The sequence below is a fragment of the Telmatherina bonti genome (genome assembly GCF_933228915.1).
Source record: "Telmatherina bonti genome assembly, chromosome: 14".
NCBI lineage: Eukaryota > Metazoa > Chordata > Actinopteri > Atheriniformes > Telmatherinidae > Telmatherina > Telmatherina bonti.
Window position 1 is genome coordinate 16,700,020 of NC_136612.1, and position 60,948 is coordinate 16,760,967.

The 60,948-nt window shown below is 37.8% G+C and overlaps 5 protein-coding genes across 12 annotated transcripts in view; 3 read left to right on the forward strand and 2 right to left on the reverse strand.

The window, feature by feature from the left end:
* Positions 1-8,071, forward strand: part of usp7 (ubiquitin specific peptidase 7 (herpes virus-associated)) — a 27,362-nt gene extending 19,291 nt beyond the window's left edge. For all 7 annotated transcript variants that reach the window (XM_079252558.1, XM_079252559.1, XM_079252553.1 and 4 more), the window contains exons 25-31: positions 1,098-1,175; positions 1,271-1,371; positions 1,906-2,005; positions 2,416-2,535; positions 2,620-2,691; positions 5,540-5,630; positions 6,204-8,071. In XM_079252558.1, coding sequence (XP_079108684.1) covers positions 1,098-1,175; positions 1,271-1,371; positions 1,906-2,005; positions 2,416-2,535; positions 2,620-2,691; positions 5,540-5,630; positions 6,204-6,310 — 669 coding nt within the window. In that variant the 3' untranslated portion in view covers positions 6,311-8,071. The remainder of the gene's footprint in view (positions 1-1,097; positions 1,176-1,270; positions 1,372-1,905; positions 2,006-2,415; positions 2,536-2,619; positions 2,692-5,539; positions 5,631-6,203) is intronic.
* Positions 8,072-10,442: 2,371 nt separating this feature from the next.
* Positions 10,443-12,279, reverse strand: litafd (LITAF domain containing; the record flags this gene model as incomplete). The annotated part of the gene is made up of 4 exons (XM_079253023.1): positions 10,443-10,560; positions 11,700-11,901; positions 12,018-12,113; positions 12,234-12,279. 4 exons carry the CDS (start codon positions 12,277-12,279, stop codon positions 10,443-10,445), a joined length of 462 nt encoding a protein of 153 aa, XP_079109149.1.
* A 17,608-nt stretch (positions 12,280-29,887) lies between these two features.
* Positions 29,888-36,917, reverse strand: slc2a6 (solute carrier family 2 member 6; the record flags this gene model as incomplete). The annotated part of the gene is made up of 8 exons (XM_079253024.1): positions 29,888-30,216; positions 32,073-32,368; positions 32,486-32,661; positions 32,772-32,965; positions 33,162-33,261; positions 34,285-34,381; positions 35,633-35,904; positions 36,864-36,917. The coding sequence occupies 8 exons, from the start codon at positions 36,915-36,917 to the stop codon at positions 29,888-29,890; spliced, it is 1,518 nt and encodes a 505-aa protein (XP_079109150.1).
* A 1,139-nt stretch (positions 36,918-38,056) lies between these two features.
* On the forward strand, positions 38,057-42,517 carry ptx4 (pentraxin 4, long). Its single transcript, XM_079253025.1, has 5 exons — positions 38,057-38,188; positions 39,633-39,802; positions 40,196-40,910; positions 41,045-41,204; positions 41,744-42,517. Exons 1-5 carry the CDS (start codon positions 38,075-38,077, stop codon positions 42,430-42,432), a joined length of 1,848 nt encoding a protein of 615 aa, XP_079109151.1. The 5' UTR covers positions 38,057-38,074; the 3' UTR covers positions 42,433-42,517.
* An 842-nt stretch (positions 42,518-43,359) lies between these two features.
* clcn7 (chloride channel 7) lies at positions 43,360-60,243 on the forward strand. Of its 2 annotated transcripts, XM_079252960.1 has the most exons (25): positions 43,360-43,568; positions 44,911-44,988; positions 46,288-46,353; positions 46,743-46,808; positions 46,976-47,108; positions 47,927-48,036; positions 48,411-48,491; positions 48,579-48,641; positions 48,819-48,902; positions 49,069-49,162; positions 49,517-49,581; positions 49,781-49,897; positions 50,123-50,177; positions 51,615-51,675; positions 52,799-52,940; positions 54,562-54,655; positions 54,962-55,134; positions 55,273-55,324; positions 55,399-55,526; positions 55,852-55,937; positions 57,650-57,782; positions 58,023-58,082; positions 58,211-58,387; positions 58,495-58,575; positions 58,695-60,243. In XM_079252960.1, exons 1-25 carry the CDS (start codon positions 43,461-43,463, stop codon positions 58,779-58,781), a joined length of 2,394 nt encoding a protein of 797 aa, XP_079109086.1. In that variant the 5' UTR covers positions 43,360-43,460; the 3' UTR covers positions 58,782-60,243. The 2 variants fall into 2 exon arrangements, with proteins under 2 accessions (XP_079109086.1, XP_079109087.1); XM_079252961.1 differs by lacking the exon at positions 44,911-44,988.
* The last annotated feature ends 705 nt before the right edge of the window (positions 60,244-60,948 follow it).

Sequence of the window (60,948 nt, forward strand, 5' to 3'; positions counted from 1 at the left end):
TTCTTTCTCAGTGTTAATGTTTGCACTGCAAGAACTGGTCCTCTGACCCACATCAGCCCCTTTTTAAGATTTCTGCGTAGCTGTTGGCGTAATGCCTCTCTTTTTGGCGTTGTGACAACCAAAAGCAAAGTTTTTACATTAGTTCTAATCTGTCATTTTTATTTAATCCAAGCTTGCGTTTTGACTTCATGGGTCCATTTTTGTCAACTCGTTTGATAGTTTGGGAAGATAAATGGAGTTATATTTTGGCTTGCCTCTCATCACCAAGGTGGGCATAAATCAGATTTATCTAATTCTAAGATGCTTACATGTTTGTAATCATTCTGACTCGGGTGCATAATCCAAGAAACAAAAGTCGCTGACAGGAAATGATGCACAAATCCGTTGAGTGGAAAATTAGAACGAAAGACTCAGAATTAGGCCTGTCGCAATGAGTCTATTAATCGCACGATAAGAAAAAAATGTGCGCAATAAGTTTGCCAGAGGCAATAATTTTCATCATTTCTTTCTTTTCTCTCTTGGGTGCCCGATTGTTTTAAGACAATATTAACTTAACACAGTAATGCAACAAGTTATCCCAGCAGGGAAAAAAAGACCTTAACAAACTTCCTGACTGTCCACAGTTGGGGTTTAACTGACAGATTAAATACAAAGGGGACAGTGCAACGTGGTGTGCACTCAGACAGCGTGGTTGGTATAGCAACTCTTTAATATTGTTAAAAAGACAACATTATGAAAAATGTTGCAAACATTTCACAGCCAGTATGAATCGCCTGGTTGAATATGCATGTTACAAACAGCAATTCCTCAGCTTTACAGTGACATGAAAAATGACACTGAAGGCTATCAGACATTCAATTTTACATTTCCACCTCAAGTCATGTCCTTGATATGAGCATGTCAAACATGAGCTGTAACTGTGTTACATTGTGTTTAGAGACCACATGTTCCAGATGACAACGTCTAAACACCAGGAGAAATCCTGATCTGTTTTAGCAGACTGGGGACTGGATCTGCAGAAATTCATAGATTGGTTTCAGTGTTTGACAAATGTGCGAGCAACATGTGACACATTGTCTTAACTTCTTTGTCCACAGTTAAAGATGAAGATTACAGACTTTGAGAACAGGAGGAGTTTTAAATCCATATGGCTCAACAGCCAGTTCAGAGAGGAGGTAAAACACACACTTCAAGACCAGGAAGAAGGAATGTTTTCCTATTTCTGCACATACCTGGCAAAATTATGAACTGTGAATAACTTGTGTTTCAGGAAATCACCCTCTACCCTGATAAGCACGGCTGTGTGCGGGACCTTTTGGAAGAATGTAAAAAGGCAGTGGAGCTGTCTGAAAATGGCTCTGAGAAGCTCAGGTATCCATCACATAGAAGTGTGTGTGCTTGTGTGTGTGTGTGTGTGTTTGTGCGAAACAGAAATATGGCTGAACAGCTTTTCACTGATAAACTCAGCCACGCCCTCCTGCCACGCGCTACAGATGTCCATCTTGTGAAGAATTTTGATGCATCGTTGCACATGACAACTTTGCTAAAACAACTTGGGAACAATCCTCCAGTTTAGTGGCATTTTAGCATTATTGGTGCTGAATAAGCTGCTGAGTTGAGCTTCATGGGTATTTGGGTGGATATTTGGTTCTTTTTAATGTTTTTGAGACATTAAAAGTAACACCTTGTCAATTTCAGTCTTTTATCTCATGTACACCTCCATGTTTACTGAAATCCAGCCCAGTTTCTTCTCTGAATGCACTTATTTTGTTAAATGATTCTTGTTATCTCTCAGCTAATTTAATATTTTTTTCTTTTTATATGCTCTGGAAAAAAAGAGTTGAAGTGCTCAGACAGCTGCCGCTGCATATTAACCCCCTTCTCCTCCTTTCTCTCCATCTACAGGCTGTTAGAGATAGTAAGCAATAAAATCATCGGGGTTCACCAGGAGGACGAGCTGCTAGAATGTTTATCTCCTGCTGCCAGCCGCACCTTCAGAATAGAGGTGTGTATGCGAGGTGTTTCCTGAGCCACCCTTTCTAATGCTTTTTAGCCTATATTAGCCATTTTTACCCTCTCTAGGCATATTCCCACTTCAAAAGTAATCAGCTGAAGTTGGTTTGCTTCTTCAGCAGCTGTTTCTTGCAATTTTGCTACTAATAAGAAATATTTCAAATTAGTTATGAAAGAGTGAAACATCCGGCTGAATCGCTTCCATGTTTAGGCTAAAACAACTAAATCCTTTGTCCACTTGTGCTTTACTACACCGTAGTGTAAATTAAGACCACCAGAGCAGTTTTGTTCGACTTCTCCCTCATAAGGCAAACATTTTCCAACTAGAGGGATATTTTAGCATCAGTCATTAATGCAGCTCCACCTTTCCTCAACTTTTTTTTTTTTTCCTTGGTTATTCAGGAGATTCCTTTGGACCAGGTGGACTTGGACAAGGACAGTGAAATGCTAATCCCAGTCGCTCACTTCCACAAGGAAGTCTTTGGCACCTTTGGGATTCCCTTCTTGCTCAAGATCAGACAGGTGTGTGTGCACACACACACACACACACTAATCTACCTCACATTGTTTGGTTATCCATCCTGACTCATATCCGACTCTCTGCAGGGTGAGTCATTTCGGGAAGTGATGAGGAGGATCCAGACCACGCTGGACATCCAGGAGAAAGAATTTGAGAAGGTATAGCATTAGTCTTACTGAATGATGCGTACTTGATTAGGTGTGGTCGTTGATGTCTTGTGTGCAGCACTTTAATGTTCCAGCTGTGGTAGGTACTTGTGTGCAGCCACTGCTCTTGCATTACAGTTTTCAAGCAGTAGGACCAAAGTCCGAACCCTTCGCCTGGTTATTAAACGGGAAAATAAAATGTTCTCCTTCATGAGGATTGGCTGAATGGCTGCAGAAGCTTCCCTGCAATGCAAGTTTGAAAACATTACATCCATCTCAGCTGCGTTTACTGCAGTGTTTGAAGTGTTTTTGGAGCATATTTAGAAACGATCACAGCTGTATGTTAATCTTTCAGCTGTTTTCTTCCTTTTTCTCGTTGTAATGTGTTTATTACATAAAACTGTTGAAACCACGAACCAGTAACTCCTGATAATACACTGATGGACACGCATTAAGCGTGTTGGGAGGATCTTGTTAACATAAGTTCAACTATCAGATCTACTTGAGGAGATTTTAGTGAAGTACATTTAAACTAATCCTACTACTGAACGTGATGCTCCTAATTTAAAAAGAAAAATCCAAATGTGATATAAAAGTATTTTTCCCTAAACTTTCTCTTTTTGTTCTGATAATTTGCGAGTTAAACTGCTAATGTCAACATTTCTCAGTCAGTCAGAAAGTAGAGCCTAATGATGACAGAAATGCTTTCCAAGGTACCTCGTGATTCATTTAGACTTCGTTCAGGGTGCTCAGACTCTATTATTAAATGCTCCAACAGGAGCTGCAAGGCTAGCAGCTAGCAGCTAGCTTCCTGCCAGCTTTCTGTTTGTTATTTGCAGCCTGGACACTTTGGGGTGGAATCAGACTCCCTTTCCATCCCTCAAAAGCATCCGTGCAACAATGCAGCTTTTAGCTTCCTGTCTCACTTTTAAGCTGCACTTCTGTCATTTAATAATGAAAAATAAATAGTTATCGATCATTTATGAATTGTAAGTGAATCGGCACGATACATCGAGATGAACCGATTAAACTGAATGGGCCCAGCCCTACAGAATATTTTGTTATTCTAACTTGGCATTGAGGAGCTGCTGTTGCTTTTACTATTAAAACTGCTCACAAGATTTTCTTCATCATGAATTCACCAAACTTTTCATTAAGCTTCAGTCCATTAAAGATTCATCTAATGTTTATTTCTTCCAGCATAAGGCTGTACCATCTTAGGTATCCTGGTGGGGAACTATCTGCTGAACTCTGTCCGATCTGCAGAGTCCTTATCTACTTTTAAGAGCAGGCTGAAGACTCAGCTGTTCGAGTAACCTTTTCCCCACTTAGCTTATCTCTTCTGCTCATCAGAACGAGTTGGAAAGATTTGTCCAGCTCTCTGGCACAGCTCAGCACTCAATAAGCTGCGTGCTCTTACGCCAAAGTGTAATGAAATCGCGTTCTTGTAATTATACAAAAGGACTATTGTAGGGAGGGGAAGGGAACAAAAAAACCTGCACTCCCTCTGGCACAACAACACGGCAGCACCTGTGTCCAGCCGGACTCGCAGTCGTCTGACAAGCAGTTAAATACGATGACCCATCCTGTTAGAGTTCTGGCTGGATGTATGCTTCTCACTCTCACGTCAGTCGGCTTGGAAAAAGCGTCTGCTAAAGGACTGTAGGATAGAAGAGAACCTCCCGATTGGATTAGATAACGATTCAGGGTGCTACGGTTGGATTATTAAAACGATTTGCAGGGTTTTTTAGTGCATCTTTTCTACTACTTTCCACTCCATTCAGTCTTCATTAATTTAAGTAATCACATGAAATTGTTATCTTTGTGTTAAACCACAAATAAATCCCACATGTATTAAACAGGAATCTACAGGAAGAATGTGTGAGGAACATTTAGGAACAACCACCACCTCTAACCTGGGCTGGAAATGGAGCTGCTGTCACCTGTTTCTGGTGTTTCTGTATTTTATTTGGCTTTAAACGACTTGCAGAAGCATTAAGTCTTGTCCAGGCCTCGTCTGTTCTGATCCCCGTTAAAACCAAAATGTTTTCAAATGCCATCCTTCATACCTGATGTGTAAATCTCACAATGTGTAGCAGTACCTGCTAGGCTAGCAGCTAGCTTCCTGACATCTCGCCGTTTGCTATTTACCGATTTAGAGGTATGGACTTCGAGCGCGCCTCCCTAAAGTGACCAGGCGGCATCCACGACTTTTATCTGCCTTCCACACTTTACAACTGTGTTTCTGTTATTTAACTATCATGAAAAATACTCGCTCCTGAAAATCTATGAATTATTATTGAATCATGTTGCATCGAAATGCATCAATTAACTGGTGAATCAACCCACTTTTAGTTCCTCTACTATGCTTCCCTCTTTTAATAAAGCCTTTAATATGTCCATAAATAGTTTTCTAAGTGCAGTCCAGTAATTTTATCCTTCTGAAGCGGAACAACCTCTTCATCACTAGAGGTAGACTCATCTGGGCTGGTCTAAATCATAAGAGGCTACTTGTAACTCAGTTTTGGCTAAAAACTATATTCAGCTTAAACATGCTAATGCTAACATGCAGCACCTTTCAGACGGTAGGTTCTTACCTGTTGAGTTTAATTCAGGTTTTTTTTGCGTTAGCCTGTGGAGGTGGACTACATTTAGTCATTCAGTTTAACACTTGGGATTCACACCCGAGCTTGGAAACACATTCAGTAGTTTGCACAAAGTACATTTGAATGCAAGTTTAAGTCAAACTGTTTAACAGCAGAAGCTTTTCTTGCATGACGGCAACAACAGAGGTGTCATGCTGTAGTTAAAAGCTGTGTACCCGTTGCTGAGTTAAATGCATGTTCCTGTGTGTTCTCAGTTTAAGTTCGCGATTGTGATGATGGGCCGACATCAGTACATCACTGAAGACGAGTATGAGGTCAACCTGAAGGACTTTGAACCACAGCCAGGTATTTAGCTATTGTTGCAGAGTCTGTGCTGATGCTGGAAGCTTTACACTCAACAGGCTACAAACACGAGTAGAAAAATGCATCACAAGGACAGATTGCTTCTTAAATGTTTGTTTTTTCTGCTTTGTTTAAGCAGAATGGACTTCTCTGCTATAAGTGTGTTGCATTTATGCAAGATACTAAGTGTTGACACCTATGTAAACATTTACAATAGTCACACAACAGGATTAATAATAAGGATAATAAGTCAAAATGATACAAATGGGAAGTATTTTTAGTCTGATTTGATAACAGGCATTGTGGGTAGTTTGGATAGAGCACACACACACACACACACACGTCACTGAGAATTACCAGTTGCTTTGGGAGATGCTGATCTTCAGTCATTTAAGAAATGGATCTGATGCCTAAATGTTCCTGAAACTAAAGCTGCACCTGATGAGTTTGTAGAAAAGGAATTTAGATGAGAATTAGACATGAGTCCTGCTTGTGCTCATGTTGTTTATTAATCCAACTTTCTGAGTGCTGCCGGAGACTTGCCTAACACACCTTGTGGCGTCATGTCCTACACAGGTAACATGTCCCACCCGCGCCCCTGGCTAGGGTTGGATCATTTCAACAAAGCTCCAAAGAGAGGTCGCTACACCTACCTGGAGAAAGCAATCAAGATCCACAACTAAAGCAGCCTGCCCCTCTTCTTCGTCCTCGTCATCCTCCTCCTCTCCTGCTCTGCCTCCCTCCCATCCGACTTTAACAAACCATAACCACAGACTGTAACCAACCGTGTGTGTGTGTGTGTGTGTTTGCGTGCAAGAGGCTGTCTGGGTGTGCGTGTGTGCTGGAATGTGTGTGTGTGTGTGTGTTCATCACTTTTAACACCCCACCTGGACACCCCTACAGCTCTGCACTGGCACTACGTCTTCAGTGAATAACGGGATGTTTCTGCAGCTGACGGATTATTTCTTCAACCACAAAATAAACTGCACCAACCACCTCCTGACTGTTGATTTTGTTGTACATTTAATTTTTTTTTTTTTTTTTTTTTAAATCGTCTCCCTCTACGTTTGAGGCGGTTCGATTATTTGTATTTTTTTCCCCTGGCTTCTCGACTTGACTGCCTGCTTTTCGTTGCCTGTTGGAAGTGGGAGACATGAAATTGGATCTTGAGACAAAAGAAGTGAAGAGGGAAGCGGGATTGGGATGGAGACGTGTATATGATTTTTGTTTTTTCTTTTTTCTCCTCATCCCACCTCACTCACCCACCTTTTTTTTTTTTTTCATGAGTTTTGGGGGTTTGTTTTTAAATAAAGTTTGTTTAAAGAGGAATCAGAATGCTGTGTGTAGAGTTTGATGGAAGGATGTTTGAAAGGACTGCTGGGTAAAGAAAATGGGGTGGGGATGCAGGAAAGATGGACGTTTTGCAGAAAACTGCAAGCCGACGTTCACTGAAGCTCGCTAGTCGCCATGATGAGGTTCTTGAGTTTCTTCTCCAATCTTACAGTGTAACAAAGGAAAAACACAGTATTTTCAAGTTTACACACAAGTCTTTCTCATTTAGTTTGGTTGGAGGATTAAGTAATTTTTTTGTCTTTATGCAGATCTTGTATAATTAAAACAAAAAAAAAAGTGCGTTTAAAAATAAATGGGGGGAAAAAAAATTTGTCATCTTGAACATTGAGGATTCTCAGGACTGGCAAATATACATTTTGACTGAAAGGCGCACACACACACACACACACACACACCAACATTACCCCCTCAACTCTTTTTGTTTTGTTTGTTTGGGAAGGTTTGTTTTGTTTCTTAGTCATTCCTCTAAACAAAGTCGCACACTCAAGCTTCCATCTCTTCTTGAATCTGTCGCCTCCTGGTGGTTGAGAGCAGTAACTGCGCTGTGCTTGGTTAGGCCTGCAGACACTTGGAGACCCACAGGTTTGAGGATTGTGTAGAGCCAAAAAAGTTACAAAAAAAAAAAAAACAACCAGCATTGTGAGAAACACTTTAAACCCTATGGATTTATCTTTTTTTTTTTTTTCTTTTCTTTTCTTTTAAAGCACAGATGGAATGCACCCCTTCTAATGCATAGCTGGCTCTGTAAAGACAACATTTAAGAATTGTATATTTAAAAATATGAAACATGTAAAATTTAAGAAACACGCCTTTCTTCTTGGGTACAGATAGAGCCAGGTGTTCATACTTCTTGTGAGTAGGATCTTTTTTCTTTTTCTTTGGGTTCTTGATGTACCATTGACTAAAAAATGTTTTTCTGTTACATTTGGATGTTTTTTTTTTCTTTTAAAACTAACTGCGGTGGTTTGTCTTGTTAAAAACTTAAGTACAAAGATGACCTGCAGAATCACAACCTTAATTTGATCTTTTCCAGTTTAAAATCATCAGTGTAGCAGCAGTGTACGACAACTATTCCTGTATATTGCCTTTTTGCTGGAAAATGTATGTTGAATAAAATTTTCTATAAAAACTAAAACGCACAGCTTGGCTGCTTCTCCATTAGGGGACAAACCACTGACTATGTAGTTTTATTATTTAATATTTTTGTATGTTTATAAACAGGACTTAAAGTATAAGTGAGTGAGAAATACAATTAACGTGAACAGACCGACATAGAAACTGACAATCTTGGTCAAACCCAAAATTACATTTTTAATGTGCAGGATGTGGAACGATGGCATTCACAACATTTCTTGAAAACAAAAATAGTTGCATGTGACACTTCCTTTTGCTTGCTTGGACACAGGATGAGAAAACGCTCAGCTGTCCTCATGTAATTACTTTGTTCACCGTATCAACTTTATTTATGAAGCACTTTCACAGAGAAAACTTTAAAAGGAACTCTAAAAAAGTTCAAAACAAGGGTTATAAATACTGGATTTGCATGCAGTGTCAAGGGGTCCAAGGCTGTTTATGTGTGTGCACACACAAACACTGCCTTATTGACAGTTGTATCCAGGCAGTGATGCTCAGTGGTGCAAAAGGACCTGTTCTAGTGAAAGACTATATATATATATATATATATATATATATATACATATATATCTATATACATATCTATATACATATATATATATACATATATATCTATATATATATAGATATATATAGATATATATAGTCGTATCCTATATATATATATATATATATATCTATATATATATATATATATATATAGATATATATCTATATATACATATATATGTGTATATATATATATATATATATACACATATATATCTATATATATATAGATATATATATACATATATATCTATATATGTAGATATATATATATAGATATATATATATATCTATATATATATATATATATACACATATATATCTATATATATATAGATATATATATATATATATTTTTATTTTATTTTTTTTTTATTTATTTATTTTTTTTTTTTTAATTATTTTTAAAGTTGGACAAAGATTTCAGCAGATCCAGGTTCTATGAAGAAAAGAAATGACTGCTGCATGATTTGTATGTGAAAATATTGAAAGAGATTTTAGCTAAGTGGGTGTGGCTTCAGTTGCTGGAAAACATTGCATTAGTGGCCTCTCATCACTTCAAAAATCTTACAAAGGAAAGTCCAATAAAACGGCACGTTACATTTCCACATCTGTGAACCGTTTCTTATGTATTTTATGAGTAACTGTCAACAAGATGTTACTTGCAAATAAAGCATAAGGTACAGAGGCTGCACAGCGCTCAGCACCTCACAGCATTAGGATTTCTGCATCAGACCTCAGCTGGATCCTTTCTGGGTGGAGTTCGCATCTTCTCCTTGTGCATGAGTGGGTTTTCTTCTTGCTTCCTCCCACTGTCCAACAACGTGCATGTTCAGTTAACTGGATGTTGATGCATTAAATGTAAATGTAGTTGCCAAATGGCCATGTATCCAATGCAGGGAATGCAGCATTGCAAAAACACAAGGAGCCACATGTCGTCCATATATTTTATTAGATAAACACGGATTTTAATTAGTAGCAAATTAGAGTATGTAATGGAAGTTTAAGCATGCAAAATTTTCTCTGGGGTCAGTGTTAAAGTAGAAAACATCATACCTGGTTTCTGCTATTGTGATTGAATGATCAAGTAACCATATGTTATGGAAGGTTTTTACATATCATATGTATATTATACTATACATCTATTTATATAGTAATCTAGACAAAAGTTAATCTTCGAACTTTCAGGCTGACCTTCATCTGCTCATGTTAATACTACACAAACAAGTCACATAGGTTTAATTATATGGTGGAGATTTCAATTTCATATAACAATAAAAACAAAAACAACAACAAAACATCAACACTAAAATTGTTCCACTGGTCGCTGTTACTTCAAAAGTCTAAATGTCCCTTCAGACAGGCAGCAAATCGCTTTAAATGTTAAATGCACAGCCCCATCACACATGATAAAATCTATGTACAAGCCCTTCAGTTAAGCAGCTTTCTGTTTGCATAAAGTTTGTGACAACGTGAGAGATTAGAATAAGGAAGAAAAAAAAAGAAAGTGCATGGTCTGTGTAGGATGTGCTGGAAATGGTTTTCAGCACGTGACACTGAGGCTCTGACAGCACAAGCAGAATGGAAGTCATTGGTGTTTGATTTTGCCTCGACTAATACGACGATTCATCCATAGAAATAAACTGCGTTTGCGATGTGGCCTCTCAGTGTCTGCACACAGTATGACTGTTTTCCATCAGGGTAACCCAAAGGCAGATGAAGGTGACAGGATGTTATTTCTTATTTCTATGGCCCCCTTCGTTCCTCTCCTCATGTTTGTCATTTACAGCATTTTTTCTTCTCAACATGCAGGATTCTGTTGCATTTGGGGCACGTGTGGTAGGCATCTTTGAAGCGTTTCATGAAGAATGGGATCAGGCAGCAGCATAGGACTAACCTGCAACACACATGCAAATACAGTTAGCATCATGGAGATCTGCGTAGTCAGGCATCTTTGTACAGCGTTTAGAAGCCTTTCCATGTGATGAGTTGCTGTCATATTTGGTTTGCAGCATCATTAGCTCCATACAGATTGGTCTCACTCCAGTTCATGGTAACACCATATGATGGTCCATCCAACATGATCCAGAGAAGAGAGAAGCTGCATAAGGTTAACATTGAGCTACATTTTAGCAGTGAGGTTGAAATATGTGACTGTATCTGTATCATGAGCTTGGATGTGACAGTTCCATCTGAAGGACTGAAGATCAGATGTGTCCTTCACATGCTGAAACTCCCTCACATTTCATGGATCATTTAACGGCAGAGTTTAATGTACAGTAGAAGGAGAAATATAAAAATCCTTTCCAGTTTCCCTTTCAGGAGTAACATTTTCAAACAGCTCAGGAATTTGTTGATGTTGCTGATAATGATCTTGTGTTTGTCACATGCTGCTTTCGTACCGAATCGAGATGGCCATCTTCTTTTAACCTGTTTGAAATATCTTTAACCTGATTACCAGCGCTGAACTGTCTCTGTCCAAACAGGGATTTAAAAAAACAAAAAACAAAACAAAAAACATTTTGTTTTTACAATATCGATGAAGGAAATTAAGTTGTTGAGACAAAATATGAAGCATTCTGGGTTTATATTGTCTGCAATTAATTAAAAATAATCATATGTAAGTATTAAAGCACTTTAATTCATTCATTTACAAGGAGTTTGATAATTTACTTTAAAATATTTTTTTTTCTGAAAAGGAAATTTTACTGCAGTGTATTTCATATATTTTGTCCAAAATGAGTCTTGTCTCTTAGCTACTGAAGAACACAGTCCTGTCCAGCGCATCCAATTTACCAGTTTATTAAAAACCCTAAAAATAAATGTTAATTTCTGTTCAAAATAAAATAACAAATGAATGACTTCATAAAATAAAATAAATTAAAATAAAATAAATGCAGGATTTTATTCCATTTTTTATTGATTTTTTTTCTTGTTTTGTAACATTTGTACCTTTTTAATATTAAAACTTTAATTTTTATTATTATTAGGTTTTAATTTTTTTTTTTCCCCCCTGGAGTTCCTGAGCAGACTTACCCACAACAGATGAAGAGTAAGCACATCAGCCAGGCGTAGGTTCCTGCTTTGTAGGTAACATTCGTCATAACCTGTTGCTGGCAGGAGGTGCAGTTTGCCATGCCAGGTTCAGATCCAAGTCCCATATCATAGCTCACAAACTTTCTTTTGCCTTCCGAGGAGTCGATCCCTGTGCCAATGCCTCCTCCCCCACTTGTGTACACTGTTGGGTGTTGAGAGGAGAGAGAGAAGAAATAGAAAAGCAAGTTAATAATGAAACAAATTAAGGCACAAAAAGAAAAGAAAAAAAGAAAGAGAGTAACCTCAGGGGGAATATACCTGGCGTGACCTGAGCTACTGAGGTCTCCTCGAAGGTGGGAGGGGTGAATGGGGTGTGGACGTGGTAAACCTTCACTCCACCCCCTTGACCTTCAACTGGAACAAACACAAAAATGAAGAAAGAAAGGAATTAAATCAGGGCAAGAAAGAAGCAACAGAAACAAGATGGTGTAAATTAGCTGACCGTGATCATGGAGCACGTGTGTTTATGCGTACCTGGTATGAGATAAGGAGGGGGATCGGTTTTCTTATCTGAACTCATTTTGCTGCCGAAAGAGAGAATGAACAGAAATAATTAGTTAGATAGTAAAAATGGAGACAAAATCCATCAATAATTCATGAAACATACTTGAAACACAATGTGACAGTACAGTGTGATGCTGCTTGCAGCCACCAGATGGAGCCAAACTTCACCAAAGCTACACTGCAAAAACTGAAATCTGAGTAAGATTAAAAATCTTTAACTGAGTACATATATGCTTATTTTTTTAAAGGTAAGATAATTCTTAGCTTTTATGCCAGATAATTCCTCTTGTTTGAAGAGTATTTTTTACTTGTTTTGGGAAGTCTTGACAAGCCAAATGTTCTTGTTCTGTTGGCAGATAATTTATCTTATTTTAAGCAACATTTACCAAATTTTGTATATTTTTTTCTTGTTTTTTAAGGCTGAGTTTTTTTTTTACAGTGTACTTATGAAGACGCTTTGTGGCTCTGGTAGATACATCATGTCTGTCTTTTCACAATGACACATATAGCCCAGGGTAAATATAAACAACATTGCACGAATGTTTTATGGCAGCATCAGTGAAAACGCCCAGGTGTGTCTGTCAGGACACAAGTGGCTGAGATGTCTAAGGTGTGGTCGCTTAAAAAAACTTCTTTCAAGAACTTTATTCTCCAATAAAGTTCATAATCATAGTAGACATTTACATGAACACCCTGATTACTCCCAATTCCAATTTAAAGGACTGAATAAAGCATTTCATGTCACTGCATTGGTGGACTGAACTATTTCCCCCTCTATTTACCTAACTTAATGTCACTGTTTCATTAAATTTGTCATTATAAAGAAGTTTATGTGCAAAACTACTGTTTACAACCAAATGTGCACAATATGCAGAAGCCATGACACAGGTCGCCGTGGCAACTGTTGGTTTTTACATACAAAGTGATTCAGTTTAAAAGATGAAACAACATCAATCATAATTTGGAATATTTTATACACATGAGACTCCTGTTTTTTTTAACACTCTTCTCTTGGTAAAAGCTAAGTCATCCCTGATTGGTCAGCTGATTGATTAAAAAAAAAAAAATCATGGCCTTCAAGATTACTGCTTCTTTTTTTTCATTTTTTAGTACTTGTTTATTGTGAGGTATTCTGAGGTGCAGCACACGGAGAAAAACCTGGACTCCCAGCAGAGTATTTCAGGCATTGCAGGTGCATTGTTTTACATTAAAAAGATTTTTTTTCCCTTTGATGTGGACTTTGGGCTTTGTTACTCTGCAGACATTGTATGTGTATCAAAAGCACATTAAATTCTGAATCGTCACAAAACATCTATTCTAATCTATTCTTTCCACAGACGTCACTTATTATTTTCTTTTTGCACGTGTTAAAGAGAAACATGATGTCGAACCCATTTTGTGAAACAGCCACTAAAGGGTCATTGCATCAGATTTAAGTAGCTTCAAAATTGACATTTTTCAGCCTGCAAGTCGGGGATGGAGCGATGCATATGACTCTCAGCTGAATCAGCAGAATAAAATACAAATATCACATCAAACCACTAAACTTTCTTTTATAAGCTAACAACATATTGCTGGCCAAATGCCATTAAATAAATACTTTGTGGTTGTTCCCTTCTTCAGACCACAACTCGGGCACATATGGGTTGTTCTCCCATACGCATATAACCAGAGAGAGAGAAGCTGAGCAATAAACCGAGACAAAACACAAACTAAGCTCAAACAATAGGCCTTAAAATATCACAAAATACGTGATAATGAGAATGTATAAATGATCTGAGAGGACTTAGGAAGAAAAATGCTGCACTATAAATGAGCTATTGGCTCAGCATGACATTTTACTTGACTTGTTTTCATGCATTTTCCAACACTTTTATATTTACACTTTTGTATTGTTTATGTGAGACTTGATGCATTTCTGGAAATAAACATGCTTTAAACCTGCTAATAGAAAAGCATGCCCTTTTCGCTGCCCTAACCACAGCCTGTACCTTTTGAGAAAGCCCATGCTCGTCACGAGCAGCTGATTATAAAACACTGAAGGAGTTTGTAAATGGACAAACTTCCTCTCCTCATCTTTTGTTTCTTTAATTTCAGCTTAAACTTACACAAACCTCCAACAAAATGTTTCCTCCGAGGTTTGTTTCCAAAATGTGACAACTCACACAAGCAACAGCCTCCCTTCATTCATTCATCCAGTCTGCACAGAGGGGCAGCCTCTTTGCTTGCTGCTGCAGCTTGGACTTGTAAACCATTGTTGCTTTGTCCCACAGATAATCACAGACAGACACAGCCCGAATACACCCATAAGCTGCAGGAATGCGACAGAGCTGCATGCTTCTCTCTATATCACAAACATATCACAAAGTGAGGGTGTGCCAGCCAAACCTGCAGATGATGAGCTCACACACTGCAGATTAAATGTGCACTTCTCAAAGATTAATCTGAACTCTCCTGAAAAGGCTTGTCGTGTTTTTGTCAATTGTCTACATTTCATCTAGAATGAAAATTATGCTTCACTCCAGAAAGTCATCAAAAGGTATTATTGGTACATAATGTTGACAATTCAGTGTGTCACAGATCTTTCTGCACCCCCCTCTGTATACGGTCACTGTAAACATTGCCGCTGAGATCTTAGAAAACTGGTTCCTTCGTCACCTCTGTTGTGTTATTAACAGCTGACAGTGCATAGATTGGAAACATTGGGTGTGCTGGTTTCAGGTTTTTCAAGGAAACTGTTGATCCCATAAAAGTGTTTCCAGAAGTTAGAGTCCTTTTGTTTTATTTACCAGAGGAACAATGAACTCCTGACTCGCTGACTTCTTTAAACGGGTGACTGCAAGTGATTTTGCAAAATTGCATTCCAGATTTGTTATTTTAAGATTAAATAAGGCTAAAAAATATTGGAAGACAAACAACAAAGCAGGGATGCAAAATGTACAGACGGACGCATAAATCATGTTGTTTCTATCACCAGATGGGACATCTGCCCAGGGAGGGAGACAATGATTGGGTGTGGCATCTGAAAATCCATCCACCACATTGCAGAGATACTTTCAAACCACCGTGGGGAGAAATTAAGCTCGAACAATACATCCTCTGTAGATGTCGTAGCCAATGAGCGCAGCTTAGACTGCATGGTAAGAGCTTGGGAAAGGATTGACAGAGGAAACATTTGTGAGATACTCAGACAAAGTTGGCCAAGACAACGAGTTGGTAACCTATTTTGTACTCATTCCAAAACAAACAACAACAACAACAAAAAAAAGACAAAAACTGCAATAAAAATATCTAAAACGTGCTTCTGCTAACTTCCTACATCTGAGTCTCAGGTGTGGCCTCATTGTAAGGGACATCTGTGTTGTGTTGGTGGAAAGAAGCTACCTGCAGCTGGAATTAATCTCTCATCCTTTTTCAGACTCTCCTATTTTGTGTCTGATCCTTTTTAAATTTTCCCTCGATGAGCACCATAAAATAATCATATAAAAAAAAACACATGAAAAAAGAAATAACAAACAGCTTCTGAATTACTGTATAGTATACTGCAAATAGCACTTGCATGGGATAGGTAGAAGCCAAAAATGCAATATACAAAATATAGTTGAAAAACAAGAACACAAAACAGAGTGCTATTTTGTTCTCCTCTCGTCAGAGTGAGTTTTCAGCCAATAACTTCTGTTTTAGTTTATTTTTATCAGCGGATAGTGCCATAGCTGAGTCCAAAAGATTTAAAGGGAATATTGCATGCAAAAATCACTTTTCTAGGTGCTTAGAATAATCTTGTGTGGTGTTTCAAGTCACAAACAGACAAAAAAACTCCTATAAAAAGCAACCCCAGGTCTAATTAGTTTCTAGCAGACTAAACAGCTCATTTTAAAATCCTCCATTTTTATGTCATAAACTATTAAGTTCCTCCCTCTGCTGGTCTTCATGTCTGTGTGGGGTTTGCTCGCCCCACCCGTCTTCAGCCCGTTTTCAGCCCGACATGAAGCAGTAGGAGCTGTGACCAGCTGATGGAAGAGGCTTCTCTACGTAAACTCGTTTACTAAAGCAGGGCCCCAAAGTTTATTTGATATACCAGAGAACTGTTTCAGATTGGGTATAAAGTGCCTTCAGTTTCTGCTTTAAATGTCTGTTTAGAGCCATCGTATCAATAATGACATGTTTGACTCAATGGCAGATGTAGATGTAATTTTTTTTCATCTGTTTAGCAGAATAATTATGAAACTAATAATGATATAAAAATATATTGTTGATAATATGAAAGAAGGCCAATTATTATCAAGTGCTCTGTATATGAATGTAGAGGTTAATATAAAAATATTGAAGAGTTTTGATTAAAAAAAAAAACAAAGATGAACTTAGGGTGTCGGATCAGAAAAGAGTTGCTATCCTGACAAACGTTTTTTGCATGTAAGTGTAAAATCTGTTAAAAATCTAAAAAAAAGTCCCCTAAAACAAAAATGAAATCCTAAATATTCTTTGTCACTTAAAGATTATGCAAAGCTGTATGACTGAACCATCAGAAATGGTTACAAATGATAATTAACTGGTGATAAAACGATGCATAAATGTAGCTTAATGTGTCTGTTTTGATTTTGCTCTATTTAACGTCACATCCTGAAAAAAAATTAGCCAGTTCAGTTCTTGAATATTTAAATTCATTCATTCAGACTATATTTGTTTTTTGTTTTTTTTGCTGTCAAGCCTGAAGAGCTCAGAGGAATGATTGATCTGTGCATGAACCCAGAAAGAGAACGTCTGTATTTAAGTTTTTTCTCATGTAAAATCCAGTTTTTTGGTAGAAATGCTGAAATGATTTTGTTTTAATGCCCTTTTCAGTAGTTGCAGCAATGAACAAGAACTAACATCTCTGTAACTTGCAACTCTTGCAACAATCAAGACTAAAGTTTACCAAAAAAAAAAAAACCAAAAAAAAAACCCAAAAAACCCTACAACTTCTTTTTTTATTCACATGAACAGAAATGCAAAAACCTCCAGGTGGACGTCCCTTTTAATAAATATTTACGACAGCCAAAAATCTAATCAACTCTCTCAACATAGCGCATCATTTTCCTGAGAGTCTTACCTTGGTGAGGTGTTGAGGTCAGTGAGGAGAGATGCAGGGGTGTGTGTGTGTGTGTGTGAGCTGTGAGTTCTGACAGATTGCAGCTGAGAAGTCGACCTGTCACACCTGTATCTCTAGAAGCCTCGCCTCCATCCCACCCACAGTCCTGCCTTCACCAAAAACAAAGAACAAGCAGCGGCGGAAATGACTCACTCGTTGGTTCTGATGTAGCAGTCACTTGCTGGTATTTATTTAGGTATTCTTCTTAATTCCCTCTTTGCTTCTAGGAGATTATCGAGGGAGTGTTTTTGTGTGTCACTTTCTTATGTAGGAATAACCTGTTTCCCTCTGGTTTCTTAGTATGATTCAGCAAGTTGGCCTAACACAGATTGGAGCCATTGATACGTTGTTATCAATGCCTGGAATGTAAATGAAGGCTGTTGTGAAACTGAGTGACATACACAAGGTTTTACACACAAGAATGCAAAGTATGCTTGCAAATAACAAAATGACAAAATGAAAAACCAATTATGTTTTGTACTAATTTGTTACGCTGGGAATTTTTCAAAAAACATGAAAACCAAGCATAAGGAGCAGACCAGCCTCCAACCCAAGTACTCTGTTGTCTCTGTTTACTTTTATAGATTAGAACAGTTAAAGCTGAATGTAAAAATGGAAACCAGATACGGGTTTTGTTAAATAGATGCCATACTTCATAATACAAATCTCAGTTCATCAAACATAAGATACAATGAGCCCTATTGAAACCAATGAGACTCTTTAATATCCACATCTAAAGATGCCGGTATAATTTGCTACCATGTGAAAGTGGGATCCATCTCACGGAATCCTTTACAAAAGTACAATGGAAAAATATTCTACTATTACTTTAAAGTTAGCATTGAAAACTACATTTTGCTCTCCCTGAAAAGGATCTGAAACTAGATTTATATCTTCACAGTTATATGGCTCTCCGGTTGTTATATAAATGGACATTTAAATTTAATTTAGTCACAATTACTACATAGATTTTGGAATAATGAAGTGTGGGTTCCTGAGAACATATATGTCCAATACAGATGGATAAATGCAGGCAGTTTACAAATCAATGTGGGACAACATAGCAACTCCATCTCTTGAGCAGTTTATTATTTTTTTTACACCAAAGCTGTTTTATGGAATTACTCAAATAAGATGATAATAATGAGCTTGTCCAGCAGATCTATGGGCTTTTCATCTGTTCTTGTTACTTTTTACCCTAAAGATTTGCTGTGGTTGTAACATTTAACCAGTAAGCACACAAATAAAAATGGGACATAAAGAGATAGTCCCAAAATTACCCAAAGCAGAGGAATCATACACATTTGTGTCAATTTATCTGTACCAGCATGTGCTGACAATCTGCACTGACTGCAAATGGATGCCTCACAGGGCTCGTTACATTTCATTTTATAACATGTTATTGTGTTTTAAACACAGTATCTCAGCAGTGGCTTCTGTGCTGCTTGAAGAAATTTGCTTTTTCAGGGATTTGTAAAACATGTAAAATAAGTCAAAAGATATTCCATCACTTTTAACTTTCTAAATGTGGTACTGAAAAGATAAATATGACCAAGATCTTTTTTTTTAAAAAACATTGTCTTTAATTTGTTCAGATGGAAATATTTCCTTAGTAATAGTATAATTTATATGGCACAGACACAAAAAGCAAACTAAAATAGTCTGTTACTGACCCAAACCTCAGTGGTTGCTTTTCATCCTTTTGGACCACATGTGACAAGGAAACAGAAAAAAAAATGTAAACACAATCACTTTTATTGGGAATGTATGTTTTTAAGTGAGATCAGGTTGTAAATGCAATCATGCATAAAAAAAGCACGAAGCATAAAGATTCCACATATTTGATACATAGCATCTGCAGCACAAATGCTACTGCTACTATGTAGCCTACTAAATCAAATCAAACTTTATTTGTACAGCACTTTTCATGCAGAAACACATCAAAGTGCTCAAAAACATAAAAAACAGTTTCACACCTAAAAACACACATGCACGTTACCCACATACGAACACACGGACACACCCCAACCCTTCCCATGACCATTTATGCCAAAATAAACACGACTAACTTCAGGATTCTGTCTCTGTATCTGACTTTGCACCAGCTGTAACATAACAAACAGACATATGACTGCATTATGATAACATTAGCATAATGCTTAGGACACTTTTACTTGCGTATAGAAAACTTAATAATAGCTTACAAAAATGTTATCTCATTTTCCCCATTTTATATGTTGACTGAGAAACTTAACTACAGCTAGCATTAGCTTAAGGCTACGGATAGTTTAGCATAAAACATTCATGTCTGCTGCATAGAAGAAGCAAAAAACAATGTCACTGTGCTGACACAAAAACATGTCAGGTTGTATTACATAGCTTTTTATAGTCTGGTATGAAAATAAAATAGAATTTTTCTGAGATAAGAAGGTTGCAAATGATCAATTACAGTGTTGCTGTATACAGCTTTATACAGTTTATTAGTTTAATCTGTATTGTGTTCTTGTTGTCGCATTGAAAATTTGGTGAATAATCAATGAGGAAATTCATAAAAAATTGAATCAATAAACAGCGATGCTAATGGCAACGTCTGCTATCAGCTCCCATTCCTACAGCTGTGTAGTGTCTGCAGTAAGGGACTGCACTCAACCTAGTTGCAACTAAATAGGACTTTAAGAAAAACTCAGTTACTGATAGTCAAGTTGACCTTTGATTACCATTCAGATGCTTTTTTTTTTTTTTTTTTGTTTTTTTTTGTTTTTAAAGCAAGAAAATAAAGTTTAAAAAAAAAAAAAAAAAAAACCCCCAAAACTTTATTATGAAGCTTACAAAAACATTTGTACTTTTGATAGTTCTCTTTCCATTTGAGCTCAAACAACATCCTGAAAGTTTTGTATTATTCTTGGAGGAGTGAGGAATGGGCCGGCTCAACCACATTCTTTAGTGTTGGTCACTGGAACATAGAGTACTCGCATTATTTCCTGCTCTGTTACCATTGAAACCATTCCAACTTTTCAGTGTCCTGGTGAGAGTCCATTTCCAGGAGGATAGCAAAAGAATAAATGCAAACAAAGACCAAGACTTACATAGTATGAGTACAAGAAAAATACAAAGAAATTTTTTTTTGCTCCTTCTTTGCCTTATTATGAATACAACCCAACGAACCTTTTCAACCTATTTTTGCACAAACGTAAACAATTATAATTATTACATTGTCATGTTTGTATATTTGTAATTACTTAATATCTTATGTTTTGTTAATATATATTATAGTACAATATATATATATATATATATATATATATATATATATATATATATATATATATATATATATATATTTTTTTTTTTTTTTTTCAATTCAATTCAATTCAACTTTATTTATATAGCGTCAAATCACGGCAATGCCATCTCAAGACGCTTTACAGACAGAGGGGAAAACATAATGAAGGCCAATTCATAACAGCCTATATAAGGAAACCAACAGATTGAGTTGAGTCCAACTCAATCTCCCATCCTGAGCAAGCACACTGGCAACAGTGGGAAGGAAAAAACTCCCTTTTAACAGGAAGGAAACCTCCGGCAGAACCCGGCTCAGGACAGGCAGCCATCTGCCTCTGCTGTGTGGGGGGAAGAGGACAGAAAGACAACAGACAACAGGAACTGCTACTCCCGGCCAGGGAGACCTGCTGAGACAGGAGACATACATGTTAATGATGCAACACTGTTATGGGAGGGGGTTAAAGGGAGAGATAAAGAGAAAAAGAAAGAAGCTCAGTGTATCAGGAAATGTCCCTCAGCAGTCTAAACCTATAGCAGCATAACTAAGGGATGCTAACCATCCCTAGCTATAGGACTTATCAAAAAGATAAGTCTTCAGCCTAGTCTTAAAGGTGGGGAGGGTGTCTGCTTCCCTAACACTAACTGGGAGCTTATTCCATAAGAGAGGGGCCTGATAACCAAAGGCTCTGCCTCCTGCTCGGCTCTTTGAGACTCTAGGAACCACAAGTAAGCCTGCAGTCTGCGAACGAAGTACTCTACTTGGTATATAAGGAACAATGAGGTCTTTGATATATAGTGGTGCCTGGTTGTGGAGGGCTTTATATGTAAGGAGAAGGATTTTAAATTCTATTCTAGATTCAACAGGCAGCCAATGAAGAGAGGCTAAAACTGGAGAAATATGATCTCTCATGCTGGTTCTGGTCAGGACTCTGGCTGCAGAATTCTGGATCAGCTGAAGGCTTTTCAGGGCATATTTAGGACAGCCCAGTAATAGAGAGTTACAGTAATCTAGTCTCGAAGTAACAAAAGCATGAACCAGTTTTTCTGCATCACTCCGAGACAGAATGTCCCTAATTTTGGCTATATTACGTAAATGAAAGAAGGCTGTTTTAGTAACCTGCTTAATATGTGGGCCAAAGGACAGGTCAGGGTCAAATATTACTCCAAGGTTTCTCACTGTAGCACTGGAAGCTAAAGTAATGCCATCCAGGTTCATTACAAAAACGGAAAATTTAGCTCTGAGTTTTTCAGATCCAACGAGAATTACTTCAGTCTTATCTGAGTTTAAGAGGAGAAAATTTCTAGACATCCAAGTCTTTACGTCTATGAAACAATTTTGTAGCCTATTGGGCTGATTTGTTTCATCTGGTTTAAAGGATAAGTATAGTTGAGTATCATCTGCATAACAATGAAAGTTTATTCCATGCTGTCTAATAATTTTGCCTAAAGGGAGCATATATAGTGCAAAGAGTACTGGTCCAAGTACAGAACCATGAGGAACTCCATGACTTACTGTAGTTTGGGAGGAGGACTTGTCATTTACATGAACAAACTGAAGTCTATCAGATAAATATGATTTAAACCAGCTTAACGCTGTACCTGTAATTCCAATCACCTGTTCTAGTCTTTGTAACAGAATGTTATGATCGACTGTATCAAATGCAGCACTAAGATCAAGCAAGATAAGTACGGATACAAGTCCTTTGTCTGAGGCCATAAGAAGGTCATTAGTAACTTTCACCAATGCTGTCTCAGTACTATGATGAGCTCTAAATCCTGACTGAAACTCCTCGCATAAATTATTTCTGCTCAGGTGGGCATGTAGCTGAGCTGAAACTATTTTCTCCAGAATTTTGGACATAAACGGGAGGTTAGATATAGGTCTATAATTTGCTATCACCTCTGGATCCAGAGATTGCTTTTTAAGTAAAGGCTTGATTACAGCAGTTTTAAATGATTGTGGTACATATCCTGTCACTAAAGACATATTGATAAGATTTAGTAGTGATGTATTAATTAAAGGGAAAATGTCCTTAAAGAGGCTCGTTGGGAGAGGGTCTAAGATACAGGTGGATGGTTTAGATGAAGCTATTATTTTAGTTAATTCAGAGGGTTGGACAGGACAGAAACTATTTAGACACAAGTCAGATCCTGGTTCTAAGGATGCTTCGGAGACCACAACAGGCTCAACATTATAGGTAGAAGGAAGAGTATTGTGAATTTGATCTCTAATAGTGTCAATTTTATTCCTGAAAAAATACATGAAATCATCACAGCTAAGTGAGAAAGGAATACATGGCTCCACAGCGCTCCGGCTCCTAGTAAGCCTAGCTACAGTGCTGAAAAGAAACCGAGGGTTGTTTTTGTTTTCCTCTATCAATGATGAATAATAAGCTGTTCTTGCCGTACGTAAGGCTTTTTTGTATATGATTAAACTTTCTTTCCAGGTTAAGTGAGACTCCTCTAGTCCTGATGAACGCCATCTGTTTTCCAAACGCCTTGATGCCTGTTTTAGAGCTCGAAGCTGGGAATTAAACCAGGGAGCCTTCATAATCTTACCTAATTTCTTCTTCTTTAGGGGAGCAACATTATCCAAGGTTGTACGCATTGAAGCTGTTATAGTATCAGCATGTTGATCAATCTGAGCAGGAGTAAGGCTTAAAGGGGGACTCTCAGTTATGCTAACAAATGGTAGATGTGAAAAAATTGATTCAATTGATTGTTTAAATTTTGTAATATTATTGTCTGATAAACATCTACTATAGTAGAATTTATTTTTGGTCAGTGAGTAATCAAATAAAGTGAATTCAAAGGTTAACAAGAAGTGATCGGACAAGACAGGGTTTTGAGGAAATACTTTGAGCTTATCAGTCTCAATACCATATGTTAGAACAAGATCAAGAGTGTGACCATGAGAGTGAGTGGCTCCATTGACATTTTGTGAAAACCCAATTGAGTTTAGAATAGAGCTAAAGGAAATGTTTAAACTATCATTTTCAACGTCAACATGAATATTAAAATCACCTAGTACAATGACCTTATCAGTAGTCAGCACTAACTCAGACAAGAGATCAGAGAATTCGGTCAGAAACTCGGAGTAAGGTCCAGGTGGGCGATACACTAATGCTAAAAGGAGCGGTTTCTGTGAATTCCATTTTGGATGAGATAAATTTAATGTCAGGAATTCAAAGGATTTATAGTTAGTTTTGTGCTTAGGATTAATTAAAAATTCTGACTTAAAAATAGCTGCAACACCTCCTCCTCTGCCTGTAGTTCTAGGAATGTGAAAGCTTAAATAGTTAGCTGGCGTAGCTTCATTAATACTAACATAATCCTCTTGCTGTAACCAGGTTTCCGTAAGACAGAATAAATCAATGTGGTGATCACCTATCAAGTCATTGACTAATAAAGACTTATTTGGGAGGGATCTAATATTCAGTAGGCCACACTTTATTGTCTTATTTTCAGATTTTATTAGATCCATTGTTTTTATTTTATGAGGTTTTCACGATTAACCCCAGAAGTGTTTTTGTGTTGTTTAATTCTTACTGCTGGGAAGTTGTATAAGGTCGGAATGGGGTTTTGGGTGGGCGACGGCAGGTGGGAAGCTGCAGAAAAGTGTGTAGGACTACAATTCTGCCTCCTGGTCCCAACCCTGAGTTGTCAATTTAGCTGACTAATAAAAGAGTCCAAATTGCTAGATAAGAGAGCGGCTCCATCCAACGTGCTATGGATGCCATCTCTCCTAATAAGACCAGGCTTTCCCCAAAAAGCGCTCCAATTATCTATAAAACCCACGTTGTTATCGGGACACCACCTAGACAACCAGCGGTTGAAGGATGACATGCGGCTAAACATGTCATCGCTGATTAAATTTGGCAAGGGACCAGAGAAAACTACGGAGTCCGTATATGTACGTATATATATATATATATATATATATATATATATATATATATATATATATATATATATATATATATATATATATATATATATATGTATATATATGTATATATATATATATATATATATATATATATATATATATATACATACATATATACATACATATATACATACACATATATATATATATATATATATATATATATATATATATATATATATATATATATATATATATATATATGTATATATATGTATATATATATATATATATATATATATATATATATATATATATATACATACATATATACATACACATATATATATATATATATATATATATATATATATATATATATATATATAGAAATATATATATATATATATATATATATATATATATATATATATGTATGTATATATGTATGTATATATATATATATATATATATATATATATATATATATATATATATATACATACATATATACATACATATATATATATATATATATATATATATATATATATATATTTCTATATATATATATATATATATATATATATATATATATATATATATATATATATATATATATATATATATATATATACACATACGTATATACACCATATACTGTTTTCGTTGTCATATTAGCATTATAGGAAGACGTGGGAAGACAGGCAATACCTTTGTACTTTAGACGACAAGAAAGAAAAAATCTGTGATTTAAAAACTAAGAATTGAGCATATTAAATAAAAACAATCATAAGGCATTCTAAAGTAAATATTGCCTCTTGATGGTAATGGTGTGGCTCAAACAAATTATTTTCAGACTATTCTGAATCTTCAACTATCCAATAATTTACCATATTAGTATTTAGTTTATTTTCTATTATTTCATTTTCTGGATGGAAAGATCTACAGCAGCAAGGGGATGTGTGAGACTTTGGGTGTGCCTCTGCTTGATGTCAGCTGGGTGAGGTGGCTGTGTCTATGCGTTTCGATGGGCCAGATGGACAACATTCCTGTAGGAACCAACCCCACGTATACAGACATTCAGCCCTCAGGAAACAAGGGGGTCATCAATAAAATCTTGACATTTATATGTCCCTGCTACAAACACAAACCAGCTTTAGTTAATGTAAAGCGCTAAAGGGAGCATGAATAACTATGTCAGTGTAATTAGATAAACTAAATTTGGAAGTGTTCCTTGAGAATCTTTCGATGTTCACTGATTGTTAATGTCCCGTTGACATAGAATCAAACATATCAGTTGCTTAAAATATGAATTGATCTGCAACAGTTTTGTCTGTAGCTTAAAAAATGTGGATTTTTTGATTTAGCAAACAACAGGCATCATATAACTGGGTGATGGTAAAGTGTGTTCTCATTGTCTTACCTACCCCAACAAGGAAGTCATTTTCTCACATAAACACTGGAAAATGTCCAGAGAATTATGTTCAGATTTACTTTAGATTTTTCAGTTCACACCTGACGCTTGTGTGAAACAAGTGCTCACAAAACAATAATTCAGGGTGGTGCATGTGTACAGCACAGAAAAACCATATGAAAGGTAAATCATGGAAATTACCGTTCAATCTCTATACAGTGAAACAGATGCCACCTGTTTTTGGATGTATCTGTATTTGCTAATAACAGGCTGGATCTGCAGAAACCTTCCTGTAGGTAATACGAGAGACTGATAGGATAAACTCCACCTACAGGTTGATCCATCTTTATTTACTTTTTACATGTAGCGCCTCCAGATAATGTACAGACTATTTAAAGCTACACTGCATATTCGACAAAGAACATAATGTGTTGCAAAATGCTGGATTCTAAAGTAGCTCAATCTAACTTTTAGACCTCAAACATATGTGCTTGCTTTGATAGCACAGAGACACTTGTTTTGTACATTTCTGGAGACTTTGTTGTCCAACAGTAACCAGAGGCTGTGTCACTTTACAGCTACAATTTGCATCTTTGGGATCACATGCCATTAACTGGATATTAGTATGATTAGAAGCACACCTTGGCTGATTCTTCAAAGAAATATTGGACCTGGAAGAAATGTACTTAATTACAAAATAAATCTCTTTAACCGCCAATTCTTGCAGTTTGAATGGGACATTGCAAACAAAGAAAGCAAAGGCTAAGACAAGAGTCAATATTGAACTGACTTTTATTCCCTGGAGTGAGCTCAGAGTACAGGATGCAAGATAGATGCAGAATTAGCCTTTGATAGAGGGTGCCTCAAAGAACAAATCTGCTAACATTCAGAAGTGCTTCAGTAAGACAAACCATTATATTTTCTGATGATAATCAGTTATATTAGTGCCTAAAGCACAAAAAATGCTTAGTGAAGCCTTAAAGAGGTATCATCTGCATAGAATGAGACCTGCATAAACTTGTTTCTAAGACTGAGTGTTGCAGTACATCTTAGAATTTAGAAAGCTTAATTTTTTCCCTTTGATGAGCAAGAGCAGATCTTTGAGAGTTCCTGAGAATAGTTTCAGGTTAATTGACAGTTAAATGACCTGTTTACAGCTCTAATGAATCTTTTGAAGGCGATTAAAATGTTTTGTCAGCCTATGAACTCTGAATAAATGCTTCAAAAATCTTTTAGCTGATACCAGTCATTTATGTTATGTCAATCGCTAATGGGAGAGACAAACATGAAGATGTCACATTTCACAAATGAAAATCACTTTGGGCGTTGTCTCGGGGTGGAGGGAGAATGAAAATGGGTGTTGTCAAAAGTCTAAAAATAGCCTCTGAATCAGCGAATATATAAAAACTGAGTGAGCCATGTTTACAGTCTCATTGATATGTGTCTATGTTATGTTGGCCTCATTTTGTGCCTTTGTGTCAGTGTGTTGCCAATATATCTGTTAACCATTTCCACAAGTTAAAAAAAACAAACAAACAGAATTGATCTGCTTACCTGGATGTTGACTCAGTGTTGTAAAATAGAAGTTTTAATCAAAAAGCAATAATTAGAAGTTTTGGGATAATAAGAAACAGTTTTTGCAATTGATTCCTTTTTCAATTGTTTTAGTTTTAAAAATCTATATTTTGACTGGTCTTGTCATGGAAATGGAGAGCAGGTAGTGTTAAAAACCTCTGTTACAGTGAAGTAGTGTTAATGGTGTTGATCTGTTTTGCTTTGCAATGTCAGGTAACATGCAATAGCTAAAGATAAAATACCTAACTGATGCATCACCTAAAAAGGTACATACTTGGCATTGTAATATGCATCTTTTTAAGTGCTTGTTTTAAGAGTATTACAGTATGTAATTGATTCAGGAATGTGTCCAAACAAGTGATAAGAATGGTTTGTCAAGCCATGTGGCAGTATATTTCCATTCGCTTAGATTTCAAAAGGATGAGAGAAAAACTGAAGCACAATATTGCTGTTGGACATGATTACACTTAGAAAATATACACATCAAAACCTTAAAAACATGATAAGACCAGGTATTTTTACAGGACAAGACAGGACAAGTACAAAATAAACTTTTACAGGCCCTTTAACCACCAATTCCTGCTATTTCAAAAGTAACAATTTATTATCCAGACCAAGTCTTAAACTGGTTAACATTACCCAGTTTACATAAGAAATATCTTTGTCTAACTGCAAGAGACTGCCGGATATTGTTCAAATGAACCCCAAGCTGAAAATAAACCACATCAGTTCAATCACATCTCGGTTTTTGTAATTCTGTGATGATGCCCAATATCCACACCTTAGCCATTCAGTCACCAGTCAGGCTTAGACATTGCTTCATATTCTAAAATGTTTTTGTTAATGATGGCAGAAAGCGTGGGAAAATATAGTTTCACGCCTAATTTAACTATTATTGTGTTGTTTTGGTCATGTAAGGCAAATTATTTCCTTCAAACATCCATGATTTACTGTCTTTCTTTAATAACATTACTCCATTGTGTGTCAGTCACCTTTTAGATATGAAATACTTTATTTAGTAAAATATCAGCTTTTATTGAAAAATAGAAGATTTTAATCAACATTTTTTTCTCGTCTTTTTTTTTTTTTTTTTTTTTTACAAAATCTCACCTATCACTACACAATTCTTTGTCCAGGTTTTCAGATAATCCAATCATATTGATTTATTGTTTAAAGCTACAAGTTCTCCAAGACATTTCAATCAACTTATTTTAAAAGTTTTACAACCAATCAAATTATCATCTTAATGCTTTAGCTGTTTATGAAGCACTGTGCACACAATTACATGTGTATTTCACATCTTAATACAGTCACTCCATAGATAATTTAATTTGTGTGATTTGGCAAACTAAAACTGGTTCTGCATAGTTATTAGAAAAATGGGGCGTTAATGGGCAGTGCCAGTGGCCGGATCGGAATCGGTCCTGTGACACTGACTACACTTTGCCATGTGATGTGGTCTGCTGAACCCTGTTAAGCCTGTTTGCATCAGTTTCAATCCTCTGATGTACCAGTTTTTTAATTACCCATTCGCAGCGGTGAATACATTTCATATAATTGTATGTTCACATTTACTCTATAAAGTTTTGTACATAAATTATGATCTGTTAAAGATTATAGACTATGATTTAATTGTTTAATTTATATTTATTTTGTTTGGTGTATAGTAAAGAATAATTCAAAAGAAAAACATTGTAAATGAATGTAGTATAAAGTTGCTTCATTGTTGTGTACAATACTTCTATGAGCTGACTGTATGTGGTACATAAGTGCAAATCATAACTTAATAAAGTGCTTGTAAAGTGTGTAGTACAGTAACCCAAAAAGTGGATGTTCTGGTGTGTTTCTGTGAAATGATGGCAGGTTGTCAAAGCAGGCCAATAAATCAACTTGACTTCAAGCAACCCCATTAACCTTTCAACCCTTAATATTTTGGTTCACATGTGTGTCTCATACAATAAGGCTTATTTTACTCCCATGTTTGTACTCTAGGCACATATCAGTGATTACACTGACCTTAGCTGTGTCTGAGTTGTGCATCACAACCCTCCAGCTACATGCAGGTGGATTTCTGTTGCCATGGTTGAAGGAAAGAATAAAAGTGTTTGAAGTATTTGGAGGTAAATTGGCATATGTAAGAGATCTAACTAGAGGCTGAATAAATACGTTGTAAATCTGTATTTGCTTCAACCTGTGTGGAAGATCAACAGCTGCTTCCTGACCTCAGTGTGTCATTACTAATTAAAAGGGCTCCATTATTAGAAATGGCCGCCTTTCAGGATTATTCATTGGTTTTCTTTTAGATTTAATAACAACATTAAAACTCATTTCATTCAACTGGACTGTGCATCAGAATGACTCTGTATGATTGTGAACGAACGACCTGTCCTGAAATAGTTCTCAATTTCCTCCAGCGAGCGGCCACGAGTCTCTGGGATACACACTGCGTTGAACAGCAGGCAGAGGACACACACCACGGTGAAAATGAGGTAGGGCACGTACAGGCCGTAATCATCCACCAGGTGAGTGAAGGCGTGTGTGAGCCCAAAAGCCGTCAACCAGCTGACGATGACGCACAGTCCTGAAGCTTTGCCCCTAGCGACCAGCGGGAGGACCTCTGACATCAACAGCCATGTGATTGGGCCCCATCCCATGGCGTATCCTAGGAGACAGTCAACAATGAGATGATGAAGCACATAAAAGTTTTAATGTTTTTTTTTTTCTTGAAATGGGTGTGACAGCATACCAACCAGTGTCACCAGTCACAGTTGAGTTTGAAGATGTGAATGTTCATGTGCAATGTCAGTTTATAGAGCTAAAAATAACATCTACACGAGTGCTCAGCAGGTCTAGACATGTTCAAACAAGACATACATTTACTATAACCATCATGAACAGAATAAAGAGATGACAGACTGTTAATAAAACTTAAATAAGCCATTTAAAGTATTTGTGAATCCATGTATGTTTATGGAGGCTGGTTGACTTATTTGTGTTTCTGAGCACTTTTCCTTGAAACAAACTGAACAGTTATGTAGTGTTTTGCTAAATGCTGTGTGAGCCAGTGATGAGCTGAATGCCAACATGCCTTTTATGACAATAATAAAAGGATGTTTAGAAATCCCCTGGTAAGTGGATTGATTGGCTTGTTTGAGAGGTGAAATGACCAACCAATATTCCTTTTTGAATTGGGCTTCTCAGACATTTTCAGGATGCTAACCAAACAGATAAATGGTCTCACACACACACACCCACACTGTACCTCATATTTCATAATCACTTTTTAGTTATTATAAATAATAAGCACCAGCATCTCTGAAAACTGTTTTAAACGTATAAATTAGTCCAAACGTTTTCCTTTAATCAACACATTAACTGTCAAATTAGCATTATTAGTTATTGTAAATAGCAATAAAAGCCCTCAGTTTATTCGTAAATGTTTACTGAAGTAATAACTAGTTATTTTTGTAACTACTCCTGAAAGAATGTAAGTTTACAACATTTCAACATAGGCTTCACTTTTTATTCCTACAAGCATCAGGTGTCCCGATGGGGCTGACTCCACAGATGATCATGAATAAACTCTTGACAGACTATTAGCTTAATGTTGTGCTCCATTTGCTTCAGAATATTAGTTTGCTAAATGATGCCACACTTGATTTTTTCTAGGTGGAAACTGATAAGCTGCAAAGTTTCTCATTCATGCAGTTTATGGTTTTCAGGCTCAGCTGAGCTTAGATGGGTTTCCTTTCATGAAGATGTTCTTCATTTCTGATGGAGGTAGTGGGAGTTTGTAGTCTCTGAAACCACTCATATTTTGGAGTTTATGACCGTCCCCAAGCATCTTTACTTAACTGAGATCTATTTAGTGTCACTATTGTCCGTAATTTCACTTGAGTCTTCAAAAAACTAAACCCAGTCTCGTTGACTTTACTTAACCAAAGCAGCGCTAGTTCATTGTCTGCACTGACTGGGCTAGCTTTACTAGCAGTACAAGCTAATGTCAACACATTGCAATCTAATCTGCACATTACAAACACCAGATGTGTGTACACTGATATTAGACAGTGTGTTTTCTGTGGGGGGGGCATGTTGGATTTATGGGTAAGAGTTGGTGACTCCAATATCTTTTAGTTAGAAAGTTCAGCTGAGTTGGTTTACTGGAAGATAATGGATGATGCAACAATTTATGACTTGTCAAAAGAAGTTAATGATGAACATGTCTTGTTTTTTTCTCATCTATGTCTGATTATGTGCATTATCAACAAAATTGGTGATATGTAATCATTAGTTTGTTGTATGTATTACTGATGTGGAATGATAGAACTGGATGCACCTCAAACCTGACTGACAACATATGATATGGACCAAAACCCATACAGGCTCTGGCTCTTTGGTCCTCTGTGTAACTGGACCTCTGTACTGTCAACCTTAGCATTCATATGGTTAAAACAAAGGTCATGGGTTAAAAAGGCATGGACTGTTAAAAGCAAGAAATGTATTGTTGTTCTTACTCACCGAATATAAACACTACAGTGCTAATGAGAGGGACGAAGCTTGCAGCAGCTTGCTGGGTGGCCTGTAAGGTGGAGCCCAGGCCATTAGGGGAGCTGTAGTCCACAGTTGTGTGGTTGACAGGAACAGGAACTGGAGGACATGGTGTGGTGTGGGAGATCATGGTCAGAGTCAGAGTGGACAAAAACATCAGCATGCTTGAAGTGTACAGCAAGGCTTTGCGTCCTGCTTTGTCCATCAAAGTGGCTGCAATGGCTACAGCACAGAGGCGGACGGCACCCACAATGGCAGCATCGTATCTGACAGATGCAAAACAATGACACATCAATGCTTGGACTTGACAGAGCATCCTGATTTCAGATCATATACTGATTATTTATGAATAGTTTGTGATTTAATACTGTAAGATGCTCAACCTGGGCTCCAAGGACACATTGGTCTTCGCAAAGATGGGCTCCAGGTAGACTAGAACTGGTGTGATGCCCGTCATCTGCTGAAGAAAGCGCATCCCCACTGAAATCAAGATTGGTCTGTAGTAAATGGGCTTTGCCAGCTGAGTCCATGTGATTTTATCCTGTGTGTTGATGCTGTGCTGCATTTTTTAAACACAAAAACACAAACAGAAAAGTAATTATAAGCATTTATATGGGCTGTGGTTAGTATTCAGCTGAAGTCAGAGGAAGTGCAGTTGTGTTCTTTTACCTGTATGGCGCGGAGCTCAATATGTATGTCATAATCGGCTCCCCGAAGCCAGCGGAGAGACTTCTCTGCGTGCTGCTCTCGGCCAAGAGAGAGGAGCCGCCTGGGGGAGGATGGCATAAAGGCCAGCAGCACTACCATCAGCACAGCTGGCACAGACCCTGCCACCGCCAGCCATCGCCATGGTACCACCAGACCTGCACATCGTTTGGTACCATGAGCAACAGTTGTACAGCTGCAGTGTATCTTTCTGATATTTCACAGTAGATTAATCAGATTATATGAAAAAATCTACCTTTAAAATGACAATTTGACAAAAATGTAAGTTGTGTGACCTCAGTGAATAGATACTTTTACTGTGTTTGAGTAAAACAGCTGTGTGTGTTGTGTTACCAAGAGCATAGAGTGTCAGGGTCCCAAACACAGCTGTGATCTGAGGGCAAGAGCCAAGCATTCCTCTCACACCTCTGTGGGAAATCTCTGAAATGTAAACCTGTAGCATAAACATACATAACATTTACATGCAGAAACAGGAATGTGTGTACGTAGGAAAGGTAGAAACTGCAAATTGACTCACTTTGTGTGAAATTCCTTCCTAGTTTATTCCCAGATTGTGGATCAAAACCTATAGTTTCTTATCTACATAACTATGTCCCAATGTACCCCAACTCTGTTTCTTAACCCTCATTCAGCTATTTTTGATCTGATAAAATCTGATAAGTGCCATGTTGCTTTTCTGATCTAAAGTCTTCCTCTGCCATGTTTGGTTCAAATAGCCAGTTCTATGTAGTAACAGTGGATGTATGAGGTTGAATTCCCTGGAGTTCACTTAAATAGTGAGTGTGCAGGTTTTGTTCATCATATTAAGAAGAGGTATGCGTCAATTAGTGGTTAACTTGTCTAGTTATTTTTTGGGGTCATATATAGCACATTTAGAAATGAGTTAAAACCTGTGTAAACACAACATAATCATTTAACCCCTAAAGAACCAACCTATGAAAAGATGTTTCGTCCATTTTCTTTAACATGAAGTTTTTATTTATCCCTTTAACAGAATGTAAAATAAAGTAGAATTTTATTTAGGGTTATTTACCATATATTACCACATGATATGTCAAAAATTTTATAACGTAATCTTCTGCTTATATATATATATATATATATATATATATATATATATATATATATATATATATATACATATACATATATATATATATATATATATATATATATATATATATATATATATATATATATATATATATATATATATATATATATATATATATATATATATATATACATATATATATATAAGCAGAAGATTACGTTATAAAATTTTTGACATATCATGTGGTAATATATGGTAATATATGGTAATATATGGTAAATAACCATACAATAACCATACATATATATATATATATATATATATATATATATATATATATATATATATATATATATATATATATATATATATCGTTAAGGCTCTGCAACCGTGGTAACCTACTGGAATTGATGCAGCAGTCATACCCCCGGCAACACCTGTCAGGAAACGTCCGAAGTGGAGCATCCACAAGTCCACAGCTCCCCCCATCAACATGTACCTGAAACACAGACATGACTATATCTCATAAACCACCCAGTTAGACATGAATAGCATGCGTCTATAACACCGGGGGGAGGAATTTGGGACACTAAGTAAAACAAAAACACTCTTTCAGAATTACTGAGTTATAAGCAAAGATTTTAGAGCTTACGGAGGTACGTACAAAGAAAGCTACTCTGAGGTGTTGTGATATATAGAAGTTATTTTTATCAGAACAACAACAAAAACAACAAAAAAGTTTCCATTCGCTGAAAAAATAAAATTATGAAAGAACTGAGCCACAGATAGAATTAATGGTGAACTCCTCTCATCCACGGCTGCTGAACCTACAGGAACACTAACAGTTCATAATAATCTCTTTTAGTCATCAAGAGACATTTGGTTCCTTCCCAATGGAAGTCTCTGCTCCTGCTTTGCTGCTTCATTAAGGTTAGCAGATTCTCAGCTTACACCAAAAGTTTTTTGGGATTTTACCGACTTGTTAAGTATAAAAGTCTTTTCTGATCACAAGTCAAGCTTTCTCATTCTGTGGAACGCATCTGATATATTTTGTGGTCTGTTATGCAGATGCAAATAAGGAGTCACATTTTACGTTGAAACAATACCCGTATTTTATTACGGGTATTGTTTAACTTGTCTTTGTGGGCTTAATCCACCAAAACAAACAGCTACAGCATTTTCCAAGAGCTCAGTCTCATATATTTGGTAAAATGCAGCCTGAACAGGTGAAGCCCTGAACTTTTCCACAAATTTACATCAACCTTTTAAAACTTTGCTCATTGAATCCTTTCTGTAAATCATCATCGAATCATTGGAAAATTGTTTCTTCCATCAAAAAAAGGTTGAAAGAGGGATTCAAACCCTGATAGTTATGTCTTTACTTCGAAGGATTTGAGATTTTTTCTTTTGCATTCTTTCACAGATTGACAAAGCAACCATTTTTTCCCTCAGACTAATTGACCTCTTTTTGCTTCCATAATAGATGACAGATAATGAAATTCTAGATTGACCTCTGAAGTTCTGCTGACATGGAATAGTCTGACACCGTTTCTTTTGGGTTTGCCATATCCATTCATTCTTCCTTTCTTAATAGAAATCTAAAGGCATGTCATAAGCCACAGTTGTTGAAAACATAAGCGTCACATCCCCCTGTGTTCTACATTTAAGTTACATTGTAAGGCAGCCTTAAAAGTTATCAGAACTGGAAAACTGTCAGCTGCATTGATTATTGGTCAAAGCTGAGACCCACCCAACAGTTGAAGGCACGGCTGACATCATGATGCTCAGCTTCCGTCCAATCAGATCGTTGAGCAGCATGGCCCCCAGCCCGCCTGCCACTGCTCCCAGGGAATAGATGGATCCAAACCAGGCTGCCTGCTCCGTGTCCATCCTGAGCCGAGGATCAGCTTCAGGACTCTTGAACTTTGGCAGGACGGGAGACGAGTAGACGAGAGAGTAACCAAAGTTGAAGTTCCCCAGAACTGCCGAGAACACGGCCAGGAACAGTCTGGAGTTGTTGATCTAAGAAAATAAAATGGGTGTGGACAAATTATAATCCACAAAACAAAAACTCTGCATTTCAATATATTCTAACAATATTTTATTCTTTCTTCTAAAGTCACTTGGCAGACGCTTTTTATCCAAAGCAACTTACATGTGAGAGGTGACCAATTAACCTTAACAATTAACCCAACATGCATGTCTTGTGTGTTATAAAACACTAATATATGAACACTTATGTGTTTAACATTTTAACATTTAGCTTATCTACACAGTGGGCATTTGCAAATGAAGTTGTGAAAAATCTACAATAAATTTCTACATAAAGATCCCAAAGGTTCACATACGTTTTGCCATCAGTAAAATACCGTTTTTTGGTTATTTTCTGCAATAACCGTGCGACTGTCAACCATTTGTGTGAGAATACTATGGTTAGGTCATACAAATAGAGAAATACTGAAGAAATTTTAAAACTTTATCAGTATTATTATTATTTACTTATATTTAAATTAAAGTTAATATCAGTCTTATCTTGTATGGAATGAATTAATTAGTCATAAAATTTACATGCAGATGTTTGGCGGAAGTGCGATATCTGTTTGTAATGTGCACGGAGCATTTCCTGTTCCACAGCTGGATTACACTGATACTGATACTTTCATGTGATTACCACAATAACTAAAAAATGAAAACATTTCTAATTATTCCCTGTGAAATGACATACATCTGAGAAAGATTTATGTTACAATGTGACAGAAGGAATTCTAACTGAGGCCACATGCTGCTTTACATCTGTTTTACTCATTAATTAACAGATTTGCATCAAATGCAGCCAAGATAGAAAGAAATAAGTACTTTTTTTTCTTGCAGTAATTTTGATAAGAGTACTTGTACTTTTACTTTTTTCTTTTACTCTGAGTTTTACAATCACATGATTATACCCACTTATAATAAACCTGAATAAGTGAGCTGTTTCCAACCTTGAAACCAGAAGACGTTGCTCTTCTGTTCAGCAGTGGCGTCTCTTCATCCATGTTTACTGGAGTCCAGTTACTCGAAGCAAAGTTTATCACAGCTGGTGGATTTTTTCAAATCTGTCACAGGTTTTGGTTCCCCCGCTGACAAAGACAAAGTATTTGAGAAATTTTGAATAATGCCTTAGAAGATAACCAGATAAAAAGGAATCAACTTCTACCTGTTTTTGTCCCCCTGAAACGTAATCACAGTTGAGACAAAGGACTAGAGAGCATTTACCATTCAAACAATCATATCTGTGAAGGATCTTGTCATGAACAGCGTGCAGCAAAGGGATTTCCAGAGTGGCAATAGAAAATTGTAGAGGTTGCATGAGAAACTACATCTGGTCACAGAAATACTGAAACTGAAAGTAAAAGAGTGTGTTCACACTGGATTGAATCTGTGAGGACGGCTTTGTTCCCATGAACCTTTTTTTTGCATTAAACACAGAAAGGAATCACACATGCGATGACAAATACTGACCCAGCTGGAGTTCAGCTGAACTTTTCTTGTCAGATTAAAACGCTTGAAAAGCTGCATTATTTCATTCCAGCTGAAGGAGGTAAATGCTGTCGTAGTGTTACAACCAGGCCAAGAAGCAGAAGGGAGGGAGGATTCCTGGATTGGGCCATTCACAGCGAAAGCAGAAGAAGAAGAAGTGAGCCAGACCTCCCTCCAGCTGAATCAGGGGGGAGAGGAAAGTACAGGGCAGTTCTTCCTCAGTCCACACATAATGAAATTTACAGTCATATTGTTGCATAAGAGTGGAATTAGCATGCACTCAGTATGGTTAGTCTCCTGTACACTCTTCTCAGACTGATCGGTATCTGATTGTGTGTCCCACAGGAAGGCATTGAAAGCTTTTAATTAGCAGAATCCTCGTGTAGAGCAACACTTTAACATCATGGTGTGTTTCCATATCCTGCTTTTCAATAAATACAGAGGATGGGAGTCATTTGAGCTGCAAACTAGAGACAAAAAGCTGATGTCCCAATAATTCCATTTACATTTCCTCTCAGCTCCCCAGTGATGTGTGTGTATTGTGTGTGTTCATACAGAGTGCTTTAAGACCAGTCCTTTCCAGCTGCAGTATGTCATTCCCTGTTCCTTCACTTCCACACTTCCAGCAAGGAACCAGTCCTGCATTCCCATTTTGCACCTTTTACGCTCCGCCATGGGTGGTCACCTGCCACAGATCCTGCTTCACATGTTTCTTCTGCAACTCCAGGTTGTAAAGGTTCAGAGATCTCAGGTCATTTTCAAGAAAATACAACAACTCGATGAACAGGTTGGTTTGAATATTACCCAGGGTGTTTGTGTGAGTGTGTTGTACTTTATTAACAGTGTCAAATTATTACACTTGCTGATAAAAAAGAGGGTTATGTTAACCGGAAATAACTCCAGTGTATTAAATAAATGCTTTAACTCTCATGTAAAACATGTTTTATTTCAGATTACTTATTGGATAATTGTAGAAGTGGAAATGGGAGTTATGGGAGTTATTCCATGAGGACTGAACTGAATAAGGCTACAAGTGTGCATCACCGCTTACATCAGAACTTTAGTCCTTCTTTAGCTCCTCCATTCTCCTTCACTCCATTCATAAAGGGGCAATAAGTACAGACTAATTACTCCACACCGAAGAGTTACATCTGCCTCATGAAGAAGCCATCAAACAGCCATTTTTTTTGGGTTTAGAACTTAAACAAATATTATGTCAGCTACTAGACTATAAATAAACAGGATTAGTTGGAATTTGTACAGGCATAAAACTGCAGAAAACACTTTGCTACATCTGAATTTTAAATGTGTTTCTTTTTAGGATAAAACTAAAAATCATTTTAAATCCCGTAATCAACTTGCATTTATAGTTCATCAATATTGATATAACAAAAACTTGTCATAATGGAGCCCTGTGATGGTCTGGCAGCTTGTGGATGGATGGATGGATGGATGGATGGTCATAATGAAGCCACCTAACTTAGCTTCACAGAATAGATTAAACTGATCACTTTATTATTATTATTATTATTATTATTATTATTATTATTATTTTGTTGTTGTTATTATTTCTGTAATTCCAAATGTTTAAATTTGATCATTTTTCATTCTGGACTCATTTTAACAGGTCAGTTCTGCAACATTAAAATTTAACTTGAAATACCCTTAAAATTTAGTAAAATAATAAACATTACCCTAATATGTTTATTTGCTTATTTTTTAGCTTTAGAGTTTTCATTTAGTAAAATATTTAAATAAATATATAATTTAATTTTTTTAAATAAATTTTTTTCTATCCTACTTATATCTTTGCACATGGACAGAATTATAGGTATGCAATATTTCTGAATCCCCGTTAATCCCTGTTAACTTCTCAAATTTTCCAATATTGTGAAAATTGCAGAAGTGCTGGAAAAGTTGCCACATGACTCTTTCACATTCCACCAAAAAAAGGAGAAAAGAGTTTGAGGTGATGTTACATTTTTACAAGGACGAACCCTTTTGACTATTACAGAGTAATAAAAAGTCCAAATTCAAGTCTTTCTGTACAAATATATAAATGTATAAATAAATATATTAAAAGTTGCTGAAATCATGGAAAAACTCATGTAAAAATCATGACTGCTCATCACAGACGTGTATGATCTGTTTTTTTTTCCTCTGGACATTTTGACTATTTCCCCATCTTTCAAATCAAAGTGCAAACAAACTCATGACAGTTTTTCTGTTAGTTCAACCAGTTTCAGACTTTCACCCAGGCCAGATTGGACATGTTGGCTCTGAACCCATCCTTGGATGTGTTGGAAAGTCGCATTCAGGCCCTGAGTGACCATTACCACCACATGTCACAAGATCTGGAACACCTGAGACTCAGCACAGAGCAGGAAATCAAAGGTCTAAGGTTAGAGCTGTGTTGTCAATGTTCAAATCTTGTGGATTGATACGACACAGACCAAACAAATCCTTGTGTTTGGCCACAAAAGGCAGAAAATGCATGTTATTGGAACATTTGGCACATAGACTGGTTATAATATTTCCTAAATTTGCAGAGTTTTGGTTTTCTTGTATTTTTTGGTTTAAAAAGAAAAAGCCGTTTATATAGTAGCTTGCAAACAATTGTTTGTGTCCATGAAAGTCAGGAATGTTCAGCAGCTTCCAGTTGTGAAAATCCTCTCTAGAAAGATAGAATCTGCATTTGCATAATTGATGCATTTTGTTTGTTTGTTATGTCTATTCTTTCATATGGTCTTGAAGCAGAGTGAAACAGAGCAAATCATTTCTTTAATAATCCCAGAGGTTGGATTCGAAAGATTGACAAGAAGGCCAAGCGAATGGAGGGTCGATTGGTTTTGTTGGAGAAAAACCACAGGAAAAACAGCTGTCCCATCCAGGAACTGAAGCCTGATCCTGGTCAGGACCTCTCAAACTTGACTCTGGAGCTTCAAAGTCAAGAAGAGAAGTTGGTTGCCCTTCAAGTCCAACGTGATGAGCTGATTGTTGGTCTACAAGGTTTGCAGGAATCACTGAAACGACAGGCGCTGATTGTGACCCGACTAGAGCGTCGGATTAGTGAAGTTCTGCAGTCGAATGGAAGAAGGAAAGCCAAAGGGTGGGGAAGGATGGGAGAGGCCACCAGCTCAAACTTTACATCTCCAGAATTATATGAAAATCACAGGAAAAACCAGATGTTTAGAGGAGGAAGGGATTGGAGGATTCCGAACCAAGGACGGCCATCCAGACTAGAACTAATCAGCCAAAGTCATACTGATAGTCACTCATTGGCTGAACAGTATCAATATCATGGAACAAATAAGCCTAAACACTCAAAAGCCCCAAAATCAAGAGCTCATCTTGAGAAAAAAGTCCATCATCCAAACGCTGGACCTCTTCCACCTCAGCCACAAACTCATCATCGCACTCAAACATGGCCCTATTCAACAGGCCAGAAGCACCGCCAGCCTGATGCAACTGTAACTCATAATCACACCCAGATCCAGCAACTATCCCAGGTTGGTTCTGTAACAGGGGTTGAACTATTAACCTTCCACTTGGACCTGCAGGTTCAGCCTTACCTGGAACCAAAAATACACAAAGGTCCATGCAGAGATCGCCTCATAACCAGGATTGATCTGTTCTCCATCAGCCCACAGCCAAACCTCATCACCTCAGGGCCAGTGGGTGGGATGAAGGAGAAGTGGACAACAATGACACAAAGGGAGAGTCTTCAGGGATCCATAGTGTCCTTCAGCTTCCTGTAAGGCACAAGATCCCAGCATGGCCAGTTCCCAAAAAGGATGCGGTCAGTAAGTAAAGTCTCTGGTCAATAAATAGTCAAAACAATCAGACAAGAAACAGTTTAAATATACAGCATTGTGCTCGCTTTAAGGGTCATATTTACATTTCAGATGTCTGCTAGATGATATTTACATGCTTTAATTAAAAAAGAAAAATTCAGCACAAGTGTGTATTTTAAGTGAAGGTTTTGGAAGACTCTGAGGTCCCAACTTAATGGAAGTTCATTAGAACTTTATGTTTTGTTTGACTAAATTAGGAGCCAAACAGGGAATGTTAATTGATCATAGTATTTCCCAACAGGAAGACTAACTTTTACATGTTGGTACCATGATTGTTGTAGACCAGGAGTACCCCAGTCCAGCCTTCGACATCTACTATTCTGCAACTTTTAGAAGCAGCTCCTTCTTCAATACGCCTAAATCAAAATGGCTGAATTTCCTCATCTGCATGCCATCCAGAAGTAGAAGCCTGGCAATGAGACATTCATTTGAATGACCTGAGCATCCCTGTTGTAGACTGAAAATGCCCTCTCTCTCTGTATCCTCAGTCTGTAACGTGGACTCCATGCTGTTGTTCCCGTCAGTCTCATCAGAGAACTACGCCAGCTTCTCCCAGAGTCTCCCAGACCTTTCTGAACTTTCTCTTTGCTTATGGCTCCGTGTTGAGGACCCACATGTTGGCACTCTGCTCTCCTACGCTACAGAGAACAATGACAACCAAATAGTTCTGTTTGGACCCAGCTCCTCTGCTTCCTCCTCATTCTCCCAACCTTCCTACCCTTCTTCTTTATCCTCAACTTCCTCGATCTCCCTGGACTTTGTCATTGGAAACCCCATGCATCGTCGTCTCCCTGTGTCATCACTTATGGATACTCACTGGCACCACCTTTGTGTTCTTTGGTCCTCTATCCAGGGCCAATTCTGGTACTACCAGAACCGCAATCTCATCTCTTCTGGCTCTAACTTTAGGAAGGGGTGGGAGATTCCTGGAGGTGGATCTGTGGTGCTTGGACAGGAGCAAGACTCTGATGGTGATGGGATTGATCCTGGCGTAGGTTTTATGGGGCAAACGACAGGGTTCAACTTATGGAACCGGGTCCTGAGCCAGTCAGAGGTAGAAGGGCTGGCAGAAGGGAGGGGTGTGCCTCGCGGAGTGGTGCTGGGCATGAAGGATATCAAAGAAGTTCATGGGGAGGTCCAGCATCTGGCCTGTGAGTGTTTAGAGCGCTGCTTCTGAAGAAAGTTATAGAGCAGCAATCAGTTGAAGAATCTGATTTACATTTGTTTTTATATACACCTATAATGCAGACCCAGGGCTTGGACACATTAGTAAGTTCAAACCTAGAATCAACACAAATGGATGTTGGATGGACAATGGAGCTGCACATTTAATGTCAAGATTCTTTACTTGTATGTCAGTGAAAAGTTATGATCACATGCATCCTTCCTTTGTTAGAAATATGAATTGATATAAATTCTATAAACCTGTTTCCAATAAAGTCTGGACAGTGCATAAAAACAGAGTTAATAACTTGCACACTGTTCAAACTTATATCTTATTAAGAATAGAACAAAAAATTTACAGTTCATGTCTATGTTGAGTTTGATTCATGCAGCACATTTTAAATGAGTTTGGATGGTGCCATCAAAATGCTACAAATGTGTCCTGTTGAACATCAGATTAATTAAAACCTCATTTCCAAAAAAGATGGGAAGGAGTGTAAAAAATTTAAATAAAACCAGAATGCAATGATTTGCAAATAAAATAAACCCATATTGTATCCCCAAAAGAACATGAATAAAATTTTACCATTTAATGAAAAATATCAGCCCATTTTTAATTTGATGGTAGAAACAAATCTAAACAATGTGATATTTACCATTATGTGGTCTTACGCTTTATTCTTTATACTACAGAGTACACTTTAGTTGTAGTGATCTGTTAACCATTTTCCTAAATCTAAACTTTTAAGGTTCCTAAAACTGCCCCATTTACATGCGTTGCCCTTTTCTTTGTGCCATACCTGGTCTGGTGTGTCCACAGTTCCAAAATAGGTGAAATATCGTTTCTGGTTGAGTGTTGCAGAAGGTGCAAGTAATATCAATGCGCCGAACATTTTTGGCCTAACGCGCGACCCTTACAAAGCGTCACGAGACACCAGAGTGATCATGGGGAGATGAGAAAGTAATAGTTAGCCAGCAAACAGCTGCGGTTAATAGATTATTTCTAAACAGTCCCAGAGCTGCAGCTTACAAGCGGCCACCATGGCTAACATTACCAAGAAGGTGTCGTGGTCCAGCCGAACCGACGAGTCAGCGGCAGCCTGGGAGGGAACGCCGCTGCTCAACGGCTCCGAGCAACACTCCAGACAGGTACGGCTAGGTGGCTAACCTAGGCTAACAATGTTTTCTGCTGAAGCTGAAAGAAGATGCCGTGTCATGTTATTATTTTTATTATAACTAACAAAAATAATAATATATTGAGTCGCATTTTCAGTTGCTGCATTGGTTATGAACGCTTGTAGGTTTGGCGGTGTTGTTTTCGTTTTGTGGCTGGTTGGAAGTGAGATGTAATTATAAGCTTGTTGCTCTGTGACTGTAACTGGAAGAACTTCATCAAATCAGTGTCACTTCAACACGTTCATAATGCACTTGATTGCATTTAGATGTAAATAACAATAATAGAAGTTATGTTATAATGAATTCTGAAAAGCTTGTGCATTTCCTTAACTTTTTGTTTACTATTTAAAACTGGAAGGACTAATAGATATTGACACATACAAGCAGGGCCGGATTAAAAGTGCACAGGCGCCTGGGCCCAGAGTGTTTCCAGGGGCCCTTACCCACTGCTACATTGTGAAAATTGTGAATGATACACTGTGAAACGACATTTCTAACATCTCTCAGCCAATGGTACCAATAGCAATACACTAGACACTGTGGTGTAACGACCTGGCTTTTATGTACATTTTGTTTAATGTCCAAACTGCTGGGGTTTGCCATATGTGGGGCCCTAGTGGACGTGGGCCCCTGGGCCTGTGCTCATAATGCCCATTGGATAATCTGTCCTTGCATACAAGGTTACCAGGACAGAGGAAATGGATGATTTGGTCGTTTAGGGAAGAATTGCATAGCTGGTTTTGTTCAGCTTGTGCATCTTCCTTATTTCCATGAATGACGTTATCAGGACTAGATAGTAACTTCCTATACCGCTCAACCACAAAGGGAACTAACCTGACTGCATCTCTTTGGATTTGTTTTATTAATGTGAGTTTGAACTGACATTTTGTAGAAGATGTAGAATTATTGGAAACTACTTTCTAAGTCCAAAACTAACTACTAATGCCCTTTCTGCGTAAGCTTTAAAAAAAGAAATAAGATGCTCTTATTGTTCCATAAGAACTAAAGATTCATCACTGATTTTCTCAAAGCACAATTTTACTACAAGTTGTATTTGAGACAGCTGTGAACTCGGCTCCTTCAAAGTCACGAAAATAGTAGCAAGTAAACAAAATAACATGCCTACTTTCTTTCTGCAAGCAACACACCCTCAAGTGATTTTATTTGAGACAAAGCATTTGCATAAATGCAAGTTTTTTTGTTTTTTTTCTGACATGTTGAGAGCCATTAAGTTTAGCTAAAGAGCTGAATCTTTTTGATATGAACACATCCACATGGCCATACATACTTCTGTTACTGTCTGTGGTGTCTGTAGCTGTCTGGAGGAGGCACTATATTTCAGATAGGCAGACTCAGCACGGTGGATTTGGAAGAGGAGATAACACCGGAGGAGGTAAAGTCCGAGCCTAAAACGCTGTCATGTTGTCTTTGTGTCTGTACTCGTCAGTCAAATCCTCATTTTCACTCGCATCTACCTGATCTGTTGAAGCAGGGGTGATTTTATTATGAGAATTTTAGGATAAAGTAGTTAGTTCTGACATTATTGTAGTCATCTTAGTCACTTCCTTTTTGATATGGCTAGAGTCTAACCTGACACAGACAACCAAAACAACCCTGTAACGGCTGACTCATACAGCGTGCTTCAGAGGCACATGTCTGATAGTTTCCACAGTAAAGCATTGTAAATATAAATCAATTCAAGGCCTGTCCCTGACCCCTCAATCACTTCATGCTTTTGGAGGACTGATTCTGACAGATAAGATGTAAAAAAGAAAAAGAAAGAAGTGAACTTTCCTCGAGATGGTCATAAAACTCCTCCAGTTCCCTGTAAAATGCAGGGAAATTGGAAGTCTGACATGCGTAAAGATGAGGTTGGATTTGGATAAAACTCTTGTTTGAGGATGCAAAAGGAGTTCAAACAAAGAAAAAAAACACAATCAAACACAAAAAGCCTCCCAACTAATGCCAACAAATGCCAGTAGTTTCAGCTCAACACAACACAGCTGTGTGAAGTCTGGTGGGATGTCGCATTCACTTCCTTCCATGACACAAACTATTTGATGCTGTCCAGTTTTAACTGGCTGGTGGAAATGGGACTTTCAGGCATGTGATTTGCTTCATTGTCAATATGCTTGTTTACAATGTGTTCAGTTTGTGTGTAGCTGTTTGAATGTAGGCTTATTTGATTAGTTGGAGCTGTCTGGTTTGCTGAACAAATGGACCATAGATGCGAAGCAAAGGCCCAGTTAACAATGCATGTAGATGTGAAATGCAAGATTTTTTATTTGCCTGAAACTGTCTTGTTTTAGCGCTTTCACTGCAAAAACCAGCATTTCCTTCAGGATGGATTAGGATTTTATATAAATATATATATGAACACTAAAAAAAAAGCATAGTTCTGAAATTAATTCCCTTCAATTTTGCTTATTCTTTAAGGTTTTTATTAAATATTGGGGAGGAAATGCTGTTTTTAAGTTAGTCTGTCAAGCATGTTCTTTTTTCCTTTTGAGCCACTAAAATATTTTCCGTTCTTAGAATTGTGTGTGTGAATTTTCATGCCATCATATGTCAAATATTTGTTGTCAGTGATTCAGCTTTTAGCTCTGTGCTGTCTCTTACATACCTCTAATCAAGAGGTCAAAGGTCAGTGTTTGTCGTGTGACCTCTGTCTTTCATGTGTTCTTCACCACAGGACTCTGCCAGGGGGCGGCCCAAAGAAATCCCTCACAATGAGAAGCTGCTGTCACTTAAATACGAGGTAAAACAAGTCGAGTGGTGAAAAAAAACCTGGATTACACTCCCCTGATATTTCACAGAATCATTGATCTTTCAACAAGGATGGAAACATTTCAATGCAGGCACCACAAATCTACCAAACAAACAAAAAAGAAAAAGCCACAGAGGAATGCATTGTAGGCCCTGAAATCTTAACAGCATGCGGAAATGGCCAGGGGAACGCTAATCTTCTTGGCAGCTCTTGATGAAATTAGCCTTATATTAATACATTTGATGTGCTCACAAGCTGCATACTGGAGTCCCAGTTTTGTCCCATTAATCAGGCTTTCTGCTTATTATGCAGGGTAGAAGTTGCTTCTTAATAGTTTAGGAAGGAACCTTTAACCTGTTCATTTGTTTTCATTTTATCAGAGTTTGGACTATGATAACATTGAAAACCAGCTGTTTCTTGAGGAGGAGAGGAGGATGAGTTTCATGGTGAGTGGCGCAGGCATCGCTTCAAATATGTTATCCTACCTGTACTTTATGTACACTCCTGTCCCTTCTGTTCCTGTCATAACCTCCTTTGTTCTTTGTTTTATCTCTCATTTTTTCCACTTGCATTGTTTGTCTTTTCTGTTCATCTTCTTGATTTGTGTCTTTAGAGTTTCCGCTGCCTTGAGATCAGCCGTTGGGTGATTTGCGGTCTGATTGGCTTTCTGACCGGCCTCATCGCCTGTTTTATAGACATCGTGGTGGAAGAGCTGGCTGGGATCAAATATCAAGTGATCAAAGAGAGTATCCTTAAGAGTTTCTTCTCAATGTCACTGTAAAGTGACAAATTTGCGAGCAAGAGGTGAATGTTTTGAGAGACGGTGCAGAAAAAGTTCCTTAAATGTCAACTTTTCACAGTTGTGGCAGAGTTATAGGACAAATGTTTTCTTGCTTACTGTCTAATTTTTATATCAAACTAGCTTTTTTTTTTAACAACAAATTACAGAGGTGACACTCATTTTTAAAACAATGCTTTTCTAGAGAAGTGAAACTTCAGTGGAAATGGTGCAGTATAGTGGAGCTGCCACAGAAATACACCCAAAAACTGAGAAAAAGAGACAGAACATGCACAGAAGAAATGAAGAAGCATGAGAAGAGGGAGGTCTGCGCTACATGGGTCTAGTTCTGACATCAGCTGTGTTTTCTAGTCTAAGATCCTCGGTGCTTTCTGCACACAGTTCTTGGATGGTTTTAACAGGTTTATTGCCTCATGCTTGTACTCATTTGCCAGGCTGTGACTGCAGAGGCGCCTTCACGTCATTGGTCTTTTGAGTTAGTGCCCGTGCTGGTGGTCTGGTCAACTCCTGATGCATGCGGCGCTGTGATAGTGTTTCCTTACTGGGCTCCTCTCTGCCCAGATACATATTACTAGATGTAGATGGGTGTGTGTGGGAATGGCAGGGGTGATGGTTTAGTCTTGTTCTTTTATAATATGTAAAGCACTTTGGTACATGTTATTGTATGAAAAGTGCTTTATTAACAAAGTTAGATTTGATTTAAAGGACACAGATTTTATCTCATCCTTTGCTGTGTTTTTTCCCCTTGATTTGGGTCTTTCTCAGACATTGTAAAGTTTACAGAAATGGGTGGGCTGTCCATCTCTCTCATCCTCTGGGCTGTCCTCAACTCTTCCTTCGTCATGGTGGGAGCCATCATGGTTGCGTTCTTTGAGGTAAAGTCAAAAGCGGAAATGTTTTAGAGGTTATGATAATTATTATAGTGTGTAGTTTGCTTTTCTTCCTCTTTCATGTAAAAGCTGATTTTGAAGAAGTTTTGTTTGCTGAGATTCACATCGTACAGATAGATGGAAGTGGAAACTTTATGTGGAAGCAGCATTTCCATCCTCTGTCTGGAAGTGTGAATCATGTCTCTTTAATCTTGCCGCTATGGCGAGGCAGCGTTTAGCGGGGGATCAGATGTAGCTGTGGTTTAGCCTGTACGGTTGAACTAAACACACTGTAGTACTTTAAACACTGTTTTCCACTGGTAATCTTTTCGTCTGTTATGTTACATCTCTCCTGTTTTCTCCTGTCATGTCACATCCAGCCTATAGCAGCAGGAAGTGGAATCCCTCAGATAAAATGTTACCTAAATGGAGTAAAGATTCCCAGGGTGGTACGTTTAAAGGTAAAGTCACATAAACACACAAACTCACACACATACGTTGATCATAGTAGTAGAGCTGCAGTTTTTCAACATGATATTTCCCTTCAGACACTGGTGGTGAAGGTCTGCGGCGTGATCTGTTCGGTGGTCGGTGGGCTTGCTGTTGGAAAGGTAATCAGATTTTTTTTGTCGTGAAAGGTGAAGTGATGGGATTTGGGCTCTGGTTTAAGTTTGTTTTAGAAATGTTACCCCTGACATGCACATACAGTTTTTTTCTGTTTATTCCTTGCAAACACATAAAAAACTCCACTTACACACCTATTTTCTTGCTTACCCACAATTCTACAGGAAGGTCCCATGATTCACTCTGGTGCTGTTGTGGCTGCAGGGGTCTCCCAGGGCAGGAGCACCTCCTTAAAGAGAGACTTTAAGGTCAGTTTCAAGTCATTTTCTCTCCTGTTGTGTCCTGTATCAAGCAGAATTCCTTTGTTAGAAATAGTTCAATTAATTATTAAGTGTTTTGAGCTCCTAATGATTAGTTTAATCAGAACTGGTTAAAAAACAAAGTTGCAGTGATTTGTACTGATGGTCTTTGCAGATATTTGAATACTTCCGGAGAGACACAGAAAAAAGGGATTTTGTTTCTGCTGGAGCTGCAGCCGGAGTTTCTGCTGCTTTTGGAGCACCAGTTGGTAAAAACTCAGTAACGGCATCCTCATTTTCTTACTGTATAACTGTGACTGACAGGTTGCTGTAAAGCCAGCAGGATCTGTTTATGACTGCATGCCAAAATTAAATGCAAATTATTTTTTAAAGAACAAAACGGAAAGGACTAATAGTATTTAACATGCTCATCAAAACTGGATGTTTTCTCTCATCTGATTAATAAATCCTTTCTGTTTCAGTTTCAGAAGTAAATATAATTCTTACAGTATGAGCACCGTTAGAGATTATTAAAATAAACAAAATGTATTTATTAACTCTGTTAAAGAGTACACTGTGCATTAATATCTAGTTAACAGTGAGTTAATGTCTTTGTTCAACAGGCGGTGTTTTGTTCTCTCTGGAAGAAGGGGCTTCTTTCTGGAACCAGATGTTGACATGGAGGATTGTAAGTCAGGCGGCTTTCTGTGTGACCGTTATGAATTCACTACTAATGATCATATGATGGGTCAAAGCAAATCAAATCAATATTGTTCCACTCAGAAATGTCATGAGAGAAGAAAACTCATGTGGAAACGTTGACCATTCTCATTTAGCTGTGTACACCCCGATCCAGAATCTGATGATGTTTTCTTTCTTATCTTCAGTTCTTTGCCTCCATGATCTCCACCTTCACTCTGAACTTCTTCCTCAGTATCTATCACAACAAACCAGGGGACCTTTCCAGTCCTGGTCTCATCAACTTTGGACGCTTTGAAAGTGAAGTAAGAAAATTAATTGTATTTTTATTTCTTTTTTCTTCTAATGAAGTGATCCCCAACCCTGGTCAAGGTCAGCTGTCCTGCAGGTTTTAGATATTTATAGATCTGGCAAGTTCTACACTAGTCTGCTACTGACATATTAACTTGAGTCAGGCGTGTTGCAGCAGGGAAACCCTGCTCTAATTAACATAAAACATGACATTCTCTCGTTGCTTCGTCTTCCTCCAGAGTGTGGCGTACAACCTCTATGAGATTCCCTTGTTCATCGCTATGGGGGCTATTGGTAAGAGCTGGTCCAGTTCCCTCAGTATGTGTTTGATTTCTTGACATGGTGAACTTAACTGCAATATACTGATCAAGACTATAAATATATTATTGGCACATAATCCCATAAACAGCACTCTTGCTCTCTGCTACCACATACAATGAACAGCAGTTCGCTAAATCTGGTCAAATATACCATCTAAATGTAAAGTAATCCAAAACTGTATTTGCTTTTATTATTTGCAGTATTTTAGTAGCTAAAACATTTCCTATTACAGCTGTAAGAGTACAAGAAGTACAAGAAGCTTTAAAAGAAATCTGATTATTGAATGTACCTTGAGCAGACATGGGGTTTCTGTTCCACTTTCCTGCATCAGCATTGTTTTAAAAACAACCTGTAAACCGTAGAACTCCATAAGCATCGGCCCTGTGCTCTGTAACAATCTGCAGCACCAGCAGCCTGGGACCACCAGAGCATCAGCTGAAACACAGTTGTAGTGCTCATTGGAAAGTTTTGATTGCGTTTTGGCTACACATACACACCCAAATAAAGTTTGAACACACACACCCACTGACTGTGAGGAGTTTTTTGTCCAAACTTTTGTCTGGAGCTGCAGCAACACTTAAATGACCCCACAGACGGTGAAGGATTGCACAGTGGCACTTTGCAAAACACATTAAATTAAACTTGCTTTTTAAACCCGAATTACTGTCCTAAAATGTTTTGTAGATGTTTTAAGGGGGTAGGATGACGTAACATAATTTATTTAGCTTCCAGCTTATTGTGGAGGTTTTGTTCTAACCTTGTAGTTAAACCAAGGAAAGATCAGAAAAGGTGCTTATCAGGCCTGTGACGATATGCGTTTTGTCCCCATTCGATTCTGATTTTTTTAGGTGTCGATTTGATTTAAATTGCGATTCTCACAATTCTACGAAAGAGCTGATTTTTGTAGATTAAAAACAAAAAGTCATTTTTCTTTATTTCCTTGAGGAAAAAAGACAACAGAGTATCCAGACCATCATTCTGCAGCTATAATGCCCAAAAAGACAAGCAAAAAGATCAATGAAAACAATAAAAATGACAAGAATTTATAATAGATTATTTTAATTTATATTGTTAAGAAAATAGATTTTTTTAACAAAAAAAAAAAAAAAAATCGATTTTGAAGTTGATATATATAAATATTCCATTTTTCGATTCAATTTTCCCACCGTTGGTGCTTATGCAGCAGCAAGTTGTGCATAGTTCTAACAGTGATGCATGATAATGTTCACAAATACCTTTCAGTTGAATAAAACTGAAGAGTGATTTTATTTAGATTTAATTCAAATGATAATGGACGAGAATAAACTCTCCTATTGTATGTCAAAGATATTAAAATTTGCTCTGTAAATGTTTGTGTTCAGTCAATTGCTCTTCATGTGAAGCCCTTTTCGCTCTCATCTCTTTATTTAGGTGGATTTTTGGGAGCTCTGTTCAATATACTCAACTACTGGCTGACGATCTTCAGGATCAGGTATTCTTTCTTTTAAAAATGGATCAAACATAAATAAAAGCCACATTCCAAGAAAATGTTGCTCACAGTGTTGGCTTTGTGTGCGTAGTGTGACAGCAACACAGGATGACTAAAGCATGAATTATTTCCTTTTACCCTTCAAAAGCAGGGTGTGGATGATAAAGATAGTTTCAGAAGAAAACTAAAAATAGCTTTTGAGGAGCTCAACATCTTGTGATTTTAAGTGAGTTCAAAAAAATCTTACCTAAACGGGTACGATCACTGTGGGACTTCCACTGTGACGTCTTCTCAGAAGATGTGGAAAGCCAACTTGTCATAAGAACTGATATTCCTATTATATGGAGAACAATTTTAGGGGGTTAGATTTAGCCTGGTGTTTTTTAAGTTAGTTGATGACCCGTGTAAAAGCCACATTTTAGGTATGAACGTCTTTAGGTATTTGGCATCAGATTTATTCATGGAAATTGATAAGAAATGCCGATTTGCAAATTAGCGTTACAGCTATTGTCCTTGAAGTAGTAAGAAATGATTATGCATATTTTACATTTCAGTTTTAAAGTTTGGTTTTGTATTTTTATTTAACGTGTCTGTTATATGTTTATTATATCTGAACATACATAATCATGTATACTGTATGTTACACGATTTGGTTTTGACCTACTTCTGTTTCAGGCTATTAAAAGAGATCCTGTTCAGTTGGATTACAGTAATGCTAAATATTTTTTTAAGTTTGAATAAAGAGATAAGTGTCCTCATTAAACATCTTATTATTACTTTTTTTTTTTAAAAAAAAAATCCATGTTTAATATTGCTTTGTTCAAAGAAAACTGTTGATGTGTTACATGAACTGAGTATTATTTATATTTCTATTGCTGTCCTGTTTCTAAAAATATCATCTTCTTTCCTGGCAACCTGTTTTAGTGTCACTTCACATAACAGTCCATCTCAACATTGTGGTGTAATGGCCTGAAGACGAACCACGGCACATTTAGCACTGAAGCTTTGTTTGCCTCTCAGCTATTTCTTCTTAGGAACACTCGTCAGTTTCCGTGTGGGAAAATGCACATTGATGATCACATTTATGTATGTGGTATCTAACAGAGCTCTAACTTGTGTGTGTTAGATACGTTCATCGCCCATGTTTACAAGTGATGGAGGCCATGTTGGTTGCCGCAGTGACCGCGACCGTGTCCTTCACCATGATCTATTTCTCTAATGATTGTCAGCCTCTTGATCAGGACCATGCTGAGGAGTATCCGCTGCAGGTACACGCCCATGTCGTTGCATGACCCACGCTCACACCCATGATGACATGTATTAAAGCTAAGTATATGCAAAAAGTCTTGTTACACAGCTGTGAATATTTTAAGACAAACTTTGTTTAAACACCCGGATCAGACAGTTCCATCCTTCTCAAAGTGAATCTTGCTTGTTTCCTTTTTTTTTTTTTTTTTTTTAAATATATCTGACAACACAATTTAATTTCAATACGTTTTTTGGCATCCGCATCACAAGAATAATGTCACTAAAGGATCTCAAGAGTTTAATACACCATATCTCATCTCATCTGCCTTTACATGCATATGAACTTTAGTGATATATGATTCTTAATCCATACAGTTTAATACAATGTCGTCTCACCCTTTGAGGTGAGAAGAGCCTCAAGTTTTTTTGGGGGGGAAAACTTTCCACAAGGTTTGGGAGTGTGTATATGGGGAATTCTTGATAATTATTCTAGAAGTACATTTGTGAAGTCAGATGCTGATGTTGAACAAGAAGACCTGGCTCGCAGTTTCCTCTTATTCACCCTGAAGGTGTTCAGTCCCGTTGAGGTCAGGACCTTGGGCAGACCAGTCAAGTTCTTCCACACCAAACTGGCACATCCATGTCTTTATGGACCTTGCTTTGTGTCCTGGTGTGCGGTCATGTAGGGACAGGAAGGAAACATTCCCAGACTGTTCCCATAAATTTAGGAAAATGGAATTGTTCAAAATGTTAGTTTAGCGTTCAGAGTTCCTTTCACTGGAAGTAAGGGGCCAAGCCCAGCTCCTGAAGAACAACCCCACACCATCAAACTTCACACAAGGCACAGTGCAGTCAAACAGGTACCGTTGTCCTGGAAACCGCCAAACCTAGACTCTACCATCAGACTGCCAGGTGGAGAAGCGTGAATCATCTCACCAGCAGTACCAACACGTTTGCACTGTTCTAGCCCAGTGGCGGGTTTCACACCACTCCATCCAATACCTTGCCCTTGTAGATGTACGGCTCGGATGCAGCAGTTCAGCCATGGAAACCCAACCACCAAGCTGTCTAGGCACTGGTGTGGAGCTAATCTGACTGTATGATGGTTGGAGGTCTGTTGGGTGTGAAAGCTGGCGATCTCTGCACGCTTTGCACCTCAGCATCCACTGACCCTGCTCTGTCATTTTACATGGCTACCACTTCATGGCTGAGCTGCCGCTGCTCTCAGTTTCTTCAGCTTTGTTATAACGCCGCTGACGGTTGACATGAAGTATTTAATATCAAGGAAATTTCATGCACAGCTAGCATCCTGTCACGGTGGAATTCACTGACCTCCTGAAAGCGGGCTGCCTGTAGAGGCAGTCTACATGGCTAGGTGCTTGATTTTTACACCCCTGTGGCTTGTGTGCGTTCAGTTATTTGATGAGTGAGTGATTTCTTTTGGCTATATAATGTATGTTGTACTCGCAGTAGTACTAGCATGATGACGTTTGGCATTTTGAGTCTGATGTCTTCAGTTATTCAGTGTATTGTCATGACAGTTGGTTCCCAATTCCCTATTTGATATTACCACTACATTTCAAGCATCACTCACTACTTTTCATGCTTTTTCACTTCTGTCACATCCTCCACTGTGTCCAGTTGTTCTGTGCAGATGGGGAGTACAACTCTATGGCAACAGCCTTCTTCAACACTCCTGAGAGAAGTGTGCGCAGCCTCTTCCACAATCAGCCAGGTAAAGTTGCATGAAAACATGTATGATGAAGAACTTTAGTGATTAAAATGGGACTCATTATGTTTTGGAATGTGAAAGTTCCTCTACAAACCAGTAGGATAGCATAATTATCCCATTCTGACAGCATTAAATGCCACATAAACAGGTTTAAACAGGTTTTAAACAAGTTTACTTTTCTCACGATTAATTGGTTTTATAAATGTGATTAAAGAAACATAATGATAAAGATACAGGAAACAGCTGTGAAGTGAGATTTCTCCTTTCTGAACAGCTTCTTGTCTCTTCATCACTTCTTGTGTTTTAAAGGAACCTACAATCCTCTGACGTTGGGTTTGTTCACTCTGACCTACTTCTTTCTGGCGTGTTGGACCTACGGCCTGGCGGTGTCTGCTGGAGTTTTCATCCCGTCTCTTCTGATCGGGGCAGCCTGGGGGAGGCTGTGTGGAATATTGCTTGCCTCTATAACTTCAGAGGGCTCGGTCCGTACACAAATTTGCAATAAGCGACAGAATTAAACCAACAAACTGACCACAGATATTAGTAGATAAATGCATGCATCATAGGTGCATTTCCTAATAAACAAAATTGTAAGTAATAGATATTTTATGCTTCCATAGATCTGGGCTGATCCGGGTAAATATGCCTTGATCGGAGCAGCAGCTCAGTTAGGTGGGTTTCATTTAATAATCTGCTAAATGTTGTGTTTGCTATAAACGGGTAAATTAATGCACCGTTCTCCACAGGCGGCATTGTGAGAATGACTCTCAGTTTGACTGTCATCATGATGGAGGCGACGGGAAACGTCACGTACGGCCTTCCCATCATGCTCGTTCTTATGACCGCCAAGATAGTAGGAGATTACTTTCAAGAGGTGTGTGATGCAGAACTGATACTCTCCATGGCTGATATTCATGTCCCACGGCAAGGAAATAAAAAAAGAGAACAACTAACCAACCAAGAGATGTTGTTTAAACATTATGGGCAAATCTGCTTTCATAGATTTTTTCTATAAAGTCTGCTGGAACACATTAGTTGCTGAGTAGGAAAATAAAAACACTGAATTGGAGGACTACAAAGTGCCATTGTAGGAAAAAAAAAAAACTAATGTTAGCTGTAATTGATATTTTGATATAATTTATACCATGTTAGTATACAGCAACAAACATTTTTTTTTAACTACTCTTTATGTTTTAAAGGGTTTATATGACATCCACATCAAGCTGCAGAGTGTTCCCTTCCTGCACTGGGAGGCTCCTGCCACCTCCCACTGGCTGACTGCCAGGTAGGTCCTGTCTAACTTGTTCAACACTGACTTCTTGTCACTTTTATAGAATGACCCTTAGCATCAGTGTTTTTCCACACACAGGGTTTGTGTGATGCATTAACACGACTAATTTGCTTATTCTGCTGTTAAAAATATTTCTACAGTATGTAAATTTTTTTTTTTTTTTTTTTTAGGGATTTTCAGCTTTTTTTCCCCTCACTTTTTTGTATTGCACTAAGTACTTTGTGTTTTTATTAGAATCAAATCTGACAGCGAGCTGAGCCAAGAGCTGCTCAGATCAGGTCAACAGAGGAGCGATTATCTTCGTGCAAAATTACTTCAGTCTCAAGAATATCCTAGTGGTTTGAGCAAACACTGTAAACAGTAAATATTTGACCTCATCGCGTTTCTATCGGACAGTTTGAGTGCTTTCTTCCTGTGTTCTGCTCTGCGTCAGTGCACATACAAAACTCTCCTGCCACCAACTGGGTCTATCAGTTGCATTGCGGTTTATTTGTTCCTCTGCGATAAATAATGCGATATGAAAAAATACAGGAAGTTTTAATAGATGACTTGAATGACACTTTAGTTATGCTGCTCTCCTGCCATCTTGTTGACAAACAACCTACACTGGTCTGACCTGTTTTTGTGCGTGCTTCAAGCATAATTGTTTGTGTATGAAAGTTTTCCTTATTATCTTTTATTGATTTATTGTGCTTGGTCCTGAATAATTGTTTTGTTCTGGCTTTCCGTCTGCATCTGCTGGTCTTAGCAGCAGATGGACAAATTTAATTCAATTCAACTTTATTTGTATAGCGCCACTTCACAACAACGTTGTCACAGGGCACTTTACGTACACAAATCAACATACACATCAGTTCAAGCCATTTCATACATAGCCTATAACAGAAACCAACTGATTGCATCAAATCATGACTTCGATCCAATCCCCCATCCTGAGCTGCACGCAGTGACAGTGGGAAGGAAAAAACTCCCCTTTAACAGGAAGAAAACCTCCGGCAGAACCCGGCTCAGGGGGGGCAGCCATCTGCCTCGACTGGTTGGGGTGGAGAGGACAGGAAAGACAGAACAACATGTACAACTGCACTTATTCAGGAAGACCTGCGTAAAATGGAGAAATAAGTTAGAGACGGCAATATTGGCATATATTTATTCATTAATACATTAGAGAAATAGAGCGAGGTACTTCTCAGTGCATCAGGTAACATCCCATTGCTACATAAGTAATGGATGGCTAGACTACCCATAACTATAAGAACAAAGAGCATAACCTGGACAGTTGGGTCCCGTACATGCAGACTCCAACTCAGGAGATGCTCATATCCTAACTATAAGAATCATGAAAAAGGAAGGTTTTCAGCTTGATCTTAAAGAAATGAACATGTTGAGTTCATTTGCCTTCAACGTTAGAGGACCTGCGACGTGACTGTTGCACACACGTACATCGTCATGACGATGCTCAAATGATATATTGTGCAGCTCTAGTTTATACCAATTTTTAATGAGTTTGTTTAATGAGTTGGTATTTTGGGATTAGGCCAGAAAAAATTCAAATCTTCTGTGGCCTTATCCTGAAGAGCTGCTAAATTAGTTCTGGCAGCTTATAGCTTACTTTATTTTGTCTATCATCCACATTACTGTCCATCTCTTTTCACTTTTCTTCTCTTTTCTGTCATCATTTCCTTTACAAATTTCCTTTACAAAACCAGGGAGGTGATGAGTTCTCCAGTCACCTGTTTGAACAAGATTGAGAAGGTGGGAACCATCGTAGACATCCTTAGCAACACATCAACCAACCACAACGGCTTCCCTGTCGTCGTGCAGGTTTCCAACAGTGATGAGGTATGCTCTGATCAAATGGTACGACAGATCTGAAATCAAACACTGGATTTTTCATGCAGACTTGATGATGCTGCTTTATCAGAGGAGGTTTGACGTTGAATTGAGTTACACTGAATGTTTTTTTTTGTTTGTTTTTAAAAAAAATAATCCTCAAGGAAAGTTAGATCAGGTTAATATTTGATGCAGAACATCTTTTCCTTCATTTACTACAGTTTTTTTTTCTTCTTCTTGTCTTTTAAGCCAGGGAAACTCTGTGGCCTCATCCTTCGCTCTCAGCTCATCGTTCTTCTCAAGCACAAGGTAACATCGCCGACGCCTGCAGCTGCGTCTGCTTGTACAGGAAGTGGTGGATCCGGTCAGGTGCTGTGTTGCATTGAGGCACTTCTGGCAGCATCAGCCTCTTGTTTTCTGCGGTTCTCTCCTGGCAGGTGTTTGTGGAGTTGGCTCAGTCCCGGCTGACTCATAGGAAGCTTCAGCTAAAAGATTTCCGGGACGCCTACCCTCGCTTCCCCCCGATCCAGAGCATCCACGTCTCGCAGGATGAGAGGGAGTGTATGATGGACCTGACCGAGTTTATGAACCCAACTCCTTACACGGTTCCCCAGGTAACGGGCATATGCACAGGGATGCTGCTCCCTCCCATCTCTTGGATGTGTTTGTCTCCTTTTCTTCTTCTTTGAAGTTGGACTAAAGCAAAGCCTTTTATTTCCAGGAAACATCTTTGCCTCGTGTGTTTAAGTTGTTCAGAGCACTGGGACTCAGACACTTGGTGGTAGTAGATGATGTGAACAGGGTAAGAGTTTATGTTTATGTTTCAGAGCCGCTGTTTGCCTCTTTTACGTTCAGTTTGCTAAAAGGTGCAAGTAGGATTTTTGTTCTGAAGTTATATTTGTGGATTGTTCCGCTTTGCAGGTGGTTGGATTAGTGACCAGGAAGGACTTGGCCAGATACCACTTGGGTAAACACGGGCTGGAGGAGCTTCAGCTGGCTCAGACATAGTACACACATGCACACACACACACACACATGAACTCGAACCACCTGATGCCTCAGAGGCTGCTTACTTCCAGCCGTGCAGCCACAACGGACACCCTCAAGGCTCTAGAAGTCTAGTTATTTTCCAGGTGATGTAAAGAGTAACTACCCTGTTAAGTATGAGTGAGATCAAAAGGATTATGGTTTGTAGTTTCTTCTTTTATTTACCCTTTTTGTTCCTTTTTTGTGCTGACTCATCACGTTTAGTTTCGTATGTTCATTTTTTCTTGTGGCTGCAGCACGTCTAGTCGACTGTGGTCCTACATGTCTCGAGACACAATTACATGTATCTGGGTCAAACGAACTTACAATGACAGATTTACTTTAAATGAAAGACACTTTGTGCCTGATTTATTCTTCCGCTTCGAATCTTCCCAGTAGTCTGATGTGCGAGCCCCCAGAAAAGTAACTGCACAACACAGGAAATCAGACTGCAGTACGAGTGATAATGATAATATCAGGCTACTGTTGTTGTGAGCGTGCAGACAGCAACACGGGCTCACATGTTTGTTTAGATCAAAGTGTAGATGCACTGCAAGATTATAAATCAAGTTTTAGTTTGGAAATGAACCTTTCTTTATGATAAAAACCTTTACACCTCAGTCCTTTTCGACCTCGTCTCCATCACCTTAATACTAGATAGTTGCTCCATTCTGAAATAATGAAAATAATCTGCTGTTATGAAGATGCAGTTATGTAATCCTAATTAAGTCAATATGTTTTAAAGTGGTGGAGATGTGGGCTTCTGATGTCCTGCGATTGAACAGTGAGACATTTAAAGTGGTTGTCTCATGTTTAGAGTTTGGTTTTTAGCTCACTGACCAGTTGAAGTTTTAATGTGCTCCATGTTGTCGCTTTGCACTGAGAAAATGCTGTTATTTATTGTTGTCCATATTTTAATTTAAGATTAAGGGGATGGATTGAGGTTTGGTCAGAGTTCAGGATTTACATCCCAGGATTCATCTTCTGATGTTTATTATTGGGAATAAAGAAAAGGCCTGAACATCTGTTCAGGTACAGATTGACGTATCCTCCGTCTGACTGACTGTTAACTCTGTTGAGGGAGTATACACACATGATGTCTTTGTACTTCTGAGAATACAAATTAGGTTGGTCCTCCAAGGTACGGTCATTTTAAAGTTATTTGTAAAGATATGCACTTTGACCTCCTGCTGAAGAATAAATGCCCAGAAGTGTTTCCCTTAAGAAGCTCTGTATGAATGTAAGTCTTTGAACAAATATTCACTTTAACCAGAGATGCAAAACCGATTTCTGATAACTTTGTTTGCACATCTAATATTTCTTTCAGTGTTATTTCTTTTTTGTGCAGTTAATTTTGACTTTTTCATTTTGTTTCCTACCAAATTTTGTTGTGAATGATGTTAGAATAAAAAGTCAAGTTTGCTCTCTTTTGTAACCACTGGATAAGCCTTTTGTGAACGAATAAAGTGAAAATCTATCTGTTGTTAAATTTCTTTGTACGTTTGATCGGTGTGTCTATGCTTCGTACAGTATTCTTCCCATCATTGTCCAATTTTATTAAATACCAAAAGTTAATAATTAAGACTGAATAGAAACACATTTGACCCCCCCCCAAATCAAACTTTATGCACTTGTTTTTTAAGGCTTTTTTTAAGTGTGTACAAAAAACCTAAAACCTCCCGAACGCCAGCCCTTGTGGTCCGTAGTTTGAGATTTCTGCCAAAGTGGGATTTCAAGGTGGGTTTGGACCTTTCAGAAATGTTAACACTTCGGATCGGTTTAGTTGAACTTTGAAATGGATAATTTCATCTGTTTCTCGTTAACGTTTTGTTTAAGAAAAGTTACACTGAATGCATTAACATTAAGAGTTAAAGGTGCAGTGTGTAGATAGATCAGTGCGGCCATATGCATTGGTAAAAGCTGTTTTTTAGTGGTATCTAATCACTTTACTAAAAGAACTTGTTTTATTCTCATACAATGAGCCATTTATATTGGCTTGTTGTGGGTCCACATTTACGGAAGCTGCCATATTTGTACCACCATTTTTACTACGGTGTCTCTGAATGGACAAACACCTTTGTATGTGGGGGAAAAAAAAGCTTTAAAACTGCAGTATGGGTTTTGTTAGGATACATTATGTGAGATGAGT

What these genes read in the sequence shown, in the direction of transcription:
- clcn7 (XM_079252960.1), top strand. Translation starts at nt 43,461, where the DNA reads ATGGCTAACATTACCAAGAAGGTGTCGTGGTCCAGCCGAACCGACGAG. An exon ending in TCATGGTTGCGTTCTTTGAG is followed by an intron (nt 48,037 to 48,410) that starts GTAAAGTCAAAA and finishes TGTCACATCCAG; the next exon opens with CCTATAGCAGCAGGAAGTGG. An exon ending in TAGGAGATTACTTTCAAGAG is followed by an intron (nt 55,527 to 55,851) that starts GTGTGTGATGCA and finishes TATGTTTTAAAG; the next exon opens with GGTTTATATGACATCCACAT.
- ptx4 (XM_079253025.1), top strand. Translation starts at nt 38,075, where the DNA reads ATGGGTGGTCACCTGCCACAGATCCTGCTTCACATGTTTCTTCTGCAA. An exon ending in CAGGAAATCAAAGGTCTAAG is followed by an intron (nt 39,803 to 40,195) that starts GTTAGAGCTGTG and finishes TAATAATCCCAG; the next exon opens with AGGTTGGATTCGAAAGATTG. An exon ending in AGATCCAGCAACTATCCCAG is followed by an intron (nt 40,911 to 41,044) that starts GTTGGTTCTGTA and finishes GTTCTCCATCAG; the next exon opens with CCCACAGCCAAACCTCATCA.